Source organism: Lycium ferocissimum, chromosome 7, assembly GCF_029784015.1.
Source record: "Lycium ferocissimum isolate CSIRO_LF1 chromosome 7, AGI_CSIRO_Lferr_CH_V1, whole genome shotgun sequence".
In the NCBI taxonomy this organism is placed as follows: domain Eukaryota; kingdom Viridiplantae; phylum Streptophyta; class Magnoliopsida; order Solanales; family Solanaceae; genus Lycium; species Lycium ferocissimum.
The window spans coordinates 56,470,728-56,542,816 of NC_081348.1; the positions used below are offsets into that span (position 1 = coordinate 56,470,728).

General features: G+C 33.3%; 3 protein-coding genes and 1 non-coding gene across 7 annotated transcripts; 2 read left to right on the plus strand and 2 right to left on the minus strand.

The window, feature by feature from the left end:
* Positions 1–7,989: 7,989 nt before the first annotated feature.
* LOC132065728 (histone H2B.1-like) lies at positions 7,990–13,612 on the minus strand. Its single transcript, XM_059459247.1, has 3 exons — positions 13,129–13,612; positions 11,655–11,657; positions 7,990–8,552 (listed from the first exon to the last, which is right to left on the minus strand). The coding sequence occupies exons 1-3, from the start codon at positions 13,595–13,597 to the stop codon at positions 8,167–8,169; spliced, it is 858 nt and encodes a 285-aa protein (XP_059315230.1). The 5' UTR covers positions 13,598–13,612; the 3' UTR covers positions 7,990–8,166.
* Positions 13,613–24,717: 11,105 nt separating this feature from the next.
* On the plus strand, positions 24,718–25,231 carry LOC132065729 (histone H4). The gene has a single exon (XM_059459248.1). It carries the CDS (start codon positions 24,780–24,782, stop codon positions 25,089–25,091), a length of 312 nt encoding a protein of 103 aa, XP_059315231.1. The 5' UTR covers positions 24,718–24,779; the 3' UTR covers positions 25,092–25,231.
* Positions 25,232–27,704: 2,473 nt separating this feature from the next.
* LOC132065730 (UDP-glucuronic acid decarboxylase 5) lies at positions 27,705–33,329 on the minus strand. Of its 4 annotated transcripts, none has more exons than XM_059459249.1 (13): positions 33,196–33,329; positions 32,729–32,840; positions 31,331–31,417; positions 31,012–31,099; positions 30,632–30,723; positions 30,082–30,146; positions 29,916–30,004; positions 29,468–29,545; positions 29,291–29,384; positions 29,081–29,147; positions 28,930–28,993; positions 28,637–28,677; positions 27,705–28,125 (listed from the first exon to the last, which is right to left on the minus strand). In XM_059459249.1, the coding sequence occupies exons 2-13, from the start codon at positions 32,816–32,818 to the stop codon at positions 27,940–27,942; spliced, it is 1,041 nt and encodes a 346-aa protein (XP_059315232.1). In that variant the 5' UTR covers positions 32,819–32,840; positions 33,196–33,329; the 3' UTR covers positions 27,705–27,939. The 4 variants fall into 4 exon arrangements, with proteins under 4 accessions (XP_059315232.1, XP_059315235.1, XP_059315233.1 ...); XM_059459252.1 differs by having other exon boundaries at positions 33,192–33,235; XM_059459250.1 differs by having other exon boundaries at positions 33,064–33,201.
* A 27,840-nt stretch (positions 33,330–61,169) lies between these two features.
* On the plus strand, positions 61,170–61,241 carry TRNAH-GUG (transfer RNA histidin (anticodon GUG)). Its single transcript has one exon. It is a non-coding gene; the product is annotated as a tRNA-His (tRNA).
* The last annotated feature ends 10,848 nt before the right edge of the window (positions 61,242–72,089 follow it).

Below are 72,089 nucleotides of genomic sequence, written 5' to 3' on the forward strand. Positions count from 1 at the left end.
CATTGAAGTTCTCCAAATTAAATGAACCTTCTGCTTCCTCTGCAATAACACATTGAAGATATCCGATATTATCCCAAAATGATTGTGCTGGGACGAAAGGTTAAAAATAAGACAAGATGGTTGATGTCCGCATCTCCAAAAATTAAATATCTTCATTTGCATGAAGAGGAGTTGCAACAGTAAGTGCTAATTCTGTATTGTTTCCATCTCAAATGATACATTTGGAGTTGAAAATTCGGCTGAACCAGGAGTCAATTTGGAAATCTACTAATGCATTTCCGAAGTAAAACATATGGATTTACATTTGCTGACCCCTCCTAGATAAGATAAATAGACTTGCAAATAGAATATCGTGAAATTCCGTTGAAATACACTACCGCACATCTTCAAGATTTTCCAAAGGACCAATCTGATTATCTTCCAGATTGCAGAAAAAGTTTTCCAAAATAAAAATACACATACCGTTTCCCCCGCCCCCCAAGGTAGGGGTAAGGTCCGTGTACCCTCCCCAGACCCCAGTATGTGGGATTTCACTGGGTATGTTGCTGTTGTTGCAGAAAAATTTATCCGAAATAAACACACACACAGTTTCCTCGTGTTCTTCCTCAGCAGCTAATGGATTTCCAGTGAGGAACACTTTACCAGTGACGATTATAACTTTGGGAAGAAAATTCTGTAGTCAACAGGAGACTGAAGACTCCAGATGCTGGACTATGGAGCTGAAAAACTGAAGCAATTTTGACCCTCCCATTATAATTTTTTATGGCAAATGCAATACCGACCTGACCCACCAATGACTTGTTTCGTCAGTGGCATACTGGCATTCAGAAATAATTGTTGAGGCACATGCATCATGACTAGGTATTAGGAAAAGAATAAGGGGCAGGAGGAGGAACTACTCATCCAAACTCAAAATAGAAAAATGCCTTAGTGTATCATTCTTGGCTTCTCCTCAAACACCTCTTTTTAAGATTGTAGCTTGTAAATCATGTATCAATGAACAACTTCTAATCATTATTTCAGTTTCTTGGTCACATAACAGGATAATTTATTAGACGTATAACAAAGCAAGCTTGGCAGGATGATAAGAAAATACCAAAGGGACGGAAATTACTCGATGTCCTATACATAAACATGATATAAATTGGCAATGATCATGAATTGCAACAGACATTTTAGCAGTTTAAAGATTTTGTAAACATATATTTCTACACAGTAATAGAACATGAAACTCTAATTAGCTGGCGTGAAATCTTACAGATATCTATGTTCATTTCATCAAATTGTCTATCATGAGACAAAAGAGCAAACCTTTGAGAATCTAAATCAACCTGTGATCACAAAATTCAAAAATCTACAAGCTCAACTATCCAAGTAGAAACAAAGTGGTTTTGAAGCTACTCATATACAATTGCATATTGTGATCGCAAAGTTTAAAAAGCACCAAGATAGAGCAACTAAAACCTTTAGTTCCTATATTCCATGTCACGGGTTGAGTTTGTATCTTACAAACCAGGAAACGCTTACTGTCTAGGTCAAGCTGCAGGATTAGAGCAACCATAAATAGCCAAACCCCAGCAAGTGTGCCTATTAGACCAGTTGCACCAGAACTTTTTAGGAGAACCAGCAAGATAAACTCAAGTCTAAAATCCCCAAAAGACCGCACCCTAACATGAAGGCTATTCGCAAGGAAACTTGGGGTCAATTTCAAAAACAACGAATCCAAGTAAAAGTCTAGGGCTATATAATTTCCAAATTAAAGCTCGAGTCAAATATAGCTACAACTGTAGACAGAAGAACTTTGTAGCCTAATATGTCAATATGAAATGAAAAGATGTTTTGAACAATCATTGCAGAAGTTCAGCTGAGAAGTTGTACAGAAGTAAACTGAATTCAAACATGATCAAATTGAACTTTAACCGACAAAACAACTGAATACGATCTCCAACTCAACTACATCAATTTGCATTAAGGGTAACAAAAATAAATTCCTTGAACACATATCAAAGCAGAGCAGCAAGTAACTGAACAATAAAGACAGTGTGAATATCCCAAGCTGCAAGACTAGTGGTAGTTTAAACAATTAGTTGAACTGCAATATATAATTATACGTAATCATATCTTAAGTTCATTAAGCCCAGCAATTTAACCATATTTTTTAAGTTTAACCAATAAGTAGATGGGCAAAGAAAAAACAAACTTGAGATATTACCTATCAAAACTCAGACTGCAGCAGAACTGTGATAACAGAAAAGAGATTTCCACAGAAACTGACGCTGTAAAGACGCCCACTGGCTCAAACAAAATAAAAGAGAACAAGCACAACTTCTCATCCCTAAGGAGCTGGTTCTGTTATTAACTAAATTTAGATGCTTACAAGAACAATACATGGTTGCTGAATTGTCATTCACAAAGAATTGATTCGATTGAATTTAGATGGTTTGAATTTTGAAGAGCAACACATACTAAGTGAATAGTCATTGATAGACAATAGTTTAGAGAATCATCAACAGAACTCATAAGCTTTGAAGAGCAAACAACAATTTTGATAAACAAATTAAGAACTGCAGTATATCAAGAAGAGAACAATCGCAATTTCTAGGAAATGATCTCTTTCTATTGATTTTGTAACAAGGAATTACAGTATCCAGACCTTACAACCAAGATAATCAGCTTAAAACATAACTCTAATACAACACAAACTAAAACATGAAATCTACAATCACTAACTGCAACCCACCATACACCCTAACCTCCAAATCCGTACAGTCCTTCCTTGCCTCTTAAGCGCATACACAACATCCATAACAGTGAAGCAAGTTATAATCAAGCGAACATATGGGAAACCACAGAAAGAAGGGAATGAACCATTAAGGTTTTGTATGTATTCAAGAACTGCTAACTATCCAAAAGTATAAAATCCAACCCCAATAAGCTAGACTCTATTGGTTATCGCCTTGTTTTGACACTGGCTTCCATTTACTGAGCAAATACAAGTGTGAGTTCTAAGAAAGACATTTAGGTAAAATTTGCAGCCAAGGATACATCAACCACCACACTGCCATGACATAAGATATCAATTGATAGTATAATCAAATGGACATCTACCTATAAAATTGTCCTAAAGCAGCATCGCCAGATCTAGGAAGATATAAATAAACTTTACAAATTCAAGTCTCAACCTTGACTTGCTTGCACCATTTTGCCTTTTCCTTGCTGCAGAAAGAACAAGACTGAATGTTCTGATATTAACTGTGACAGCTATTCTTTGAGAGAAACTTTGCCAAGAATCCAGATCATACAGAAGAAACAGGCAATGTACAAATAGTGAACAGAGAATAAAGCATAAATTCATAGAAATCAAGTCTGCCATAGGAAAAGTCAAACCCCCAGTAATGTTACTCGACAATTTTATGAAATACTTCCGGAATATGCTTTCATCTATATACAAATTTTGCCTACTATCATAGTCCCGAGATTTAGAGGAAATATAAAAACTTCCACTTCAAAATGTATAGCTTTCATATTTTTTTCAGAAGCATTTCAGTTTTAGATAAACTACTGTTTAAATCCAGATCGTAGCCCAAGTACACAATGAAATAAACTACTTTTCTGAATCAACAATACAGACTCCTTTCATTTAGCCGTGCAATGCATATGGTGACTAGATCATAGAAAAGAAACAGGTAAAGTACAAACAGTAAATAGAGAATAAGGCATAAATACATAGACATGTAGTTCCAGCACAACAAGGTTCATTCATTAATTCTTATCCAAGGAAAAGTCAAACTGTAAGGCATAATTTTGTAACATTACTCAACATGTTTATGAAACACTTCCGAAATAGGCTTTCATCTATATTAAAATTTTGCCTTCTATCATATACCCCAAGGTTTCGAACAAATACAAACACTTCGGCTTTAAAATGTATAGCTTACATAATTATGGAAGCATTTCAGTAACAAAAATCAGCCTCTAGCATCAGCATCAACCTTAATAAACAAAATTAAGCAATTTCAAACGAGCTTTTATTGATAAAGGTTAACCCATTCCAGCAGCCAAAACGTACAATTCTTCTCAGCCCTGCCTTATAATCCAACCAACAAAATTTTGCGTGGTAAAGAACCCAATTCCAGATATCTTTAAGCATAATAAATGCTTGAATATCATAGATAAGCAGATAGAAATTACAAAATTATGTCAAATGATGTAAACCCAATTTCAATACGACAAGCATGAAGGAACTGAAAAACAATAGACCAAAAGCGGATTTTGTTCATTGACTTAGCAACAACAGGCTTATTACAATATAGAAAAACAGAAATCAAAAGTACACAAGCAAACCAAAAAAATATATATTTATATAATAAAACCAATGTGTATATATCATTGATAACATAGTAGCAATTACAAACTAATAGCAAATGATGTAAACCACATTTTAATTTTAAAGTCAGTAATTAGCAACCGAAAAAAAACAAATGGTATAAATACCCAATCCTACATTTGACAATGAAGGGCATAATAACAAACAATGTACCAAAAGAAGATTTTGTTCATTGACTATGTACCAAAAGAAGATTTTGTTCATTGACTTGGCAACAACAGCTTAGTTACAATATAGAAAAGCAGAAATATCGTCAATTCTAAACATTGGATAATACCTAGCCCTAGTTTCCCAAATTTCCAAAAATAACCCAAAAAAATTCAAGAACTAGTAAACTTAGTTACTGCCTTAGTCCCTTCAGATACAGCATGCTTAGCTAATTCTGAAGGCTGCAGATCCTCTTGACCAGGTATATTGTCCTCCGGACAGGGTGGTTCTACTAATTCGATTTCTTCAACAAAGTCCGAAAAATCCTTCATAGCTTCAGAGTATCTGATATTGTGCTTCCCCTTTGCACCGGAAATCTATTTACGTTAACGTCGCCACAAATCACCCAAGATTCGATCGTTAAACAATTCACTGTGGACAACTCTAACCATACAGTGACTATCCACTCTGTTGGTAGGAGCATATACCCCAGAAAGTACCCATTCAAAGTTTGTCAAGATATATTCTTGAACTGAACTGAAATGGAATATTAAGAATTTTGGTACCCTTCCATACTTCCTTATCCCAAATGCTACAATTCCTCCCTTAGTTGCTTCTGCATCAAGTGCCTAAAAATCTGCCATTCAACTGGATCCTAAATGTCTTGAAATAGAAGTGGAAAATGCTGCAATTTGGTCTCTTGAAGACAACAAAAATCAACTTTCCATTCTTTAAGCAGTGTGTTCAGTAAGTTTCATTTTCTGGAGTCATTTAGGCCTCTCACATTCCATGACAATACTTTTAGATTCATCTATACATCAAAGAAGGGACTTCCTGCCTTTGCCCTTACTGGTGCCTGCCTCATAATTGATGCCGAATTGGAAAAGATTTTCAAGCTCCAAATTTTCCTTGCCCTTTGTCGCAAGTTTGGTGTCACTCGCTTTTTGAGATTGTCTGCAACGTACAATTTTGAGCAATAACTCAATAATCATTTCCTCTAATCCTTCCATTTTGAGCCAGTCAAGGAAACTTCAACCATCACATTTCCCTGAGAATAATCAAATAGACATGTACAAATAAAACTGTGCTAAAGATACAGATGAACTTTCAAAAGCCAGTCTGAGACTTATCCTGCCATATCATAAAAGTGACTTCAGAGTATCAAGGGCTTAACCTGATTACTCAATTTTGCTTTTGCCTATTCCTTGGGGCTTGGATGGAAAGAACAAGGCTAAGCTGCTAAAAATAACTGTGACAACTATTCATTGAAAACAAAACTTTTATACGAATCAAGAGCTAAAGTATTGCTTTCACCTTGTAATGCAATGTAACAATTAATGGAGACTCAAGTAACTTACTAACGCATAATTGCGTAGAGAGTACTTCCAGCATAATTCATTTAAGTATGCCTCAGGATAGGCCAAACGCGCAATGCATAACACTCCTTAATTAACAAGTTTATGAAATAGTTCTGGAATAGATTTTTCATCTATATATCAATTTCGTCTACTATCATATCCCCAAGATTTAGAGGAAATAACAAACACTTCCAATTCAAAATGTATAGCTTCCATACTTTTTCGAAAGCATTTCAATTTCAAAATCAACAAGAAACGAAAATCAGCATCAGCCTTAATAAATAATAATTGTGTTACCATCAAGAAAGATTGCTGCATACTATAATCAAAAATTGCAAATGTTTCACCTTCTACCGGCCTCAAAGTGGTATAGGGCAACAAAATGAAAAAAAATACTCCTTGTTTACATGACTCAAATCCAAATAGATCGACAGAGTCATAGAAAATTCATTTGTCATCACATATGTGATGTAACTCATGTAAGTGCAACAAAGTAATACGGCGCGGATGCATCTACAAAATACAAATCAAAATATCAAATTCATTAATTTCTGCCCATTTGGAGGATCAAGTTGCACTCCATTTCATAATCTTCTCACAAGTTAATGAGAGAATCATGTTTAAGAGTATAGAAAGTAAGAGGATCTGCATCTTTATGTTGAAAATCAAGCAAATCTAATGGGACCATTGTTTTTACGGCATTCAGCACAATTGCAGGTTGATTGATGTCAACTTTTTGACAAATTATCAATGTACTTTAAGGAACCTATATGAAGTACCTTCACCCTTGTCACAAAAAGTTTCAGACACGAGTATGCCAAGACAAATGAAGATAACATAGCTGGGAACTTGGTATGCCCTTTGAAACAACAAAAGCTTTACAGATGCAGGGGACATAACAGATGTATTTGCAATCTGGCAGATAATTCAGAACAAGAATCAGGAGAACCATCCAGTGGCATGGATTAGAAATAGTGACAGTAATTAACAGTTATACAGAACATGATTGACCACAGATTCAGCAAGTTATTGTGTGACACATTACATTTCTCTGTGGCTAAAGGAAGATAAATCCAGGAAAAAAAATCAAAATGAATAAGAAACACAAAGAGCTGAACGACTCACTATGTTTGAGCCATATCGTTAGATAGCTATGTTTTCATGTGTCAAAATCTGATAGTAAGACAGGGTGACATTACTTAAATGTGAATTCAGAATATGAAGGGCTTACCCTGACATTATTGTTCTTGCAAACAAGCTTCAATTTCTTTTTCTTTTGAGCCGGATCAAACACCTTTCTACCCCCCACAAAGATTCTTGTTGTTGTATATTGGTTTTTGCCCTTTCCTTGTGTAGAAAGAACAAGGCTGAATCTGATCAAATTAAATGTGACAACTATTCTTCGATAGAAACTTTGGTAAGAATCCAGATCGTTTCCCAAGTACAAAAAAGAATAAACTACTTTTGAATCAACACAAAATGAGTCAAAATGCATATATGACTAGATAATAGAGAAGAAACAGGTAATTTAGAGAATAAAGCATAAATACATAGAGATTAAGTCTGCCACAGGAAAAGTCAAACCCCAATGCATTATTTTGTAAAGTTACTCAACAATTTTAAAAAGTACTTCCGAAATAAGCTTTCATCTATATACAAATTGTGCCTACTATCATATTCCCCAAGATTTAGAGGAAATACAAACACTTCCACTTCAAAATGTATAGCTTTCATATTTTTATCAGAAACTAGAAACGAAAATCAGCATCAACCTTAGAAATCAATTTACCATCTAGGACGATCACTGCATTAGGCCTCTATAATCCAAAATTAAGCAGCTTCAAACCAACTTTTATTGATATAGGTTAACCCCAATACTTCGGCACCAAATTCATACTATAATACAATGTAGACCAACAAAATTGTGTGTGGTAGAAAAACCGATTCCAGAGATCTTAAGCATATTAAACCAACATTATATTTATATAATAAAAGAGAACACATAGCAATTCCACACTAATGGCAAATGATGTAAAACCGATTTCAATTCACAACCAGTAATTAGTAAATATCTAATCACTTCTAAACAAACAAGCATGAAGAAACCAAAAGTAGATTTGTTCATTCACTTAGCAACAACAGCTTAGTTACAATATAGAAAAACAGAAATATCGTCAATTCTAAACATTGGATAATACCTAGCCCTAGTTTCCCAAATTTGCAAACATAACCATAACCTTGTTTCCCAAATTTTCCAAAATAACCCTAAAAATTTCAAGAACTAGTAAACTTAGTTACTGCCTTAGTCCCTTCAGATACAGCATGTTTAGCCAATTCACCAGGAAGCACTAATCTAACCGCAGTCTGAATTTCCCTGGATGTTATCGTAGGCTTCTTATTAATCCTAGCCAATCTTGAAGATTCCTGAGCCAATTTCTCAAAAATATCGTTAATGAAACTGTTCATAATTCCCATAGCCTTACTAGATACCCCAATATCTGGATGAACTTGCTTGAGCACCTTGAATATGTAAATCTTGTAGGTTTCAACACTCTTTTTGGCCTTCTTTTTCTTCTTATCTAACCCATCCTTTGCCGGAAGCTTCTTTCCAGCCTTTGGTTTCTTCTCCTCAGTTGGTTTCTTTTCGGCGGGTTTCTTCTCTGCCTTGGGAGCCATTGAATAGTTTAGAGATTGTTTGAGTATAGAAGTAAAGGATTGCAATGTTGAAGATGCAAATGGACGTTTTGGCATTTATAGGTTGTTGATGTTTGTTTTTATTGGATACTAGTGAACGACGTGGATTGATGATCTGGAAGGAGTAGAAGCGTTGATTTTGAAAAGGGATCAATGGCTTCCAGAGAATGAGTGAAAAGTAGGAAATGTGTAATAAAACAGAGGACCACATAGGGACACATTACATTTGTAAAGAAGAAAAAGGAGAATTGACATTGACCAATAGAAAAGAGGGTTTCCTGGAAAAGTCCTGCGACGCACAGTAGATTTTCGGATCAGCACTTCTTTCTATTTCGTTTTGGATTCAGTTATTTTGTTTGGATTTTTTCCTACACATATAAATATTTCATAAGTCACAATTTTTACATATCTTTGGCATTATACTCAAGTTTGGAGAATTGATCAAAATATTCTTTCTTTTATTTGAACATTGTTTATGGAAATTCCTTTATGACAATTGAGATTGATATTTTTTGTTTATTTTTTCATATTTTTAAAATCTATTCAAGTAAGTTCATTTTAATTATTCTTGTTCTTCATTTCTCAAGGATTAGCTAACACCTTTATTTTGTTTGAAACTCTAGGGATAGAATAATTAACATGAATTTGGGGTGTTAACCCTCATCTAATGAAAATTAGTGAATAATTCCATATTTGGGTGTTCTTAATGATCCTAATTGTTTGAGGGATGTTCAAATTATTCGCATAAACTTATATTATTTGTAATTCGTATATTAGATCTCTTGAGAAGTAGATTCGACCATACAACCTCGATCAATTTACTCGTTTTCTAGTATTAGAATTTATATTTTCAATTTTATCAAAACCTTATCAAAAACCACCTTTGATCGCGTTATTCCATTAATAGATGTAATATTTTGACAACGTGTTTTTCTATTAGGATGAATATAATTTGCATCATAGGGAAGTGAATCCTAGCATATGAATCCTCAAATTTGGAGAAATCATTTCTCCATAATCTGACCATTGACATTCTTTCGGGATAGTCCCTTCCCTGGTCATGAGTTAAGAAAGAGTGAGGCCCCCACAATTGGCTAATTCTTCCTTGATTGCGCCATTTGACTAGTTTCTTCTCAAGTGATGCACACTCGTTGACCGTGTGCCCTGCCTGGTCCCGATGGTAAAGGCACTGTTTGTGGATGACAGAAGGAGTACATGGTGGTAGCAATTTTTTGCTTTGCACATATTCCCCGACGCTTTCCAAAGCTAGCAGGAGCTCCTGTTTTGTTATTTCTATTGATTCTCCTAGTTGTAGGACCTCGTGCCTTTTAGAACAATCGTGTACGAAAACGATTGCCCCGCTGTCTCCGACATGGACCCGGTGAAATTGAATTCGCTGTAAAGATGTGGAGTACCAACGGCTAGACGGTAATACCCCATGCACCTGAACTATAGTTTCGCAGTGACAATCTTAATCTAATGTGTTTGTGTTTCCATTTGTCGTCTCCGCATTCAGAGGCAGAGCTAGCTTATAAGTACCGGATTCAGCATAATTATTAAATTTTGTACAAACCCTGGACTATTTATCTTAAGAAATTCATCGAATATATACAAATTATTTATTTAGAACCCAGTAAATCAAAAGGCTAGAATCAATTATTTTTTCTCTTGTTGCAGTTGTTGAAGAAGTGAAGTATCTTGTTAATTATCAGACATATCCTTTGACAGTATGTGCAGCCGGATAGGTGACTCTATCCACTCTGTTGGTAGGAGCATATACCCCAGAAAAGTACCCATTCAAAGTTTGTCAAGATATATTCTTGAACTGAACTGAAATGGAATATTAAGAATTTCGGTACCCTTCCAGACTTCCTTATCCCAAATGCTACAATTCTTCCCTTAGTTGCTTCTGCATCAAGTGCCTAAAATCTGCCATTCAACTGGATCCTAAATGTCTTGAAACTGAAGTGGAAAATGCTGCAATTTGGTCTCTTGAAGACAACGAAAATCAACTTTCCATTCTTTAAGCAGTGTGTTCAGTAAGTTTCGTTTTCTGGAGTCATTTAGGCCTCTCACATTCCATGACAATACTTTTAGTTTTATCTATACATCAAATAAGGGACTTCCTGCCTTTGCCCTTACTGGTGCCTGCCTCATAATTGATGCCGAATTGGAAAAGATTTTCAAGCTCCGAATTTTCCTTGCCCTTTGTCGCAAGTTTGGTGTCACTGGCTTTTTTGAGATTGTCTGCAACGTACAATTTTGAGCAATAACTCAATAATCATTTCCTCTAATCCTTCCATTTTGACTCCAAAAAGGTAGAATTGCCAGTCAAGGAAACTTCAACCACCACATTTCCGTGACATAAAGATATCAATTAACAGAACAATAATCAAATAGACATGTACAAATAAAAAGGTGCTAAAGATATAGATGAACTTTCAAAAGCCAGTCTGAGACTTGACTTATCCTGCCATATCATAAAAGTGACTTCAGAGAATCAAAGGCTTAACCTGACTACTTAATTTTGCTTTTGCCTGTTCCTTGGGGCTTGGATGGAAAGAACAAGGCTGAAGCTGCTAAAAATAACTGTGACAACTATTCATTGAAAACAAAACTTTTATACGAATCAAGAGCTAAAGTATTGCTTTCACCTTGTAATGCAATGTAGCAATTAATGGAGACTAACTCATAATTACATTTTTTTATCAAGTAACTTACTAACGCATAATTACATAGAGAGTACTTCCAGCATAATTCATTTAAGTATGCCTCAGGATAGGTCAAACGCACAATACATAACACTCCTTAATTAACAAGTTTATGAAATAGTTCTGGAATAGATTCTCCATCTATATATCAATTTCGTCTACTATCATATGCCCAAGATTTAGAGGAAATAACAATCACTTCCAATTCAAAATGTATAGCTTCCATACTTTCTCGAAAGCATTTCAATTTCAAAATCAACAAGAAATGAAAATCACCATCAACCTTAATAAATAATAATTGTGTTACCATCTAGAAAGATTGCTGCATACTATAATCAAAAATTGCAAATGTTTCACCTTCTACCCGCCTCAAAGTGGTATAGGGCAACAAAATGAAAAAATTACTCCTTATTGACATGACTCAAATCCAAACAGATCGACAGAGTTATAGAAAATTCATTTGTCATCACATATGTGATGTAAGTGCAACAAAGTAACACGGCGCGGATACATCTACAAAATACAAATCAAAATATCAAATTCATTAATTTCTGCCCATTTGGAGGACCAATTTGCACTCCCTTTCATAATCTTCTCACAAGCCTAAGGTTCTAAAAAAAATTAATGAAGGCAGCCTAAGGTTCTAATCATGCAGGCAGGAGACGTTAAGGCCTGCTAATACTAAAGGCATAAGAGGATCTAGTTGAGACATCTTTACCACATAAACCATCAAGCAAGTTCACCCTCCTCAGACGTCTACTGGGAACCGTTGTTTCTCAGAGCCTCAGACTCGTTTATGGGTACGTATTCAGCACAATTGCACGGAAATACCTCACATGGGTATGTCAACTTTTTGACAAATTATCAATGTACTTTAAGGAATCTATATGAAGTACCTTCACCCTTTTCCTTGTGTAGAAAGAACAAGGCTGAATCTGATCAAATTAAATGTGACAACTATTCTTCGATAGAAACTTTGGTAAGAATCCAGATCATATCCCAAGTACAAAAAAGAATAAACTACTTTTGAATCAACAACAAAATGAGTCAGTAGCCTTGCAATGCATATATGACTAGATAATAGAGAAGAAACAGGTAATGTACAAATAGAGAATAAAGCATAAATACATAGAGATTAAGTCTGTCACAGGAAAAGTCAAACCCCAATGCATAATTTTGTAAAGTTACTCAACAATTTTAAAAAGTACTTCCGAAATAAGCTTTCATCTATATACAAATTTTGCCTACTGTCATATCCCCCAAGATTTAGAGGAAATACAAACACTTCCACTTCACAATGTATAGCTTTCATATTTTTATCAGAAACCAGAAACGAAAATCAGCATCAACCTTAGAAATCAAGTTACCATCTAGGAAGATCACTGCCTTATAATCCAAAATTAAGGAGCTTAAAACCAACTTTTATTGATATAGGTTAACCCCAATACTTCGGCACCAAATTCATACTATAATATAATGTAGACCAACAAAATTGTGTGTGGTAGAAAAACCGATTCCAGAGATCTTAAGCATATTAAACCAACATTATATTTATTTAATAAAAGAGAACACATAGCAATTCCACACTAATAAAAAATGATGTAAAACCGATTTCAATTCACAACCAGTAATTAGTAAATATCTAATCACTTCTAAACAAACAAGCATGAAGAAACCAAAAGTAGATTTGTTCATTCACTTAGCAACAGCAGCTTAGTTACAATATAGAAAAACAGAAATATCGTCAATTCTAAACATTGGATAATACCTACTTTGCAAACTAGCCCTAGTTTCCCAAATTTGCAAACATAACCCTAAAAATTTCAAGAACTTGTAAACTTAGTCACTGCTTTAGTCCCTTCAGATACAGCATGCTTAGCCAATTCACCAGGAAGCACCAATCTAACCGCAGTCTGAATTTCCCTGGATGTTATAGTAGGCTTCTTATTAATCCTAGCCAATCTTGAAGATTCCTGAGCCAATTTCTCAAAAATATCATTAATGAAACTGTTCATAATCCCCATTGCCTTGCTAGATACCCCAATATCTGGATGAACTTGCTTGAGCACCTTGAATATGTAAATCTTGTAGGTTTCAACACTCTTTTTGGCCTTCTTTTTCTTCTTATCTACCCCATCCTTTGCCGGTAGCTTCTTTCCAGCCTTTGGTTTCTTCTCCTCAGTTGGTTTCTTTTCGGCGGGTTTCTTCTCTGCCTTGGGAGCCATTGAATAGTTTAGAGATTGTTTGAGTATAGAAGCAAAGGATTGCAATGTTGAAGATGCAAATGGACGTTTTGGCATTTATAGGTTGTTGATGTTTGTTTTTATTGGATAATTAAAGATGGCACGGATTAATGAGCTGGAATAGTTAGAAGCGTTGATTGGGGAAGCATTTTAAAGGGGATCAACGGCTGACAGAAGGTATGGGCTGCTTGTTTTAAGATAGTGTCATGGATCGATGACCTGGAGCTCGAAATCGGGAATGTGATGCTGATTTTTGAACGGTGGAGATCAGGATGAAATTATTTGGATTCTAAATTCACTCTATTTCTTATTAGGCAAACAAAACATAAAAAGGCACGACACGTGTACAAGTCTGCTCTCCAATAACCGGTACTCCCTTCGGATAAAAAAAAAAGTGTCCATTTAACTTCTTTTTTTGGGTCAAAAAAAGTATTCACTTATTAAATCAAGAAACAATTAATCTTATTTTTCCAAATTTATACCTATTAAATGTTATGTGATCAAATTTCAATGACTATTTAATTAGAGTTAGTTTAGTCAATTTACATATTTTTTTCTTGAAGTGAGTAGTTTCTTAAGAGGTGTCTGAAATGGCCAAGTGGACTCTTTTTTTATCCGGAGGGAGTATTTCTTTTCAAGACAAAGCAAGTGTTAGATTTAAGCATACTTAAAGCTTTTCATTCTTCCAACACTTACAACCCATAAATTAATCTTGTGTAAAAATTCACTTCTATTTTTCCCTCTAATTTTTTTTTATACATACACCTACTTTAGCTATACGATCAACCTATTTATACAGTCTACCAATACAAATTACATGTTAATGTACCCTATAAATATCTTATAAACAATAGAAGAAGAAAAAAAAGAAGCTAAATTACGTACAAAGGCTCCCCTTCACCAAGTTCAAAAATGAATCGATGGAAATCACTTGTTTCGTAGACATCGATGCAGCAGAGATTGTCTTCTGAAATGTTATACTCCTTCTCAATTTATGTGATATAATTTGACTGGACACGAAATTTTAAAAAATAAAGAAAAACTTTTGAATCTTTAATTTAAAACAAATCAAAATATTTGTGTGGTTAGGAAAAGTGTACAAGTTAGTGCCATGGATCGATGACCTGGCGCTTCAAAATCGGGCAGGTGATGCTGACTTTTGAACGGCGGATATCAGGATGAAATTATTTTGGATTCTAAATTCACTCTATTTCTTATTAGGAAACATGCATAAAAAGGAAAACCAAGGAACCATCAATTTAGAAGTATTGGCTCCAATTCAAGCCCCCGTTTGGCTATAAGAATTATTCACTTTATTCTGAAATTTTTTTTCACTTTTTTCCGGAATGATTTAGTATTGCAATTCCGAATACAACTTAAAACCAGTATTTAGAATCCCAAAAACTCAAAAACTTGTTTTTCAAAATTTTTTTCACTTTTTTTACAACTACATTTCACCAAAAACTACAATTTCAAAAAATGTACCAAACACAACTCCAATCCCAACTCTAACTCCAAAATTTCAAAAAAAAAAAAAGATTTTTTTTATATACTGATGACAAACGGGGCCCAAGATTTCAAGCCTTGTACTCGAATTCATGTAATTCGTACGAGTGCCCCTATCTTGGGGTGGTATTTAATTTTTGTCTCTCAAATTGTTGGTCTTTAAATTTTATCATTCGACACTTTAAGTAATAAAAAAATGATCGAAAATATTCCTGACATTGAAAAAAAAAAAATCGGCCTACCCTTATCTATGACTTAATTTCACAAAGAATAACTTTTGCCTTGTCTCTCATAAGTTCCGTAGGAATTAAATTATCCGGCATAAGTTGTGTAGTGCCTAATTCGGTGGACATAAGCTTATATTTTTGCATCATAATATAACACGAGATATGCCTTACGAGGCATAACTTTATGCCTACAGAAAAGTTCTCTAAACTTATATCGAGCGAATTAGTTACTACAGAACTTACGCTGTAATTTAATTCCTACATAATTTTTGCCGGACAAGATAAAGGTTCTCTAAATTTATGTCTTGCGAATTTTTTTCTTCTTGATAAGACAACAGCGAATTCACGACTCTGCTGGGGATCGAACCCAAAATCTCTGATTTCATAGTTGGCCACAATTTTTCATTAAATGAGAAGTACGGCCACAAAATAAAAACCAGCAATTTAAGGGCCAAAAATTAAGACCAGTCCATTTGAAGGGCAACCCGCAAAGAAAAGAATTGACGTTATATGAGTCATTTCAAGGCTCGAGGCTCTGTAACACGGGTTGGATGCCTTATTTTTTTTTTTTTTTGGTAACCGTCAAATTGTATTACCAGAGTTTCACTATACAAGCTCAAGTCAGAATCATATAGTTTGGACAAATTTGCTCCAAACTTGCAGACCAATTAATAGAATTTGATCACTAAGTATTGAGTAATTGAAATCTCTTGTTCACTTACGATTTGAATAGAATAGAAGAAAATGATATTTTCAGATTTCTTGTATTTTATTTTCACAATTTATGACCATTGGACTATTTTAAAATTTCAAAACTTACCCCAAATTTTTGTACTCCACCTATTTCAATTTATGTAAATACAAAGAACTCAATGTCCTGACCCTAAATCAACTAGTTTAGACTTATGGTTAATTGATTGATTCTTCTGCCATTTATTGTAGAACGTTTCTGCAAATCTTTTAGCTCCTTTTTCATGAACTACATGAATTTATTCTTTTTGAGAGAAATATACTCCCAAAAAAAAAAAATAGTGCTATTCAATTTCCCAAAAGTTGTTAAAACTGAGTTGTGCATATCTTCTGAAAATAATCCAGTGGAGTAGGCAAGAAGTTTCAACGAAATTATCTTTAGGATAGTAATTTCCCCACACGGTGGAAATGATTAAAAGTAAATCAACTCCCAAGATACAATACGTAAGGTAGAAATCAAAGTTGCACTCTTTGATTTTTTTTTTCCTATCACAAGAACTCAACCCAATAGGAAGCGGAAGAAGACAAAAAGGAAAAATAACAAAATGTGTTTAAGTTGGAAGACGGCAGAACTTCTATAAACAGTAGAATTTTCATAATCTTTTAAGACTTCGGTGATGCCTTTTATATACAAACTTTAGTGACCGCCCAATGGGTGCTTTAGAGTCAAGTTAAATTATAAAACAACGTTTGGACTTGAAATGAAGCAACACTGTAACAATCTGTTAGGTGATTTTGACTATTTTGACTATTTCACCCCGTTGATTATTTCCCTAGCTTCACTAGAAAGATATTTGACTTGTGAGGATGAGTGGCGTGATTCACAAGGCATTCGAATGTGATTTGAGTGAGAAAATGGAAATTTTGGGAATTCATAAGTGGATGGTTAACCAAAGTCAACATCAGGGGTAAATGGGTCTCTTTGGAGATTTCGTCAATTCCATTAGGCCCGGAATGTCGATTATGACTTTGTAGAGTAGTTGGTTTGGTTCTTGAGGGACTTGAGGGTATTTTGGTCATTTGGTTGGAAATCTAGTTTTAAGGCGTTTGGTGTTGATCAAGTCAAGATAATCTCTTTTGGAAATTTCGAGCGAACTGTTAAACCTCGAAAAATTTCATGTGGTTATGCGATGAATAGGCCAACTTAAGTTAAGATGTAGATGATGTTCCTACCAGTAAGAAGGGATACTTAATAATTCTAATTAAGATTCCAAAGACATTTGAGACAAGAGAAGAAAGCTCGTAGGAGATAGTTAAGGTAGAGAATATCTTACCCCGAATACAAACGTACCGACAGGTACTCCTGGTGATTTACGGGGTTAGAAGTTGAATGGAACGGATCGAATCGGCGAAATCTGAACTGAATCAGGGAAATTCTGCAGACATCAGTCACCGCCGACGGGCCGTCGACATGTCGACGGACCGTCACTGTGCACCGTCAATATGTTTCTGTAGACTGAGATCTACAGGCGCAATTCGACGGGTCAAGTCGATGGATCGTCGACACGTCGATCGACCGTCAACATGCTTCTGCAATCAGAGATTCTCAGGTGTACATCGACGAAGCAAGTCGATGGACCGTCGACACGTTGACGGGTTGTCGAACCGCTTCTCTGGAACTTTCCAGTTTCAGCTATACATAAATGAGTTGAGCTCCAAATTTTCAGATTTCAGTCTCTCTCTAAGTCTTGAAGGTTCTAGAAAAATTCTCTCATCATATTACCATATATCCAAGGGAAATCAAGGAGTAAACATCAAAAATTAGTAGAATCAAGTGCAAGGATACCCTCTAGGGTTGTGGAAACCAAGAATCTCTTTGGTGTTGAAGTGGGGGTTTTCTCCAAGTGAAGTAATTCCATTAAAAATCCATTCCAACATCATCAAAGGTGAGTATTGTGTTCAATTCATGATATTAAGAATATTGAGAGGTTAAAAGACTTAGATTATGGAAGAGAGGAGGATATGGAGTTCAAATATGGGAATAATGGTATTATTGAGTAGTAACTTGAATTGAATCATAGTTCTTGACATGTTATGAGTATAATCTTGCTATAAATGATATAGATGATATTAAAGAAGTATTACATAAGGATGAATATGGTGTTATATTATAGCTATGGTTATGGATGACTTTGAAATAGAATTGTGAGGATTGAATGATGTATAGCTCGGTGAAAATCATTGATTACGATATTGTAGTGGTGTTATTGGTGTTTGGAAGTTATAGAAACAAAGGAAATGCTGCCCAATTTTCGTTAGCCCGTAGTCGCCTTAGTTTAGCTTCAAGTATGTTTCCGGTTATCTAATCTTAGTGCAAATTCGCTTGAATGTAGAATTGTGAGTATTGGAGGGAAGCAATTAGTCGATAAAGATAGAGCGACGTGAAGGTATGTAAGGCTAGTTCCTCCTTTTTCTAAGGCATGATCCTTATAATATGACTTCCTTTATCTTTCCATAACTCCCTTATATTCCGTAAACTATAAGTCTATGATTATTAAGAGCTTCTCATGAGATGAAGATAAGAAATGTGTTATGAATATGGCAATGATGATGGTAAACTTAAGTCTAGAGACTCCAAAGTTTATGATATGATAGTCTTATGAAGCTAATGATCCTTATATGATTCCTTGATGTTATTTATTGTTGTTAAACTCACCTTATAATGCTAGTCCTTTATACAAGAGACATGATGATCATGACTACTCCATAATGAAATCGGGGGTTCTCGACCTTACGTCACCCCGATAGAGTTGTAGCTTTTAATTGAGTTCTAATGCATGCTTATGATAACACTGTGCCTATTTGGCCGGACATGACACCGCTAAGGCGGGCGGCTTATGATAACACCGCGCCTATTTGGCCTGACATGACATCACTAGTGGGCGGCATGACATGATTACCCCTGACGCTGGAGGCCCGGAGGCAGGGTAATGATGTTATTGATTCAGACAGCTTATGTATGTATGTGTGAAATGTTATAAAGGTAAAAAGTTAACATGCATGATTCCGCCTCAAGAGGCAAGTAGTTACAGTTACCTCTTCTTCTTATGCTTTCTATATTCCTTTATTATGTTACCATGTGTGCCTTACATACTCAGTACGTTGTTCGTACTGATGTCCTTTTCTTTTTAGACTCTGTGTTCATGCCCACAAGTAGACAGGGGGACGGTCCAGATCCTTAGGAGCCAAATCAGCTTGCACATGAGCATGAATCTAATCAAGCTAAATATCCACATGGAGGTGTAGTTTTTGATATATTCTTTTGTGTGCATATTCGGGTTATTGAACACGATGGGGCCACTGTCCCGTCATATGTTCCATTACTCCAGCTAGAGGTTGGTCTAGCTTAATCACTTATTAAGATACGTATGTGTGGGTAGTGGATGTCTTATGATCACCCCAGTGTATATTGTTATATATATATATATATATCATTTTACAGCCGTGAGGGCTTATGTATACATATATATATTATTTTGGTGATTACGTGTGTACAGGTTGGATATGATGGTTAGCATGATGAGTGGTGCTCGATAGTCAGCTCCGGGTACCCGTCATGGCCCACTGGTTGGGTCGTGACACGAACGGTTAGTTCGTAGCGTGTTTTATAGCTAAGATGCATATTTGGTTTGTATCCATTAAGGTTCCAGATGAATCTCGGGTTTTCGGGGTGAAAGGGTGAAAAACCAAAATTTCTGGTTTTCAGTGATTCTGGTTTCCTTCTTTGCGTTCGCGAGAGTTAGGGGCCCGACGGGTCGAGTTCGCGTTCACGTTCGCCTAAGGGAAAATGGGTCTGGGCCAGGTCGACTAACCCATCGCGAATGGTCGCGTTTGCGTAGGCCCAGGCCTGGTCGAAGGTCGCATTTGCGAGGTTGTCTCACGTTCGCGAAGAAAAAATGACACCTGGGCAGATTTTAAAAATCCCATGTCGTGATTTGACCTCTCATTCACATAATTGGCATTTAGGAGCTCGATTTGAGGGGATTTTGGAAGGTTTTGCAAGATACATCCATTAGGTAAGTTCTTAATCTTCATATTTCGATTATATCATGAATTATTAAGGGCTTTCAGGCTAGAAATCATGATTTGGATTGGGGAAATTGAAGGTTTATGATAACTAGGCTTGAACTAAGATTCTCTTCAATTGAGCATGAAATTGATGTTGGATTTGATTGATTTTTCAAATATAGATGGGTAAACTATTTATGGAACGAATTTTCCATTTTGCCCCTTGTGGCTCGGAATCCTATTTTAGGTAACTTTTTGGGTTTGGATTTAAAGTATGCTATTATGGGTATCATTAGATTTGTATGGCTTCCTAAAACAATAATTTGACCTTATTGAACTCGATTTTTCTACGAAATTACAGTTTTAACCTTTGGGGGTAAAGAACGGGGTTTTAGGGTTGATATTCTAAACCCAAATCTTTTATAAGGTAATATGGGTATCGTTTGACTCGTATTCTTACGTATAATCTATGTTTGAATAGATTGAGATCGTTCGAAGGCTCTACGAAAGGGCAAGACATCATTGTGATTTCAGACTCTTATTCTAGGCATGTTGAAACTATGAACCTTAACTTAAGCGTTTTGGTTGGTTAAAGTTGGACTAATAAGAGGGGACAATGGGGTAACGTAAGAGGGTACCGATACTTGTGAGGTGACAAGCACTGGTATCGGATACAGTACAATGATAAGGATATTTGTGTAATTTTAATTGTATTGTCTGGTCTGACTATCATGCTCTGGCCATTAGCTGATAGCATAGATTGATTTGTGTTTGTGATTGGGTTATGAGGTCCCTTATTTATTGTTTCTATGCTTCTTACCTGTCTTATTTGTGATTGTATGTTCTCATCACTCCTAAATACTCGTTTAGAAGATTGAGTCTTTATTACTTAGCTTGATGGCTTATTATGTTGCATGTCATATTTATGTGTGTGTCACGATTTATAGAATTTGAATGTGTGTCTACCAAGAGATGAAAAAAGCCTTGCATCTGCATATCTTCACATCTTATTGATTTTCATGTGTGTGTGTCTTATTTGGCTTGTTGTTTGATTTGCCTTAAATGCCCTTTGATGTTTGACGGACTTGAGGATTAGAAGCTTCACATAGGCTTATAACCCGCGATTATTATAGTTTATTGTGATTACTATTACTGTGGACTAATAACAGTTAAGTGTAAGGGCAATAATCGTAGGCCAACTCTCATCTCCGTTTTCATTTGGTTGGTTGATGATACGGCTGAATACCCGTTGTTTTTGTACTCACGCTACACTTGCTGCACTCTTTTTGGTGTGCAGATTATTTGCCTAGTACCAAGTGGTTCACGTAACTTAGACTACGCTATTAATGATATTTTAAGACTATAAATTGACTTGTATGATTTTCCGCATGATTAATCATCTTTTCATAAATTTTGGGTTGTTCCGGAGTTATTGCCTTCGGGGGTGAGCACATGCTTACGATCGAAAATGGTACTCTCAATTTCAAATTATTATTCCTTCTATTTTGATTTATTTAAATATTATGTATTATTAAATATATAATAACATGTTCCAATAGAAACTGGCATGCGTTCGCATTAAGAACACGAGGGTAAAATAAAAGTAGCTCTCAATCAAAGTTTATGAAATTAACTCCAATTTAAAGGAGCAAACAGGAAGGGAGAGTGTTCACCTAAAATCAGAGCGGCACATAAAATAACAAGTAGGGAGAGTTTGATGAACATCAAGATCCGTTGTACTCTAGTTAGTTAGGATATTCGGCTCTCACCAGAGAGACTTGGGTTCCAGTCGGGCAGCATAATTTCATTTTTTCAGTTATGTTTCTTTCTTTTCTTTTCTTTTTTTCCTTACTGGATCGGTAAAAATAAGGAAGTATGTATTGATAGTCCTTTTTCTATTAGAGATGGTTTAAAATTTGTGTAAAATCAAGCAGCTCTCAATGAAATATGCATTTATTTTTCTGAGCACTTAATGGAAGTGTAAATCTGAATGGTTTAGACCTTAGGTGCATATATCTACATTAAGTTTTAAACACTTATTTGGTCTGAATAGGTATTAGTCATTAAGATCTCGAACAAAATCTTAATATCATTAAGAGGTTTTTTGTATGAATAATTTTTACTGCCCCTCTATCTAAAACCACCAGCTCCACCCCCATCCCACCCCTCCAACCTCACTCCACCACCAACCCTACCACCCTTACCCCACCCTCTCTCCACCCATCACCCCGCCTCCACTAACTATTTTTGCCATCATAACCACCACCAGCACTGTCAACCACTACCACCCCCAACCCCACTATCCATTACCGCTAACCACCTCTGCCATTAAAATGACCACCACTACCCTTACCTTTCCAACCCCCACCACCACCTACCTACCTTTACCCGTTGCCCCATCCCCCCTCACTTACCACCTCTGACTTCACAACCGCAATCACCACCGTTTACGACCACTACTAACCACCAATGACAATCACCACTACTGATAGCTATTACTGTCGGTTGCTACCACACCTATCAACTTCACCATTATACATATATCAGCAACTACCACCATCGCCCGCTATCACCATTGTCGCCACTATAACACTAATCACCTCCACCATTACGACTATCACTAATGCCACCCCTAATATCTCCACCATCACTAGCTAACACAAATGTTTATTTTTATCAAAAAATAATTTTATTTTGTTATATTTAAATTTATTTTCTAATATTTAGTTACTTTTTTAGTTAAATTGTCTTTTTATGTTTAAATAAATACCTTAAGCATCTGAAAAACAAACAACCTTAATAATTCAGTGTTCAAATCAAGAAAAAAGATCTTAATTATTGAGATATGCATTGAAATTCAGACGTCTTAATATTGATGAAAACAAATGATGCCTAAATTAATAAGATTATACACAACCGAAGTTTTTTTTCTAGTAGACGTTTGGCCATAGAAACCAAAAAAAAAAAAGTCACTTTATTTGGAATTTTTGAAGTTGGAGTTGGAGTTGTGCTTGGTCATAGTTTTTACAAATAATATTTGGTTATTTGAATGTACTTTTTATAAAAAAATACGAAATATGATTTATACCCTCAATTTCTAAAAACTAGCAAAATCACCCAAAACAATTCATAAACATAACCAGTTGGCTGAATGAGAACAAGCGATTACACAATTACATCAAAACAACTAATACATTAGTGAAAACAACTTTCAGTAGAATGAAACTTCAAGTTTGCATACCACAATCCCTCTCGTGACCCATCAATCCCCCACCCCTAAAAATAAAATAAAAAATAAAGGAACCAAAGCCCCTTTGAGGAAGAGTGACATTGTTATGCGGATTATCATCACCTTGCACTTGTGCCCCGTACAAAACCCAACAAGAACTAAAATAAATAGCTGCAAACACTACTAATACTAGAAATTATGGGTTACATTTATAAAAGTAAAAAATTTAGGTTAAAATTTGAAAAAAGAAAACAAAAGCAAGGGTCAAAATCAGAAAGTGAAAATAAGGTTTTAATTATTTTCCAAAATTTTCATGACCAGGTATTAATTTTTAGAAAAAGTGAAAATTTTTTCTAAAAAAAGTGAGAAATTCTCATGACCAAACGGGTCCTTACTATCAAAAGTCAACATACCATTTTCGTGCTGCTAAAATATCAACGCAATCTTCAGTGGTGCTATGCTTTTCTAGTGTTAAAATGACGAATAATCACGTTTATGGAACACTAATAACTAACTAGCTTAAAAAATTCATAATATTTCTGGCTGTATAAAATAATCCACAATTATTATGCTTTTAGGGTCATTTGGTTTGAAGATAAGTTATGCTGGAAATAATTATGCGGGGATTATTTTTTATTGATTGTTTGATTTGTTGGTACTGAAAAGGGTGAAAAATGCCCTTAAACTATGCGAAATGAACAAAAATGCGCTCCGTTCATAGTTTGGTAAAAAAATGTCCTTAAACTATACGAAATTGAACAAAAGTGTTCCTATTGTTACTTAATTGGGTAAAAAATGACCTTTTCCTAATAAACATATTGTTTCTTTTCTTTTTTAACACATTATCTTTATAAAAATATTATATTTAAAGAAACTATTTCTTGTTTCTTTTCTTTTAAAATCTCTAAATTTAAATATTATTTGTTTATAAAAATATCTTCCACCTTATTTAGTAGAAAAAAGATTTAAGGGACATCTGAGCTATTTTAGTCATTTTCATTTTTTTATTCTTATCCCGATACTATTTTTAATCTTGAGATAAGTTATTCAATGATTAATAACCAAGCAAGGAATACAACGATACTAAATTCTCATCTCATAATTATTTTTCCCTATCTATCCTACCAAAACACGCCTTGAAATTTTGAAACTTTCGACTTTCAAATAACATTTCATTTTCGCACCCCACAATAAAATTTTCCGTGACCCCGCCAAAAGTACAGCTTTTTCCTCAGCCAAAAAGCACAATCCGCGTCAACACACAAAAGATACACCCATCACCGTCGATCTCTTTCCAATCAACGATCCACATACAACTTCATCCACCACACGGATCAACACTCTTATATCCGTCTGATTCCCAATTCAAAATCCTCAACTTAACCAACGGTCACGATTTAACCCTCGCTACGCTGATCCACAAAACCAGCATCTATAAATACCAAAACAAAACTAATCCTTTCTCATCAAATTAAAAACCCTATAATTTCTCTTTTTATTTCCTCAAGTTTTTGAAAAAATGTCTGGTCGTGGTAAGGGAGGCAAAGGGTTAGGCAAAGGAGGAGCAAAGAGGCACAGGAAAGTACTGAGGGATAACATCCAGGGGATTACTAAGCCAGCTATCCGTAGACTTGCACGTAGGGGTGGTGTGAAACGTATTTCTGGATTGATTTACGAGGAGACACGTGGAGTTCTTAAGATCTTTCTAGAAAATGTGATACGTGATGCTGTTACGTATACTGAACATGCTAGGAGAAAAACTGTTACTGCTATGGATGTTGTTTATGCACTTAAGAGACAAGGAAGGACTCTATATGGTTTTGGAGGTTAAAATTGGAATTTAGTAATTGTGGATTTCGTGTTTTAGTTTGTGCTGTATTAGGTAGATTTACTTTGGTTTTAGTTGTTAAGGGTCTGGATATTGTAATTCCTTGTTACTCAAATCAATGGAAAGAGATCATTTCCTATAAATTGCAATTGTTTAATTATTAATATATTGCACTTCTTATTTTGTTTATTGAACTTTTTAAGGTTTGCTCTTCTAATTACATGTGTAAGTATGTATCTGAATTCAATTAATAATAGAACAAACTCTTTTCTGTTGTTAAGGTTCTTCTACACATATGTGCCTTTTAGCTTAAGATATGGTTAAATTGCTGGTGTATTTTATATGAGAAGATAACAGTAGTAATGCCATGTATAAATTTGCACCTGTCTTGTTTCAGCCCTTTCAGTACTTAGCATTATGTATAATATATATACTAGGGTTCAACTAATTATTTGAATTGCCACTAGTCTTGCAGCTTGGTATATTCACATTGGGTGTTTATTGTTCAGTTGCTTTTCTTTTTTGATGTGTTCAAAGGGATTTAAATTTTGCTAACTTTAACGCAAGTTGATGTAGCTGTGTTTGATTCAGCTTGAATTTTGAAATTATTTAGCCCTAGTCTTTACTTAGATTGTTTGTTTTTCAGTCTCACCCCAAGTTTGCTTGTGAAATGGAGTAGCTTCAACACCAATTTGTTACTACTTGGATAGTTGAGCTTGTTGTTTTAGCGTCTCAAAAGTTTGCACTTCTTGTCTCATGAAAGACAATTTAATGCAGTGAGCACTGAGCATATATAAGATTTCGTGTCAGCAAATTTGAGTTTCTAGTTCTATTCCTATGTAGAAATATATGCTCACGTTATCATAGAAATGCTAAAATGTCTTTTGCAATTCATGATTTAACCTATTTATACCATGTTGATTTATAGGACATTGAGTTACTTCTGTCCCTTTGGTATTTGCTTATTTCCTGTCAAGCTTGCTTTGTTATAGTTCTATTAAACTGTCCTGTTATGTGACTAAGCAACTTAAATGAGGATGAGTACTTGTTCAATGGTACATGATTAACAACCATCTTAGAAAGACATGTACTTGATGAGCGAAGAATAAATTATTCTTTAATTAAAATGATTATTTTTCTATTTTGAGTTCGGGTAGGCAGGGCTTCCTGCGACTGAAACATGAAAGATTCTTTTCCTAGTCATGGTGCATCTGCCTCAATCACACATTGCCGGTGGCGGTGGAGCATTCCTCACTGGAGATCGATTAGTTGCTGAGGTAGAATGAGGGGAAAACTGTAATAAGTGTTCTATTTGGGACGACTTATGCTGCAATCTGGAGATAAGCAGGTTGATCCTTCGGAAAATCTTTAAGATTTGTGGTAGTGTATATCAAAGGAATTTCATGATATTCTATTTGCAAGGCTGTTTTCGCTATCTAGGAGGTCAGCTAAATGTAGATCCACATGCTTTTTGCCTAGTGCATCAGTAAATTTCCAAAACTCCTGGTTCAGCTGAATTTTCAACTTAAGATCCTTCATTTGTGAAAGAATACAGACTTAGCACCTATTATTGCAGCTCCTCATCATGGATTCCAATGAAAATATTGAATTTTTGGAGATACGAACATCGACATACTTCAAACTCTTGACCATTCACCCCCGCACAATCCTCTTCAGATAATATTGGATAACTTCAATGTGTTTATTGCAGAGGCAGCAGAAGGTTCTTTTAATTTGGAGGAACTTCGGCTCGAGTGATCCGACTTCGAAATTTGATGCATATGTTAAGAGTGAGGTTGGCTCAACTTGAACTATAGACAGGATGCCTTTATCAGCGTCCTTGTTGTGGTTGCAGAAGTGCGGATAGGTCTAGGAATGACATCCACCAAACCAGCGACCTGGGGGTAGAAATGCTAAATAAAACCTTAGGGCCTCAACATGATCCCCAACCATGCGTGATTTGCTGTAGAGATTGATGGGGCTGAGTTAACTTCTCAAAGTTAAAGAGATATTTATACCAATATGGACAATGCAACTGGTGGAATCAACTTATTCGATATTAAGTTGGAGAATAGTTTGATGGAAATCCTTGTTATGTAATCAATACAACATAAACTGTCTTGAGAAATTTCACAACTTATGAGCAACACTCATCCAATTTTTGTCTCAAGTGTTCCTTTGATCAGCTAATCAACTCAAGACAAATGTGTGATTTGCTTTGCCTAAACTGACATTAAATTCACATCTTTGTCTGAGTTGATAAGTTGTCTTTTGTGCATAGTAACATCAACCTCTTCAGAACAATTGAAATTGTCAATTTACCGTTTTTATAACCAACTAGTTTAAAGCTGCGATGAACTACCTGAAAATTTGCAAAAAATTGTTTTCCTCTTGAAAAAAAAAGTTGTACAACTGTCAAAGATTATGGTGGGGCAATAAGGACTTCTCTATCCTTAATTAGATTTCTCATGTTCAAGCCCTGCCCCTGAGAGTGGAGTCTTCTTTGGTAATGAATACCTTCAAAGTGGAACCTTCCAATTTACTCTTTTAATCGGCAGGTGGGAACCAAAAATAAAATAAAATATTGTACCACAAATAGCAACAACAAAGGAAAAAGAAGTATGAATGGAATTTCTTAATAAATCACACAAAACTAATGGCAAAAGAAGACCATATGATTGTGAAAACAGTAACTGAACTGAAGCACATCAAAATCTTCGGCCAACAACACAATGCTGAGAGAAAATAAGGAAAACTGTCAACAAAAAACAGTTGGAAATAGAAGGAAATATCACATATTTTGGTTCAATAACATATAGTATGCCAAAATCTATCATGTTTATATGGAGTATTATATCTTCTTGGAGACCCCAAGCCTTAGTCTGAAATCTTCTTCCATTAGTGGAAGGCCATCACGCAACTTGACTTTTGGTTCCCATCCTAACAATTCTTTGGCTTTTGTGATATCTGGTTTCCTCTGTCTTGGATCATCGGGGGTATTCTCCACCATTTTTATCTCCACTTTGGGACTGATAAGCTGCAAATCAAAAAAATATAAACCTTCATGTGGTAACTCCTAAGATTAAAAGAGCGACTTTACAGCAGCGGAAAGAGAAGTCATGCAGAATTTTGACATTTAGCATATTGTAGAGACTCAAAACAAGGCATACTTTTAAATTTGAATTACATGGATTTCCTAACTCGCTCGAAAAGCAGAACCTTGAGGGACTTAGTTATACCGAGACCAGTGTCTTAGAACCCCAAATTTTAGTCCAGCTAAACAAGAATTTATGAACTCACACATAATTCTCTTGCCATTATAGTCCAGATGATTATGGATTTCTACTCGTTTTCTGCTCATATATCACACTGTGAGAGTACCAACTAGAAATGTTATATTATAGAAGGCTTTTGTTTGTTAAAGTAAAACCACAAATAAAACCACAAATATTAGAAACGGAACTTGCACAAAATAGTGCAGAAAAAGAAATGAAAAGACAAATGAAGTATAAGAAACAAAGAACTGCTTCATGAGAATATGTAATTACCTCCTTCACTAGTTCCGCAAGCTCAATCATGGTAAACTCACCTGTACAGCAATATTATAAAGAAGTTCAGCCAACATAATATTTCAAAACTGTAATTTAGCTAGAGCATGATATCGGGATTTTATTCAACGAGTGCAGCATGCACACATGTGCCAATTGATCTGGACTTTTGATTTGCGAGATATTACTAGATTATCACACTCTTGCATCCCATTAGGAATTGCTATGCGTGTGCTGCACTCATCAAAGAAGAATATGATAATATCACATTTAGATGAGAATCAGTCAATCACCTGGGTTTCCAATGTTGATTGGCCCTGTGTTCTCTCCTTCCATTAGCCGGATAAGTCCATTAACCTTCAAAGTATTGCGGACAAGGGATAAGTTAACATTAGGAGCAAACATAAAAGCAAGAATGACTCTGATAGTTGTTCATTGCCATACCATATCAGAGACATAACAGAAACTGCGAGTCTGTGTCCCAGGAGCTTGAACTGTTAATGGTTCATCCCTTTAAAATGGAGCAAATCAGGAATATTTGTATTAGCCATAAAATGCTTGGTGTATTTAGGTGGGATATTAATCAACACAAACAGGTAGATAGCTACATCTGTATATTTTTAGCAGAGTGATGGCACTTGGGAAAGAACTTACCGAAGTGCTTGAGCTATAAAGTTGCTGACAACACGTCCATCATCAATATTCATACGAGGCCCATAAGTATTGAATATCCTAGCAATGCGAATTTCTGTTCCAATACATAGATACAGATGCATCAGAAACATAGAAGCTTTGAAGAACCTGAATAGTATCAAAGAAACAACTAATTACCAATCCCATGCTGTCGGTGGTAGTCAAACATCAATGTCTCTGCCACACGCTTCCCTTCATCATAACAGCTCCGAACTCCTAAACACAACAAAAGTGACATTGTTAGACACATATGCTTCACGAGATGCTCAAATGTTAACTCGTTAGCCCAAAATTGTTGTTTGCTAATCGCTTAAATTCTTTTGTAAAGGAATCTTTTCCTGATCAATGTGATTGAGTGGCCAAAAGAAAACTGATAGTGCAACTTGAATCCTACACGTTACCAAAACACAATTTTGTATTTTCCTCCAAGTAGGAACAGAAGTAAAAAATGGTGAACAGACATATGAAACAACATGTAATGTGCTGCAAATTGCATTAGTTTAGCAGACATACAAAACAACATATGATGCAACTTTTCTCGAGTCCCATACATGCTTATAATTTACTTAAGCTGGGAAGGACATACCAATTGGGTTGACATTACCCCAATAGCTCTCGGGTTGGGGATGCACAAGAGGGTCACCGTAAACCTCTGAGGTTGACGTGAGCAGAATCCTACATAAAATAACAGAAAATGAGTTAAAGTGAAAGCCAAAAATATGAGATCAAAGAAGCATTTTCAATCTTCTAACCTTGCTCCGGTACGCTTTGCTAAGCCCAACATATTTAGCGTGCCAATGACATTAGTCTTTATGGTCTGTCAAAAGAAAAAAGAAATTAAGAAAAACGCATCATAAACAATTTTTCGTACTTCACCATATCTTTCTCCTTGCATGAAAGTAAAAAGTTTGTTTCTTTGAAATGCTACACTCCATCAGATTTTTATACTACCCAAAGCCGAAAGGCTTATCAAGAGAGGTTAAAAGAGAAAAGAAAAAGATGCAGTGTTGGCAAGACAATATTCCCTTTTTTTTTTTTTTTTTTTTTTTTTTTTTTTTTTGGCGACAAGACAACACAAATCTTGTATATCAGAGACCTTTATGCAAATGAGTTATGAATAGAAATCATGATTTACTGCTAGTTAAGATGAGTTGAAAGGAAAAAGAAGAGCACAAAAATTAAAGTTCATTCTGCTCATGAAATCTGTTAGTATGAGCAAGAAGAGAATAACACAATAGTACATGTTAAGTGAAGTTGACATATTGAAGGAGTTGATGAGCTAGTTTACAAGATCAGACATACCTTAACGGGATTATACTTGTAGAAAATTGGAGAAGCAGGACATGCAAGATGATAAATCTTATCAACTTCAACCAACAAGGGCTCGGTCACATCTACAAATGACAAAAGAATAACAAAAACAGATATGCTTCTGATAATACAGTTATATGAAACAATATATGAAAAGAAACCGGAAATAAAATCTACTAATCATGTTCATATTATAAGTCGGTAGTCTTTGATTTCATTAAATGAACAGTTACTTTTACATAAAGATAAATTTTTTCTTGCATATTGAACCACGGTCAAGCCTGTATGCGCTGGACCAAATCTTGAATATTCAGCAAGTAGTCCAAATATTAGCTAACTAGTATATGAATGAATAAAAGATGAGAGTATACCATGGCGCCTAAGCTCAAATCTGGGATGACCAATCCATTTTTTAAGATTATCCTTCGAACCAGTGAAAAAGTTGTCCACAACAATAACCTGCACAATCATAAAGAAAAAGTTTCTCACTGCTTAATAAGATGGATACATAAGCGCATTCACTCGGAAGACTCATGAAAACAACAAAAGTATTTACTTACACAGAAGCCTATGAGGCGCTAATGAATAGATAATAGGATTATAAAATCTTTTTGGCAAGGCAGCACAAAAAATGAACAGAAGAATTTCTTTTCATCAAGAGGGACCGAACAAGCTAGATCAACAAGTTACCTCATTCTTCTCATTCTCCATCAATTTGTCTACTAGGTGCGAACCAATAAATCCAGCTCCTCCAGTAACCAAAATTCTCATGTTAGGCTGCAACCGGGAATAAAAAGTATTAGCAAACAGGGAATGAAAGTTAGAATTTAGAAGTAGGTTGAGCAGGCCAAACATATGTGGCTTTACTAAGGAAGGTTAGTGTTTGCATGATCAAAACCCTTACTGTGACTCCAGTAAAGCACATTGACCAGGGGCGGAGCTGGGTAGGCACATTTGATCCGAACCCCCTCGGTGAAAAATTACATTGTATATACAAGGTTAAGATTTTTTTTTATGTTTATATAGTAGATATTCAATGCCCTTGGCTTCTTCATGTGTTTACTTCTTCATGTTTTTAACCCTTCCCTTGGTGAAATTCCTATCATGTGTAATCCACTATGTGAGTGCCAACTCGTTAACTACATTTTCATCAGAAGTTTCAGCAGAAAAGAAGCTGCACAACTAAAATCAGGCCAAAAACAACTTTAACTCCCAAAACAGAATCACCAAATACAGAAAGCAAATGTCAGTCTCCTATCTCTAGCTCAAGAACACTGATCTTTTGTTTTAGCAGATAAGCTGATATCAAATCCACACTTGTTGCTTTATTGATTCATAACTAATCAAATTTCCACATAAATATCGACTCATGATTTTGAGACTAAAATAGTGGTTTCATTGGTGAGGCTGGCCCTGCATTGATGAGTGAGACCATATGGTCCACAACACCAGGGCGGAGGAAGAGTATCGATTATGGGTTCGGCTGAACAAGGTAGCTTTGGTTCAAACTTTATATTTGCCTTAAAAATTTATTGAATATGTAGGCTGAACAAGGTAGCTTTGGTTCAAACTTTATATTTGCCTTAAAAATTTATTGAATATGTACAAATTATTAACTTAGAATACAGTAACTTAAAAAATATTAGAATCCATAGTCCATAAACTTCAAATCCTGGCTATACTTATGATCAACACACATATAAAAAACAATTAAATGAACAATTTTTTTGTCAAGCCTAAGACAACTGAAATCAGTATATTCAACACATAGCGTAAACATATATATGTGAAAAGCTACAAACTTTTCATACGAATATAAAATTCTGAACACATAATCTCGAAAGTGCAATGTATTCAATGCCAAGAATTTAAAGATTGAACTCATCAAGTTTAAATTTTGAATCCGCCTCCCTAGTAAATTTACCTGAAAGAACTTTGAGAAACCCAATGGGATATATGAAAAATACTAAAATCTCAACAGATATTAAATTTTGAACCCATAAGATCAGAAGTGCAATGTATTCAATGGTAACAACTTAATGGTTGAATTCATCGAGTTTAAATTCTGGATTCGCCTATCGATATTACCTGAAAGAACTTTGAGAAGCGCAACGGGGACGGGGTTGGAGGCGGCTTAGTTGTTGTTTGATGATCTCCATTAGCAAAATTCTTTGCCATTGCTCAAATCTCTCACCAAATCCTGCAAATCATAAATCCATCAATTAATGAGTACTATATAAATTAGCACCACCAACATACATAAACCCAAAAACAGAGTACTAATATTAGATCTATAACATATCAAAACCTTCTTAATCAATTACTCTAACATTAATCTCAATCAAAAACAATAAAAAGAGACAAACTTTGATCCAAGAAAATCATGTTATATGCCAATCATCAATCTCTAATCATAAACAAACCTGATAAAAAAAATCTTTTTTTTTTTTGCTATGTAAGTTCTGTGACATAGGCATGCAAAGAGATGATATATACATACACACACACATAAACACAAAACATAAAAAAGAAAAACAATTTACTTACTTACTTACCAAACTTGCCAACAAGAATTTGCAGGCAACAAAATAAATGTTCTTAAACTAAATAAAGAATATAATAAAGTTGAAAAGGAACACAAATAAGAATGCTTATAATTGACGAAACGTAAAGGTGAAAGAATCAACGTACAGTTATGTGCACCAACCTTATATAATATTTACTTGTTCACTGTTTAGATCTTCACTAAAGTCAAAGCAAAAAATAAAAATAAATATTTTGGACTTATATAGTTACTGCCTTGGTTAAAGAATCATCAAGGTATTGCTAATCTCCAAGAATTAAGTAACTAATGCGATATAATATTGGAAGATAATTTAAGAATATGCTTTTATCTGAGATGTCTTTTTGTATTTTTTAATTTAAGTAAAAGGAAAAGACTGAAATAAGAAGATTCGAAGAAAGAACACTAGATTATCGTGCATGGGTTTTGTCTTATTTTATTTTATTTTTATTGACTTCGAATAGTTCGAGAAGGACTCTAGCTCCGAAGTGACTTGGACTCTTTAGTTTGATTTTTGGACATAAAATATATCTATAATATTTGAAAAAAAGTTAATTAAAAAAAAAAATCGAAAGTTGAAATGTGTTTGAATATATATATATTTAACTCAAAAAAGTAGAATTTTTGCGATTGAAAAAAAGATTCACTTATAAAACTGGTCAAAGTCGTTCTTTTCCAAACTTGAAACTTTATCTTTAATTTTTCCTTCAAAAATTCAGTTCAATAGTATGGGGAAATTTTTTTTATTTTTTTTTGGGAAAAAAGAAAAAAGTCATCGAGGAAACGGCTCCTGGGTTTTTGCATGTAACAAATTTTTAGTTTTATTTTTGTGGTAATGAAATGAGTGAAAAAAAAGTCAAAAATGGAAACCGGAATATCTTTGGATAAACTGAAATATCTAGAATTTAAATTGATTGTCTTAAGTAAGCAATTCCCATCTTTATTGTTAATTAATTATTCAAAATCGGGAAAATTGGATTTGGGGATCGGAAATATCGTATGATATGCTCATAAGTCATAAGTCATAAGGAATTTTTGTTTTATTACGACATGAACTCTTCGTAACCGTTTGTTTGATATTTGGCATGATTAATTTTACATGAGCTATTTGTAAGAACTTTTATTTGACACAACAATAAGTCTTTAGTAAACGTTATTGGTGTAGGACAAGTATTCCTGATTTTTGGTTTTTTACTTTTCTTATCCTAACTATTTTATTTATTTTATTTTATTTGGTTGTGTCGTGACTCTAAATAAGGAGTCTTATCATAATTGAGAGTATTATCTAAATTAGGATTTTTACTTTAATTAAAATTCTTACCTAGTTTAGGATCTAGATTCGATTCTCCAGATTTGATTTTACTCAATTTGATTTGATTCTAATTTTTTCATTTACGTGTCAATTTTTTTAAAATAAAAACCAATTTTCATTTTTTTAAAACTTTTTTTTAAAATTTGAAAATTTGATTTTTTTTTTAACCCATTTTAAAAAAAAAAAAAAAACTAAAAACATGGATTAAAAAGCTAATTTTCTTTTAAAAAAAATGATTTTTAAAACCCTTTTAAAAATAAAAAAAAAATTGAAAATTTGTTTTTTTTTTTTTTAAAACCCGTTTTTGAAAAAAGAAAAAAAACTGAAAAATGATTTTTTTTTTTATGGAAAAATGGATTTGTTAAAAATATGGAAAACTCAATTGTTTTTTTAAAATGTCTTAAAAAATCTTGATTTTCATGATTTCATTTTCTTAGGACTTTTTTATTTTTCAATCCAGAAAAATTGTTTTTCTTGTAAAATGTGAAAAAAACTTGATTTTTATAAAATTAATTATTTTTTAAAATGTGAAAAACCCTTTTTTTTAAAACTAATTTTGGAAAACTAGATTTATTTTCAAATTTTTAAGAAATTTTATTAAGTTTTCCCCTTTTTTAGTTTCTCACTCTCTCAAAGAGTAAACACACTCTCTTTGCCACATCGGCATTTAGGGTAATTATTCAAAAAAAGGGGGTATCAAAAAGTTGCTAAAACCTATTTAATTAAAATTCTTACCTTTTAGGATCTATATTCTCTAGATTTGATTTTACTCAATTTGATTTGATTCTAAGTAGGCGTTTTATTTTTTCACTTTATTTGGTTTTTATCATTGAAGATGGTTATAATTTTTGCAAAGATATTTTTGTTTGATCCATCAAATGGTGAAAATAAGTTTTTTTGGTGTTTTCCATTCTAAATACGAAAATAGGCAAATACAACTTCAAATTGTGTTTTCAACAATGATTAGTAATGATTTTCAAATAATCAAAATATTTTCCGGAAAAAGTAAAAATTTTTCATGAAGTTGAAAATTTGGTAATTTTATGAATTAGTTGGTAAAATCCCTTGGGTTACAAAAAAGTATCAAAAGTTGCTAAAACCTATTTTGAACCTTTAGGATATATAGGAATTTTATTGTAAACAGTTTTATTTTTATTTTTTATCATTCAATGCCTTATAGTTTCATAATCTTTTATCCATCAAATGGTGTCATATTCTAATATTTCCTTAGTGTGGTGGCTAAAATATAACAATGATGAGTAATGATTCAACAATCTTAACTTATTTGAAGTTGAAGCGTAATTATTATTGTTATTTGAGGGTAAAAATTGACATGGACAACTCAAATTACCGAGTTTGTACTTCAATTTTAGGCTAATGTTCACGTGACAACATATAATTTAAACTAACTATTCAACAACTGACCATTTGCATATGAGTTAGGTGTCCAATTGAAGCAAAAAAGAAACAAAAAGAGGTGTACAATTTTTTTTTGTTTTTTTTGTTTTTTTTTTTTTAAAACCTAAATTTCGTGAAATAAAATATATTTTTAATTACTTTACAGAAATACTGAGTACTGGCATTATTATTATTAACCAAAAAACTTAACACGAGCAATCTAAATAATATAAGAAACACAAGGAAATTGTGGTTTAATTTTATCGTCGTATAACATGTTTGTTAGATAATAATGCATACAACAGCAATAGACTAATTTAATGATATTGGACACGCTATATGAATTCTTCATCAATTAATTCTGGAAGAGGTGGAAGAAGGGTTAGTTTAAGATTCCAATTTTGTTATACTAAATCTTATAAGAATATGTGCTAATTACCTAAACAAGGCATCAATGGATTAGGTCACATCAACCACTCTGCACATGGCATATATAAAAAATCTTATAATTATCATCCTCCAAGATTTGTTTAATACAAGTTGCTTTGGAATAGCTAGCTTGTTTTCTACTAAGTGTGTTGGTTCACTTTTCTTTTGATCTCTCTTGCCATATAGGAATTCCTAAAGTTCAAAACAAGGCAGGATACATCGACGACCCATTAAATTTGTCAATTTTTTTTTTAAAACACTTGAACTATGACATATTCTGATTGATCACTTGAACATATGATAAGGTGTTCCTATTAGACATTTTTAGCTCAAAATATTGAGAAAAGATTTTATGAATCGCCCATTACGTAGATAAGTTAACCACTTAAGATATGTCACCTTATTTAATTATACGAATTAACCTCACTGGGCCGTAAAACCGCATGGATGTTCCAATTGATGTTGATGTGTATACTTAAAAGAGGAGAAATATTTTATATGATTAACTTATCCACGTAATGGGCGCTCATGAACATGTGTAAAAACTTTCCAAAATAAATATGAGTTGAAAGTGTCTAATTGGAATTCTCGTATATTCAGGTGCTTAATTAGAACAGACCATTATTCAAGTGTTTAAAGTTTAAATAAAATTTACAGATAAATGCAAGGGCTATCGATTTATTCAGCCTTAAAACAACACAAAAAAAAAAAAAAAAAAAAAAAAAACAAAAACTTACCAACATGGGATCCAGTTTTTTTTTTTTTTTTTTTTTTTTTGAGATGGAAAGAACATATAAAGAACAAGATTGATTTTTTTCTTGAAAAAACTTTTAAAGGTCTTTTCAACCAAACATCATCAAAGAGAAAGCTTTCAGTTTGTTGCACAACCGAGAAACACCTTTGGAGTAGGTTATTATTTTCCCTGTTCCCATATTGGTGTTGCATATATGGGTAAAAGCTAAAAATTATTATACTCATGAAAGCAGGTTCAATGTGAAAATAATCTTTTCTTGAAAATGTGAATCCAATGTGAAAATAATCTTTTCTTGAAAATGTGAGTTCCAAAATGCAATAGAACAATGGAAAGGTTTTGAGAAGGGCATATACTATTTTTCCTTTTCATTAAAGTAGACACAATTTTTCTGTTAATGATACTAATTTTTCTATAGTTATTACTTCTAGAAATGCACTCAAAGTTTTTTCTATTTTCTCTAGTTCTCTTCTACGTTCTATATCTCTATATAAATACCAATAATTAATAGCTATTTGTCTTGTTAAAGGGTGTCTCTTCATACAATGATTATTTTATATATATATATATATATATATATATATATATATATATCGTTAATTTCTCGCGAAACTATTTATAATTTCGGATAACCATACACTTGGATTGTCTCGCTTCAAATTTTAGAGGAAATGAGATATCTTTATTTTTCTTTTACAATTTGAATAATTGACATTTTTAGATCTCATGTGCAAAAACGACCATCTTGATCTTGTAAAAATACATAAAACTAAAGTACATTTTGTAAGTGGCCTACAAAACCATTCTCTCCAAATTGTATGGGCCATTAACGGGTTTTAAATGAGAAAATTACGGCATATTCTTCGGTCAATTATTTTATAAAATTGAAAAAAGAACATGGTTATTTTGCCAATTTAAATTGCCCTACTTTGGACCATATGACACAAATTAAATAATGTTCACGGTTTGGTTAAAAACCGATTCAATAAACCTTTTAAACCAAAACCAAATCGATTGGATAAACCGATATTTACTTGGGTTAGGTTTGGTTTTAAATTTTGAATTTTTAAAATCGATAATATTTGGTTTGATTTTAATTTACTAAAAAACGCAATCAAAGAAAAAAACGAACCAAACCGACAAATTTTATACATAATTTTTATAATTATATATATACAATATATTAATTTTTATAAATACTTTTAAATAATTTATATAATTTTTAATTAAAAGTTTATTTTATCTCAAATAGGCAATGAACTTTATACACTTTTTAAGCATTTTAAAAAGAAATCCATGAATTCAAACTCAATTATTCAAAGAAACAACTATATGAGATTTACCTAGATTTATTTTTTGTATTTCTTATAAACTTTATTCACTTAATTTAAATCATAAATCCTAAGACATTTTCTTCATAATGCAAGAAACTATAGCTATCACAATAAAAGAATCAACGTTGCTTATGTGCAAAATCTTATATAATATTTACTTGTTCACTGTTTAGATCTTCACTAAAGTCAAAGCAAAAAATAAAAATAAATATTTTCTTATATAGTTACTGCCTTGGTTAAAGAATCATCAAGGGTTAATTGCTAATCTCCAAGAATTAAGTAACTAATGCGATATAATATTGGAAGATAATTTAAGAATATGCTTTTATCTGAGATGTCTTTTTGTATTTTTTAATTTAAGTAGAAGGAAAAGACTGAAATAAGAAGATTCGAAGAAAGAACACTAGATTATCGTTCATGGGTTTTGTCTTATTTTATTTTTTATTTTATTTTATTTTTATTGACTTCGAATAGTTCGAGAAGGACTCTAGCTCAGAAGTGACTTGGACTCTTGAGTTTGATTTTTGGACATAAAATATATCTATAATATTTGAAAAAAAGTTAATTAAAAAAAAAAATCGAAAGTTGAAATGTTTTTGAATATATATATATATATATATTTAACTCAAAAAAGTAGAGATTTTTGCTTTGAAAAAAAAATTCACTTATAAAACTCAAAGTCGTTCTTTTCCAAACTTGAAACTTTATCTTTAATTTTTCCTTCAAAAATTCAGTTCAATAGTATGGGGAAAAAAATTTATTTTTTTTGGGAAAAAAGAAAAAAGTCATCGAGAAAACGGCTCCTATTTTTGCATATAACAAATTTTATTTATATTTTATGGTAATGAAATGAGTGAAAAAAAAAGTCAAAAATAGAAACCGGAATATCTTTGGATAAACTGAAATATCTAGAATTTAAATTGATTGTCTTAAGTAAGTAATTCCCATCTTTATTGTTAATTAATTATTCAAAATCGGGAAAATTGGATTTGGGGATCGGAAATATCTATGATATGCTCATAAGTCATAAGGAATTTTGTTTTATTACGACATGAACTCTTTGTCAAATCATGTTTTTTTTGATATTTTGGCATGATCAATTTTACGTGAGCTATTTGTACACACACACACACACACACACACACAGTATATATATATATATATATATATATATATATATATATTTGATTTTTGGTTTTTTACTTTTTATTATCCTAGATATTTTATTTATTTTATTTTATTTGGTTGTGTTGTGACTCTAAATAAGAGTCTTATCATAATTGAGAGTATTATCTAAATTAGGATTTTTACTTTAATTAAAATTCTTACCTAGTTTAGGATCTAGATTCGATTCTCTAGATTTGATTTTACTCAATTTGATTTGATTCTAAGTAGGCGTTTGGCCATGAAAACCAAGTATTTTTCACTTTATTTGGTATTTTGGAGTTGGAGTTGAAAATGGAGTTGTGTTTGGTTATAGTTTTTGCAAAGAATATTTGGTTGTTTGAATGTATTGAAAGTGAAAAAAGTGAAAACAAGTTTTTTGGTGTTTTCCAATTTCAAATACAACTTCAAATTGGTGTTTTCAAATTCCAAGTTGTATTTGAAATTTCTATGGCCAAACGTTGATTTTCAAATAAAGTGAAAATATTTTCCGGGAAAAAGTAGAAAAACTTGGCCAAACGGGCCTGTGGCACAAATTTGGTAAAATAAATTAGTTGCTAAAATCCCTTGGGTTACAAAAAAGTATCAAAAGTTGCTAAAACCCATTTTGAACCTTTAGGATATATAGGAATTTTATTGTAAATAGTTTTATTTTTATTTTTTATCATTCAATGCCTTATAGTTTCATAATCTTTTATCCATCAAATGGTGTCATATTCTAATATTTCCTTACTGTGGTGGCTAAAACTGAGTAACAATGATTAGTAATGATTCATATAATCAATCTTAACTTATTTGAAGTTGAAGCGTAATTATTATTGTTATTTGATGGCAAAAATTGACATGGACAACTCACGTTAATTACGTTGCTGGTATCGCTTCAATTTTAGGCTAATGTTCACGTGACAACATATAATTTGAACTAATTATTCAACAAGTGACCATTTGCATATGAGTTAGGTGTCCAATTGAAGCAAAAAAGAAACAAAAAGAGATGTACAATTGCTCTCCTAGAATGGATAGTGGTAGTTAGGAACCTGAAGCGTGGGTTGCAAGAATATAATGTGTAGTTTAAGTTTTTTTTTTTTTCTTTCTTCACAAACCTAAATTTCGTGAAACAAAATATATTTTTAATTACTTTACAGCAATACTGAGTACTGGCATTATTATTATTAACCAAAAAACTTAACACGAGCAATCTAAATAATATAAGAAACACAAGGAAATTGTGGTTTAATTTTATCGTCGTATAACATGTTTGTTAGATAATAATGCATACAACAGCAATAGACTAGTTAATGATATCGGACACGCTATATGAATTCTTCATCAATTAATTCTGGAAGAGGTGGAAGAAGGGTTAGTTTAAGATTCCAATTTTGTTATGCTAAATCTTATAAGAATATGTGCTAATTACCTAAACAAGGCATCAATGGATTAGGTCATATATCAACCACTCTACATATTACATATATAAAAAATCTTATAATTATCATCCTCCAATTTTTGTTTAATACAAGTTGCTTTGGAATAGCTAGCTTGTTTTCTACTAAATGTGTTGGTTCACTTTTCTTTTGATCTCTCTTGCCATATAGGAATTTCTAAAGTTCAAAACAAGGCGGGATACATCTACGGGCCATTAAATTTATCAATATTTTAAAAAAAAAAACTTGAACTATGACATATTCGATTGATCAATTTAACATATGATAAGTGTTTTTGACCATTTTTTCCGTTTTTGAAACTTTTGAGAAAAGATGTCATGAATCGCTCATTACGTAGATAAGTTAACCATTCTTAAGATATTTTTGTACCTTATTTAATTATACGAATTAATCTCCATTTCTAAGGACCTTTTAAAACCGCACGCATATTCCAATTGATGTTGATTTGTATACTTAAAAAGAAATATTTATGTGATTAACTTATCACGTAATGGATGCTTTTTCATGAACATGTGTAGAAACTTTCCAAAATAAATATGAGTTGAAAGTGTCTAAATGTTCTTTCATGTATATTCGGGTAAATACAATATATCACAAACTATTATTCAAGTGTTTAAAGTTTAAATAAAATTTTTCTTTGATAAATTCAAGGGCTATCGATTTATTAAGCCTTAAAACAACACAAAAAGAAAAAAAAAAAAAAAAAAAAATTACGAACATGGGATCCAGTTTTTTTTTATTTTTTTATTTGGGGGGATGGAAAGAATATATAAAGAACAATATTGATTTTTTTCTTGAAAAAACTTTTAAAGGTCTTTTCAACCAAACATCATCAAAGAGAAAGCTTTCAGTTTGTTGCACAACCGAGAAACACCTTTGGAGTAGGTTATTATTTTCCATCCTTCCAATATCCTCTTGCATATATGGGTAAAAGTTAAAAATTATTATACTCATGAAAGCAGGTTCAATGTGAAAATAATCTTTTCTTGAAAATGTGAATCTTTTGTTAGAATAAATGTGAGTTCCAAAATGCAATAGCACAATGGAAAGGTTTTGAGAAGGGCATATACTACTTTTCCTTTTCATTAAAGTGGACACTATTTTTCTGTTAATGATACTAATTTTTCTATATTTATTACTTCTAGAAATGCACTTATAGCTTTTTCTATTTTCTCTAATTCTCTTCTACGTTCTATATCTCTATATAAATACCATATAATAACTTTTTTGTCTTGTTAAAGGGTTTCTTCATACAATGATTATTTATTATATATATATATATATATATATATATATATATATATACATATAATCGACATAAAAGTAATATCGTTAATTTCTCGCGAAACTATTTATAATTTCGGATAACCATACACTTGGTTTGTCTCACTTCAAATTTTAGGAAATGAGATATCTTGCCATCTTACAATTTGAATATAAGAAAATGGCATTTTCAGATCACATATGTGTAAAAACGAAGATCTATTGTAAAAAGGACATAAAATTAAGTATATTTTGTAAGTGGCCTACAAAACCATTTCTCTCCAAATTGTATGGGCCATTAACGGGTTTTAAATGAGAAAATTACGGCCTAATATTCTTCGGTCATTTATTTTATAAAATTGAAAAAAGAACATGGTGCGACTGTCAGCAATTTAAATTGCCCTACTTTGGACTATATGACCTGAAATTAGGGATGTTCACGGTTTGGTTAAAAACTGATCCAAACCGAAAACCAAAACCAAATCGATTGAATAAACCGATATTTACTTGGGTTAGGTTTGGTTTGGTTTGGTTTTGAATTTTTAAAAACCGATAATATTTGGTTTGGTTTTAGTTTTACTAAAAGCAAACTGAAGAAAAAACGAACCAAACCGACAAATTTTATACACAATTTTTATAATTATATATATACAATACATTAATTTTTATAAATACTTTTAAATAATTTACATAATTTGTAAGAAAAAGTTTATTTTATCTCTAATGGGCAAATGAACTTTATACCTTAAGCCGATTTTAAAAAAGAAATCCATGAATTCAAACTCAATTATTCAAAGAAACAACTACCGTATATGAGATTTACCTAGATTTATTTTTTGTATTTCTTATAAACTTTATTCACTTAATTTAATTCATAAATCCCAAGACATTTTCTCCATAATGCAAGAAATTATAGCTATCACAATAAAAGGGTAATAATGGATTATAAATTGGAAAAGGATAGAAAATTCTATCCTAATTGTAGGAAAAAACATGAAAGAGAGAAATACCGTTAATTTTCTTAAAAAACCGAAAAAACGACAAACCAAACCGACTACAACCAAACCGATGGATATGTATTATATTTGGTTTGGTTTGATTTTAATAATTTTAAAACAGATTGATTTGGTTTTAATTTTAACCCAAAACCGATCCAAACCGATCCATGAACCCCCTACCAGAAATATATATTAGGCCTAAAATAAAGATCAGTTATAGTCAAACCTTAAAAATTTCACCCCCCCCCCCCCCCCGCCCCCACTTTCTCCTCTCAGTGCTTTCTTCGATGATTACCCTTTTCAAAATTTGACCGAATCGCTGCACTAAACCACCATTGTCGAAAATGGTATAATACATATATTTCCCCTTAGAACTACTTCTATTTCTGCTTCTTCACTTCCCGCTGACCTCTTCCTCTTCGCTATGGCTATTTTTTATCACCAGATATGAGGTTGCGATGATGATAAATGGTATCCAGAGTTCGGTCGGGATTTGACGTGCAAGAAAAGGCACTTCCACAATTGTACCCTTAACACCATCACCAATAATTATATTATCTCCCTTAGAAGCAGCTTTCCTCTTCATACAGCCAAGTCTGAGGGGCTGAGATGCTCGTTTACTAGTTGTGAAACTCAGTCACCTTGCCAACCTGCCGAAGTTCATTGCACCATCATTCTGGCAATCCCTTCCAAATGACTACTAGGATCGATAAAGAAAAATAATGGAAATTTGATTTCAGTAATGCACTTGACAAGCAGTGGCAAAGACAGGATTTTTTTCTAGGGGGTTCAAAAATATAAAAAAGTAAGAAACGAGGAAGCCAAGGGGGTTTAACATCTACTATTTATACATAAAAAATAATTTTAATCTTATGTATACATTTAATTTTTTGCCGAATATTTTTCACCATCCCGCCACCACTTTGGCCCCTATTGACAAGATTGTCATTTATACGTTGTGTAAATAATATATAGTAATTGTATAATATGTTATAATTAGTGTGTATACATTATGCACCGATAATACGTGGATTATACATTAATTATACCTTTAGTACACACAAATTATACAACCCCCATTAAAAATAATACTTAGAATTACATGGCTACGGTGGATACCGATAAAAATGTATATAAAATGTATATGTATTGTATGAAAAGTGTATCTACATGTATATAATAACACAAATACACTTTTTTATAAACATTCGGTGCTCATACAATTGTATACACAATACATATGAAGTATATAATAAATGTATATATAGTGTATATAATTGATATCTTATTTATATAAAGTGAATTTACATATGGTGGAAGAGAAAATCTATGAATTCGTCGAAGAGCATGGACTTCAACACCTATGATACAATGATTTTTTTATTCTTTTTTTATTAAAAAAAGTCTTTTGATTTTTTTTTTTTTTAATGACGCTAAACCCCACTATTATCGATTATATGACCATTTGATTATCAATAACCAAATGGCTTTTGTCCCTATGAAATTTGGCCCAATTCCTTAGTCATCATCCATGGAGACCAACCTCCCGCACGAGACATTTCTTTCCACTTTAACCAAACTTTTTCAAATGTTCTTTTGGACCCATCAAATTATATTTTTACATGGGTCTCTTCTAAATTTACATGAGTCCGTTAACTTAAATGACCAAAAAGTGACATTTGAGACCAAAATAATTCATTAGACAAAAAAAAAAAAAAAAGGACAAAAGTACCTTTTTGCGCACTAATTTAGTGCGCAATAGGGTTTAATAAAACGGCACAACCCTTTGTTCATTGGCCAAAAGTTTTGAAATTCACGTTTTTCCTTACTTTGACCAAAAGATTAATCATGTTTTGAAAAAACGCCTAATATCAATATTTTATATAGAACCTAATATCTTTTTCTACGAACAATAATGTAGGCTCAACACATCAAGTATACCTATACGTTTGGATCGTCGTTTTAGTGATTGTAAAAAAAAAGTAAGTTTTATTTGTTTGGAAACTTGTTATCTTTAGGTTTAAGTATTTTATTTTATAGGATTTTTGATTAATTTAGTGTCGCACGAGTTATTAAAAACGACAATAAAAACTAAGACAACTAATTATCATTAAGAAAATAATACCAAAGAAAAAAAAATAATATTAACATAAAATGTACATTTTATTTACAAATACACAATCTCCATCCCCCTAGGTCCCACATATGGGAACCTTAGAATAACCCTAGGCCCAAGGCGAACCCCACCACCCTCACCATCATCTCCATCCCCCTCTTCTCCTTAATCCGCAATAGGATGCTACGCGTGGCAAAATCATCCTTCCTTATTTTCCTTGGGCCCCGTTAAAAACATGCTTCTTATGGAGACGAGTGAGGCGAAATGTCACTCGACCCTCATTAGCATCGGAGATGGGTCAATCTCGGGTTGGAGACGGGTTCCACGTGCGGAAGAATAAACACGAAATTACATATAAACAATTTAGTTTAGATTAAATTAAAAAACATGAAATAATATATAAACAATTAACTAATACATTATTTTATTGTAAGAAATCAAACCTGTGTCGACGGATATGAGATTTTTTATGAGAGGGCTCGGTTGGCTCCTCGCGGTTTTCCGAGCGGTCCTTAGGAGTTCGAGATGTAGATGATGATGAGTTGAGTCGGGGAAAACGGAACCTAAGAAATGAAAAATTATATAATAATTAGTATACATATTTTTAATTTGTAAAATAATTATTCTAAACACTTACATCTTGGCTCGGAAACATGTTGAAGTCCTCGAATAAGGACTCGAACTATCCCGTGCACCCCGCATCACGAATCACGAATAGCCCCATGGATGACGGGCGGCGGGCGGCGTGCGGACGATGGCCAAAAATGTATGAAAAATAAATTCGGCGTTGTGATAGAGGTGTGACGTGATCCTAATGATATCCATATGTATCAACGGATACCGCGACCTCCATATACGGGCTCAATTGTATACAAAACGCCGAAACGTGATCCAAAATCGATCATATAGCGTCCATATATAATTCGTAAAAAGAATTGAATTAGTTAACAATAAAAGACTTGTAGTAAAAAAATAAATAACATATTAGTGTTAAATCAAAAACTTACCGTGTCCGCCGTCATACGATCTAGCTAATCCCCGTAATGGGAGAACTCGTACGTGCGTGTATCCACATTAATCTCGATTACGCCCCGTCCATCTTCGCGCGTATGACACCATATCAACAATATAGTCAATCGGAGGGTGAATATACGTCGAAACATGTCTCATCCTAGTCCACAACTATATTCGAAATGTATCATTAAAAAAAATATTTTATTAGTCATCGTTTCAAAAGCTATATTTAGAATAAAATTACACACACTTAAATATATTACCCGGAACATGACATTTGACAAAATTTATTAGACAATAAATAAAAAGCCCGTAACGCTAATATATATATAGTGATGTAATTAAGTCTTATTTAACATCCAAATCGCCCGTATGCCTTTGTTCATTGGTCAAAAGTTTGAACCCGTCATGACGTGTTCCAACAACGGATGACCCCCCGAATACATGAGAGGTCATGTTTCAAAAGCACGAGCACGTTAGTCAACATCCACCGAGGCGTGTCCTTTTTCCAATGCTTTATGTCTACGAGGCGCGCTGAGCAGAGAGAGATACGGAAAAGAGAGAATGCATCGACACTCGACTTTTCGTCCCGCGTAGAAAGATCCGGAGGCTTTTAATTTTTATGGCTTGGTTAACCCCTCCTTACGTCGACATCTATTAGGCCAATCAATATACAAGCATAATTAATTATCATTAAATGACCTCCGCATCCCAAAAAAAAAATGGCCTCACCGGGGAGAGATAAAATGTATTTTCTACATCGCCATCGCTCAATCAAAAGTCACAAAGAGTCCTATCATGCTATATTCGACCAAAAAAATGGTAGATACAAAATATATATCTAAGGCGCGAAAAAAAAAAATATATATAATAACCTATTCCATGCTTTTCCATCAACCGGGACGGAATAGCTTTAATCTACATCCTCATCCCATACTAGCCGGGACCTATGACGGCCAAAAGTTTTGAAATACCTCTCGGCTCTCGAACTCCAAAGGCGGGGCTCAAAACGGAGGAATATCAATATTCGTTTTATAGCATTTTTAATTAATCATTAACATGTAATACTAATTATGTAATCTTTCATCGAAAAGTTATACTAAGGATGTTCAAACCTAAACTAAGGATGTTCAATTTCTAATTAGCACTAATCAAATAATTAAAAAATAAATAAATTAACAAATAAAGATATAAATGTTTTACAATTCATTATCAAACAATAAACAATTAGCTAATCAAACAATTAACAAATCTTTCACAAATAAAAATATAAAGATTAACAATATCATTATCAAATAATTAACAATTAGCTAAAACAATTAGCAAATAATTAATAAATAATTAACAAATAAACAATTAACTAATCAAACAATTAACAAATAATTAATACATAATTAACAAATAAATAATTAGCTAATCCGACAATTAACAAACAAACAATTAACTAATAAAAATTAAAAAAATAACGAAAAAAAACGCAGTGATCAGCCCACATTTGCACAAGAAAAAAGTGGGTAATTTTTTTTCCGAAATCCGCAACTATTACATAATAATCATGCTTAGGAGAATAATATATTTAACAATGTAATAGAAAATTCATAGTGAAATACCTAGATTGAAGGTTCTTTTGAGTTTTTGAAATTGAGATCTACGCCGCTTTATTCCGAAATCAAAATAAAAAACAATATTACTTTAAATTAAAAAATACGAAAAGGACATTTTAATGTGGGACCACGCTGTTTTTGCTTGATAATGGCGTTTTGATTTTTAAGGGGGGGGGGGAACCGATCGGTCGGGAAGAAGAAGGCCTTTTATTAAACCTTTATTCCGCGCTATGGCAAAACGGAGAGTCAAGAGAGGGGAATGGTAAAATTACAATTTAGTCCTATCGCGCACTAAAATAGTGCACAAAGCGTACTTATGTTTTTTTTTTTTTTTTTAATGAGTTATTTTGATCTCAAATGTCACTTTTTGGGTCATTTGCAGACTCGAAGTTACATACCACCTGCTCTCTTTTCCTATTTTATCTTCCATATCATTTTGTCACTCTAAAATACTCACGCCCATATGCTTCTTTTGTCCTCTTTAATTTAATCACAAAAATGACGTCATTTTTACAGAGATTTCATTATCACAGAAAATATTTGTGCAACTCAATTGAGGAAAACTCACAGAAAGCACCTTCTTTTTCATCGAACTTCATGTCTACAAAAAAAAAAATGGAATTGCGAGAGGTTGAAAAGTTGCAATTTGCGGAGCTTTTAGCCTCCACTAGTTGCTACAAGAGACTAAAACCTCCGCAAATTGCAACTTTTAACCTCCACAAATTACTCATTTTTTTGTAGTGTATATGAGGCGGCACCATCATCTACTACTTTTTGTTTCTGGATTCAAATGGTATTTGTGAATAAAGAACTTTGGGAAATAGATTGGTAGCTATTAGAACTGGTCCGAGCCAATTTGAACAGCAGGAAAATTGACGAAGAAGAAGACCTGGTTCACCCTTACTTTTGTGTATAACAGCGTGATACATTTTTTTTATACATAGTTATACATTGTTTATACATGGTTATACATAACATATACAACAATATACACTATATATGCAATGTAGATAACGTATAATAGCGTATAAGGTAATATGTATTGTATAATAATGATACAAAGTGTATATGCACTTTTATACATACATGTTATATAGATCAAAAATGAAGAGGTTCTGCAGTGGCTCGGGGGAATAATATAAAAAAATGACATTGAAAGAGATTTGATTTCTTAATTCTAATGTAAACATATGTAGACCAGTCCAAGTGTAAATAATTATACGATTATTCAGGGTGTAAACTATTTATTTGGGTTGTACATTTGTGTAAGAAACCCTTGTTAAATTGGGATTCTACATAATGTGTCAACACATAATATTTCTAAACAAAAAATTATTATTCCTTTTAATCACTTTTTTTTAAAGCCACCTTCACAGTGGGGGTTAGGCTTGACTCCTTACTTCGTATATTAATAACCAAAAGGAGAATACATGTACTTGAAGTATAATTAGCCTAACCTCTTAAACAGTTTCTAAGTCAATGGACAAGTCCATTGCTTTACGATATTTTCTACAAGAACTAGTCTTGAGATATGCACAAAAATTAAGACCATAAGGCTTTATACATTTACTGAGAGCTAGGCTCTCATGACCACTGTTAAGGGCACAAAAGATGAGGGTCCACAAATAAAAAATTAATAAAAATACCGTATTTACCAAAGGGGGCGCCCAAAAATTTATATACCAAAGAAGATATCGTGGCCGATCCATATACCCTAAAAAAAAAAAAAAATGACCGATTACAAGTCAACGAAAAATTAAAAAAAAAATAATTGTATAACGTGGACCGATCCACGTTATACAATATAAATTGTAAAACGTGGATTTTGAGTTTTTGAAATATATTTTGTAAAACGTGGACTGATCCACGTTTTACCTCTAAATTTTTTTTTTTTTTTTTTTTTTTTGGAGCAATAAAAAAAAAATTTAGTAAAATTTTTTTTTTTTGTAACACTTAGTGTGTTTTTTCATACTTTGACCAATGATTAATTTTTGCTTGAAACGTCATTTTATATAGAACATTAATATTTTTTGTAATACTAATAATATATCAATACATTTTAAGGATACGTGAGACGTTATCGTCATTTTTTAGGGGTTGAAAAGGTGCCCAAGTAAGTTTTGTTTGATCCGTAAGGTTATTTTAGTCAACTTTATATGTTGAGAAAATTAATCGACTATTTTCAAAAATTGAAACCGCGTGTGAAATTGACATTCACAGTACATTACCTTGGGATTTTTACGTTGAAATCTATCGCGTATCATCATCTTATAAAAATAAAACCGAAAATTTCACGCCAATTTGGGGGAAAATCGAAATTGTCCATAAAAAGGCGTTTTTTAAAATCAAAAATATAAAGCCAAAATTCAGGATTTGTCCGCATAGATCTCGAAAAAATACGCAAGTTCAAAAAAAAACGCGTAAAACGGACGTACGAGCGCAAAGTTATGACCATCTAAAGTTTACTTTTTTACAAATAGCTTTTTCTCCCTATATTTTTTAGAATTATATTTATATTCAAAATAATGTTTTATCGTGATTAAAAAATAACACGCTTAAATCAAAAAATTAAAAAAATAAAACACTTAAACCTTAAACAAAACTTATTTCGGCACCTTTTCAACCCCTAAATGACTATCCGAACGTCTACATATCCTATATATATGAGCCTACATTATTGTAGTTAAAAATATCGTGTTCTATATAAAATATTGACGTTTCGAGTCACACACGACTAATCATTGGTCAAAGTATGAAAAAACATAAGTTTTTTCAAACAAAAACTTACTTCGGGGGACCTTTTCAACCCCTAAAATGACGATCCGAACGTCTACGTATCCTTGATTTCGAATATACTTACATTATTGTAAACAAAAAAAAATATCCAAGTTCTATATAAAATATTGATACGTTATTTTTGTCTTCACACACGATTAATCATTGGTCAAAGTATGAAAACACACTAAGTGTTACAAAAAAAAAAAAAGTTTACTAAATTTTTTTTTAGTGCTGTCAAAAAAAAAAAAAAAAAAAAATTTAGAGGTAAAACGTGGACCGATCCACGTTTTTAAAATATATTTTAAAATTTGGATCTCATCCACGTTTTACAATTTATATTGTATAACGTGGATAACCACGTTATACAATTAAATTTTTTTTTTAATTTTTCGTTGACTTGTGTCGGCCAAATTTTTTTTTGGGGTATATCTAAAAATCACCCACGATATACCTTTTAAGATATAAATTTTGGGCACAAAAATACGTATATTTTTATACCCTGTTAAACAGGGCTTCGATCACATACACGAGGTATCACACCAGGAAACTTGATTTCATTGATCTTTTTGTTCCTAACTCGAAAGTTAGAATATCCCCATTTATCCATGTTTACAAGTCCTTTCACTTGTCTTGAGAGTTCTTCAAAAGAGTTGTATATCTTGGGGTTCTGAGTTGAGTGACTTAGAGTCGCAAGTTTGTCAGCTACTTTGTTGGCCTCCCCATAGCAATCTTGAATGTTCCAGGTAGTTCCAGTCAAAAAATGTCTTATCTCCCTGATTATTGAGTAGATTTGCAAGCAAATTTTAAAAACTTCCTTATCGAAGCTTGGAGTAACATGAAGTCACTTTCAAGGATGAGGTTGTAGAAGCCATTCTGAATGCACCATTTGATCCCACAAAACATATCCTTAGCTTCTCCTAGATTGTTGGATCCATTGCTAAAGTTTACTGAGTATGCCATGATCATTCTTCCTTGACGGATCCTGACAATTCCGTCTCCTCTACTGGAGTTCTTCTTGTGGCTTCCATCACTGTTGATCTTGTATGAGTTTATGCTTGGCTTGTTCAAATAGATGATACTGCAAACTTTAAAAGCCATTTAAAAAAAAAAAAATTGCTTTGAGCATTTTTTTAAACAAAAATAACCTGTTAGCTTTCTCTTTGTTTCTCGCTTTTTCCTCTCTTTTCGTTTCTTCTTTGTTTCCCTAATTCTTCATCCATCTTCCCTTCTTCTCATTAGTCCGTCTCCTTTTTTCTTTTTTACTCTTTTATTTGATTTTATCAAACCAATTTAAGTACTAGCCGGAGAGTTTTATTTTCCTCTATGTCTTCCTCCTAGTAGATTCCACCACCATCGTTGGAGAAATTTGGTCTACTGTCATCCACCTCTGCCCAGATTCAAAGGGTTCTCTATTAGAGTTTTCACCAGATCAGAATTGAAATCGAAAATTTTTCACGTGGGTTATTATCTTGGAATGCAGGTGTAATGATGACTAGAGAGTGTTTCTAATGGTTAATTGGAGGTTAAAACAACTACACAAGTATGCATGCGTTGTATAATAATAATAATTATATACCCGTTGTATAATAGACGCATCTAATATGTATAACAATGTATAATGGGAGCATAACAAAATGTTATACATTGTTATACAATCTATATATATTGATTATACATTGTGTAATTGCGCTCAGGTTTTCTATGAAAAAGATACACCTTTGACCGCTTGGCCAAAATATTTACACTCATATATATAGGGTTTTGCTAACCTACAACATGAAAGTTGTAGGTTAGCGCTAGGGATGTTTATGATTCTGTTTGGGTCGGTTATTGATTAAAACCATAACCAAACCAATTTAGTCGGTTTTTAAATGTCCAAAAATCATAACCAAACCAAATAAAATAATAACCACCGGTTTGGTTATTGTCGGTTTGGTTCGGTTTGGTTGGATTTTTCGGTTTATGACTAGCAGCCATGAGACTTATCAGTAAAACATTAAAAAGTTGAAAAAGACATGTCTTTTTTTTTTGTTCAAACGATAACTTTTATTTATCGTTTAAGGTGGAACATACATCATAGAAACATTTTCACTATTAGTGATAGTGTCGTACTCAAGTTACCCAAAGTTACTAAACTATTACATATAGAACTAAAAACTAAGTAAGTAGTGGCTGCATCATTTTTGTCATCTTAATACACATACCTGGAAATAAAGTAGAGCATAAGAGCTTTTAGTTGTTGTTACAAACATACATATTAATTAAACATAAAGACTACCTAAAATTAAAATTAAAATGAAAATATATGAAATAAAAAAACTTTGTGTAATGATCCCAAACTTTGGGGCAGTACTTGCATTTTGCCCTCAATTCTCCCATTTTATTAAAAAAAACTTTGTGTAATGATCCAAAAATTCAAATGTTTTTCTATCATTATCTCAAAGGCTAGGGTCTCGACTACCATTTGTTCTTTTTTCTTTTTTTAGGAGGATTACCCACGGAAGAAGTATTAGAGCATTACCATGCTTGAGTTGCGAGAAATGCCGATGTTGCGAAGTATGTCTTCTATAGGAACTTCCAAATTTACAACCTCTGTCCTTTTCATATGAAAAATATTAGAAGTTTAGGACCCATTCAGACAAGAAAAAAGAAAGGTATAAATTTGAAAAAAAAAAGAAGAAGAAAAAACAACCTAAAATCAAATGGCTGACAAAGAAAGACTAAAAATTTAAGTTAAAGATATTAGACTCTAACCCGAGAACTAGAGAGTGGTTTACACTTAACACTTAAAGAGTTAAAAGACTTAAAAGACGTGACTTGACATATTCTTAAAAACATGAGCCTTTAACAATCATGTGAAATAAGTAGACCAAAAATCAAATTAATGATTAAAAGGTATAAAATATTTATAATTATTTATGAAAAACTAATATTATACATATAAATAATTATAAAATTTATGTATATAATTTATCGGTTTGATTCGGTTATTTATTCGGTTATTTTTTAATATAACCATAACCAAACCAAATATTATCGGTTTTTAAAATTTAAAACCAAATCAAACCTAACCAAACCAAATGTCGATTTTTTTATTCGGTTTGGTTAAATTTTCGATTTGGTTTTGATTTTAACCAAAACCGTGAACAGCCCTAGTTAGCACCCTACCCACTTTTTAGTTCACCTAAATACCCTTATTATTCTTTACTACTCCACTAAAATTAACGACCTTTCCGTCATTTCATAAAAACCCCACCCCTTTCCCTCTCCTTATCCAAACTTCCAGCCCTCAATTAGATTCTCACTACGGTGATAATTTTGAGCATCAATCCAGCAGTGCAACTTTTAATCAATCCTGAGAATTAGCAATCACATAAATTATTCTTCCGTCTTTATTTCCAATTATAAATGTTTGTGATTATTTTAAAAATTATAGTAAACAATAAATGCTGAAAAATGTACAGAGCAAAAAGTTTTGGGGTTCCACTAGCAGTCCGAAATTGAAGTTTGACAGTCGTGGTTCTAATGGAGTTTTGTCAAACAATCGCAGTATTGCAAATGTCTAGCAGTACAGATGCAAAGATAAATTTATACCCAGCAGAATGAGGGAAGAAAAAGAAAAAGAAATGGTAGAGGAAAAAGAGAAGGGTGAGTTCACCGAAAAACAATAAAGAAAAAAGCTTCGAAAGAAATTGGCGAAAGGTTTTGGCGATAATAAAATTGAGAGAAATTGAAAAAAAGGGGGGAAAAGCAGAGAGGGCAATGAGAAAAACCATGGCTAAATTATTATTATCACAGTTGGAAGGAGAGAAAAGATACCCAAATCAAACCTTCAAATCATAGAGAAAAACCAGTCTGGTGGTTCTTATCCCGCCAGATTCAGAGCTGTTTGGTAAAAAAAAAACATAAGTGAGAAACAACTTATAAGTACGCGCCAAAAAAAAATAAGTTGGGAAACTTAACTTATTTTTTTTTAACTATAAGTTGTTTTTAACTTATGTTCGCTTTAGATAAGCTAAGCTAAACAAGACCAATTATTTTTTTGGACTTATTTTAAGCACAAAATGATTTTAAATTTTACCAAATGCAAACACTAAAAAAAAGTTCGAAAACAACTTATAAAGAACTTATGCCCAATCCAAACGGGCTCTCAATGGCTGCGTTGGGCAGGGAGAGAAAATGAATTGAGTTTTGATGAAATGACGAAATGCCCTTAATTTTAATACTAAGGTAAAAAAGAGTAAGGGTATTTAGGTAAAGTAAAAAGTGGATAGGGTGCTAACCTACCACCTTCATGTTTTAGTTTAACAAAACCCTATATATATTACTATTATATATAAGAGGGAATGTGAGGACTTTTGTAGTCCTCACATTAATTTCCCAAATTTTTAAAAACTTTTTCATTAATTACTTTTATGTCCTAATTTTATTTATTTAAGTCAATTTTTTTTTTTTGTTTTTAAAGTCTACTTTTCAAAAGCTATCGAGCACAGACTTTTGTAGTCCTTACAATAATTTTCAAATTTTTTTAAAACTTTTTAATTAATTACTTTTTAGGTCCTAATCTTATTTATTTATGTCAATTTTTTTGTTTTTGTTTTTAAAGTCTACTTTTCAAAAGCTATCGAACCTCGTACCTCATTTTTCACGTTCTTTGATTTTCGATTGGTACTCGATATCCGCATTCGAGCCCAATTAATCCAGATAATTCGCCTTCGCATCGCGCCTATTCGGGGGCGCTTCCTCCAAAGATTTTTTTCCATATCCATGTTCGAACCCCTAATCCCTAATTAAGAGAGGAGCAAATCTAACACAAGTTAAATTATGTATTTGTCTTAAAAAGTTCATTAACTATGTATAGATTATTTATTTAGAACTAAATAACTTAAAAATTAGGATACATAAGTTATAATGTCAAATTAAGGTTCCAAATTTGATTTGAATTAAATAATTTCATCAAAATGGAAGTTAGAATATTAAAGGAGTGGAATGAAAATTTTGCTTTTATATAACTACCCACTTGTGGACTACAACGTGGGTATATGGTTGTTGTTATTGTTGTTGTACGCTTGTACTAACACAAATTATATTTCTTTAGTTAAAATATCTCGCTTTTATATGCGAGTTTGGTAGGAGCCGGGATTTTCAAGACGGTATCACATAACTAGTATATATATATATTATGTTTCTGCCGGTTACTTTTTTGGGTAGCCGCTATTTAAATAAGTTTTTCTTTTTTAAATAGTGATTAGAGGTGGTGGGCGCAAGTACACAACGATATACGCTATGTCCATATCCTCAATTAATGTGAGATACACATATCATACCCTCAATTAATATTGAGATATCATAACATGATAGAGTGACATTTTATGATCCCTAAAATTCTTGGCATTTTCAAATCTTTCACCAAGTTCACATTCATAAATCAGTATACTAATACTGTTGTGTTCGAAAGAATAAGCTTACAAGATTACAATAAGAGATGACAACATATGTCACTTGGCCTAATCGTTCTCATGGATCACCCTATAAATATCCAATAACGGGCCAATGTAAATTTCATAATTGTGGTTGTATCTAGCTAGGCTTCCAGCATTTCATGAATTAAACCTTGGGAACTTAGAATTCAAAGTTTTATTGGTGAACAATATAACAAGAGGAATTTTCGAGAAATTGGAAAACAAACAAAATTAGCCTGGCCATGAACCAATGAACCAAAAAATCACACCAAAGGATTACTCATCAATGATATGCTCGAAAGGAAAAGTTACAAGGTTATATATATATATATATATATATATATATATATATATATATATATTGTTTAATCTTCTTAAACTCTGGTACTCAATAAAGTCAACATGTGTGGTCTATTTAGGATTAAATTCGATATGTCATGTCGTTAAGGTAGATTCTAAATTGTTTAAATACATTCTTGGATATGAATTTAAGCTTATTAGAAGTAAATAAAATAATTGACAAGCTCGTATACTTTTTTCCCTTCGTATTTCACTACAACAAATGTGATTTTTAACTACGAAATTACTAGCTACGACACGAAATTCGTCACCAATTTTCACAAAAAATATATTTCGTCTTTAAATACATGAGGCACATACTTTTAATGACGAAATACAAAAAGTCGTAGCAAAGTTTTGTCCACTAAAATTTCCCACCAAATAATGAGTTGGCGCCATTTATTGAGTACTATTAGCTACGAATTTAAATTTATCAATGACACATTATTTTGTCATTAATGATGTACCTAATTCGTGACGAATCATTTTTTGTCCTAAATTTAGTTAAATATGGACACGAAAAACTTTCATCACAAAAAATATATTGATACAATAGCGACGAAATAGTATTTGTAGTTAATTATTGTAAACTTTAGCCACAAAATTTTATATTTAATTTTGACCTTCATTTTTGTCACTAATAGTTGCAACAATTAGTGACGATTGTATTATTGTCTCTATTTAACCTACAATTTAGTCACAATTAAATTTTGTCACAGAAAATAAATTTTTCAAACGGTTACGACTTAAATTTTGTAGCTAATTAGTGTAATTATTGACTATGAAAAACACTCGTAGTTATAAATTAAAAGATCATAAATGATAGAAATTTCTTTGGTCTGATAAAATAAAATTAGAGTTTTATCTGTCAATAAACATGCAACACACAAGCGGATTGGTCCATTGGATAGGGTCTATTTTGCCAAATGTTAGACAATTAGGCCGAACTTTGAACCTTGAAATTGTAGCCTAAGTCTATTTAATTCGCAACCCAAAATATCTCAATCATAATAATTAGTTGCCAGAATTGTCAATTTGTTTTAAATTAAAATCAATTTCTTGCGCAATTAAACCAAATTCAAATATAATTTTGAAAATTGACCAAATTGGAGTAAAATTGAGAGTAAATCATGTATTAAATAAATTATTTAATTAAATTTTTTTTGATTAAACAAAGATAAAAATAAATACGAAAACAAATTAAGTCTATAGTAATAATAGTTATAAGTTAGTAATTTTAAATACGATGTAATTAGACAATTCTTTTTTGAACTTATTTGTAATTTCTAAAACATCAAATACAATTTGTACTTTAGGAAATAATATGTAATTAATTTACATAAATAAAATTAATACTTAAATTATATACATAATATTATTAGGTATTTTTGCTGAAATGGCAAAATAGCACAAAAATAACATGAAATAATAGTCCGGACTTTTATAATACTAATAATAAATAAATATTTCTACCGTAAAGTTCACGAAACTTAATAATCAACTTAAAAAGTGAAGCGTCAAAATTGGATGTCAACACATAAATGCATAATTAATTTTATGTTCAATAAAAAATTTTGAATTTTTCTTATGTTATATAGATCTTTTATATGTTCTAATTTCTACTTCATATCACAAAAAATCATTCTAATATACACACACACACACACACACATATATATATATTGGACTATATGTATATATAGTCCAATTTTTGTACTGATTAGCGCACTGGACATCTCTAATGACTAGTTATATTAAAATCGTGATAGTAAATCTATCGCTAATCCATTACAATAGATAATATATTTATCATTCGAAAAGTTTTGCAATAATTTTTTTGTGTTGTAGCTCTATCGCATAATCTTGCATTATTATTGTTTTTCCAATAATTTGGCCATGATTATGCCACTGTATTGGTAAGAATTACTATGAGAAACAATTTTTCTCAATCATTTTTATTTCATTTATTTGAAGCTTGCAATTGTAGCAAATTCTATTTGATTCTTAGCCAAAATTATTTCAATAATAGCCATTAGTTGCCAAAATAGTCAATTTATTTTAAGTTAAAATCAATTTCTTGCACAACAAATTCAAATATAATTTTAAAAATTGACCAAATTGGAGTAAAATTGAGATTGAATTATGTATCTATTTAATTAATCAAACTTCTTGGACTAAGCAAAGATAAAAATAAAAACATTTAGTTTATATGGCCAAACATCTACTTAATAAGTTAACTTAAATGTGTGCAGAGTCAAAATTGGATATCAATACGTATATGCATAATTAATTTTATGTTCAATAAAATATTTTGAAAAATGCTTTACATCATAGATTTTTATATGTTTTAATATCTACTTCATAACTCAAAAAATCATTCTAATAGATATTCAATACAATTTTTCAATTATTTTGTAAATGTATACAAACACCCGAATTACTTTAATTGCATTATTAAACTTGTAAGTAGTCTATTTGAAATATAAAAATTTGTGGGAGCTTATATTTAATATGTACAATTATCCTAACATTAAGCTCTTCGTGCACACATAATATCGATTATATACAAAATTATTTTCAAAGTGTTTCACATTTTGTCCAAAAAAAAAAATTTGTGAGGTAAAAAGTGTTGAAATCATTCATAATACAAAAATCAAAGACAGGAATATAATTTTTATATTTAACAGGAAGTCGTTTAAGTGAAGAAGTCATAATTGTGGGAATTATACATGAAAATATTGGAGGGAAATTAGAATAACAGAAACTAACTTTCAATTATTTTACTTTCCCTCCAATATTTTCGTGTACAATTTTGTCTCACCCATTCCCTCCCTGTAAACCGCTAACAACTGGCCACTAAGATAAATATGAAGTGTCCAACTCAAATACAAATACACACCCTCCCAAGAAAGAAGAACTCCCTACGTGTATTTTCTGCTCTTTGATTTTTTTTTTCCTATCAATTTATTTCTATTTCTCCAACTGATGGTCATTACCATTTGACCCAAGAAAAAAAAAAAGAAACTCTCTCTCTCGTCACTTTATTAGTCTCTTTGTAATATTTGTTCGGGTACAATGAGCAATTTTTCCACAGGTTTGCCAATTGTTCTTTTAATAAGGAGGTATGTTTTTAATAATACAAGGTCGATCTTGACAACTAAATTGTTACCGATTCGTATAGATGTTATTACTTCTTTCTCATTCTATTATTTGCTTCACTAATTAATGTTAGTTTTATGATTAAAGTTTGAAGATATATTTTGCTTAACTCCCGATACCAAAAAGTATATACTAAAGTTATTATTATATTTTTCTTTTCACACGGATACATGAAGATGCAAAAAGTGTTTTAAGAGTGAAGTTTATAGGTTACAGACGTTGCATTAGCACATGAGGAAACAAAATACTTTGTCTTTTTCAATTTAGCATTATTCATGTATTTCAATTAGACGTTTTATGATTGAATTATTTCACTTTCTTTACTCAATGTTTGGACCCATATGTTATCTCATAATAATTATAGATGTAACTAGTAGTTGATTTTGTATGGATTTTTGTGATGTCTTTTATTTACAGACTTAAATACTTAGCATTAAATATATACAATTTGTTATAAAATAATTTTATCCTGGAAGATTTATACATTTTAAGACAACCGCGTTTGGTCACAAAAGTATCTATTTATAGAAAGTAAATTGTATTTTTACATTTTCATTAGTCTCAAATTGATTAAATAAAAAAATTAATTTATCCCAAAATGGCCTTCTTATTAATAAAATAATTATATTTTTAACTACAATTTTAACTTAATATATGATGACAATTGAAATTGTCACTACTTAAGATAACGTATAATGACGAACTAGTCTTGTCAAAAAAAAAAAAAAAAACTACGAATTGTTGCCTTTCCTAGCTAGACAAACCAATCTGTCACTAGTTTAATTATTTAGAGACGAAAATTTCCTTTCGTACACAAAACATATACCTTTTAGTGACGTAATCGCAATATCGTCACTAACTAAAATTATATTTAGTGACAAATTCGATTTGTCAGTAATAACCACCTTTTTAGCGACGTTACAGTGTTTTTAGCTACAACTTTTTACGCTATTCATGACAAATAGGTTCGTCATAAATACTACACATTTGGGGACGAAATTTTATTTTGTAGTTAATATGACTTTATTCAATGACAAAACACTAAGTTGTCTTTGTATCTTTTAACACCCACTTTTAGGTACGAAAGGTTGACGAATATTTTTTTGTCACGAAAGATTTTCTGTTACGAAATATGACTTTTAAGTGACAAAATAATTTGTCACAGATAATGAAATTTGTTGTAGTGTTTCCTTATCTTCGAACTTTAAATTGACTGGATCTCAATGTTTTATTTTTTATTTCATAAAAGAAGAAAAAAACTTCTTTTCATATCATTCCTATTCCAAACAATCAATATTAATTATTTCTTGACCTACTTTTCCACTAGTTTTGGACTGATACAATATGGACGTACTTTGATCAGTAGACTTATACCTAGACTTGAACACGTTGGCCATCATGTGGCTGTAGTTTAGTGGTAAGAATTCCACGTTGTGGCCGTGGAGACCTGGGCTCGAATCCCAGCAGCCACAAAACTTTTTCCTAAAGATTTTCTTTGTGGGTTGTTTAAGCCCATTAAACAAAATCAGTCGGGTCATTTGCACGTCTGTCCCTATTTTGTGCTGATCTTTAACTTTTTCCCTTCAAATGGACTAGTATTTAATTTTTACTCTTTAAAATCGAACTTATACCTGTAAGGGCATAAGTTATGCATTATATATCTACAAATTATGCTTGCGCCCTTAAAGAACTTATACTCTATACGTATAAGTTCGATTTTGAAGGGTAAAAATTAAAGACCAACTCATTTAATGGGAAAAGAACTAAAGAAGAGTCCATTTGAGGGTCAAACCGTGCAATTATAAAACATGAACTTATGGCTATATTTTTATTGCTAGATGTTTGGATTAAAGGAATAAAAATGAATATATGAGTATAGTTATAAAACATGGGTTTTGTTTTGCACTAGGTAAAGTATCTAAGGGGACATAAGTTACGTATTATAATTTCTACAAATTATGCTCGCGCCCTTAAAGAACTTATGCTTTATACGTATAAGTTCGATTTTGAAGGGCAAAATTAAAGACCAACCCATTTAATGAGAAAAGAATTATAGACCAGTCCATTTGAGGGTCAAACCGTGCCATTATAAAACATGAATTTATGGCTATATTTTTATTGCTAGGTGTTTGGCTTAAAGGAATAAAAATGAATATATGAGTATAATTATAAAACATGTGTTTTGATTTACACTAGATAAAATTGGATAAATTTTTAATTTCCATTTTAACTTTGACTTTACTGAAGGACTCAGGGGGGAGAATTTTGAAGAAAGGTATCTTTGTCATTGTACTATTTTGTCCCAAACTTACTGTCTACACATCGATACTATCCTACACATTGAGTATAACATACATATAATTTCACAATTATGATATAAATAATCCCATATTCTATCCGGAAATTATTATCTCTGATTTTTCAAACAAGTGTTTGTGGCATCCAAATGAAGTTCTAAAAAGAACTTTCCAACAAACTTCTCTGAAAAACTTTTCCAAAAAGTTAATAAAGAAAAAGGTTTCTTTTTTAGGGCCAAAATGTTAGTGCCATGCAACTTGCAGTATTATAAACAATTATTTCATTGTCAACTTCTTTCAAATTACTTAATTAACTTTAATTTCAGTGATCCAGCAGCCGTCCGTGAAGAATTCTTCTTTTTAACAGCCACCGCTACCTTCTTTTTATTTTTTATTTTATTATTATTATTATTATTTTTTTTTTAAATTACGCGGCGCTTAGTAGAAGGCAGAAGCCTATAAGCTTAAGCTTTTCTTTGGCTTTAATTTGACTGCATTGCTATTTGCTTGTAGGTTTTTAGTAGCTATAACAATTACTAGTAAAAGAGATAAAGGATTTGATTCTCTTGTCGTAGTTAATATTTATTTTTTAATTGCTGAATCTCAGTGGATCGTGACAGTAAGACCACTATGTTATTTACAATATTTCGTCGCGTATTTAAGTCGTCTGCAATTTCATCTGCCGCTCGATGAAAATTTGATATGACCCTAATAGGCACACCTCGCTTGAAGACTCACATTGAAGACCAAGGCATGGGACTCCAATCCATTCAAGCTAGGAGGATGACCAAAGGAGCATTGGAGACCCATGGAGAGGCACAAAAGCCCCATAAGAAGGCCTATGAAGTATGGAAAGTAGCTTGGAGGGGAATGAAAGAAGAAGCTACAAGAAAGAAGGCCAACATTCAAAGTGGCTAGAGTCGCAAAGGGACATAAATGCAAATGTGGCTAGACGTGAAAAGAAGGGCCATAGATGCAAAAGGGTCACAATTGCAAGCTTGAGTAGGGATGGCAATTAGGGTAGGACAGGGCGGGGCAGGGCAGGGCAAAGTCATAATAGGACAGGGCAGGGAAACATATAAACGGGGCAGGGCAGGGCAGGGCAAAATTTAATTTTTGAAAATTTTTAATAGGGCGAGGTAAGGGCGGGGCGGGGCAAGAAATGGGTTATAAGTGGGTTGGGTAAAAAATGACTATTTTATTCTTGTTCCTTAGTTTGAATCCACATTTTGAAGCGTCGTTCTTTACTACTAAAAGTATAAGCATGATTGCTTGGAAGTTTGTAAAATTTCTCATTCTGTTATTAAATTCTTATTTGTTAAAATGTGACTTCTAGCATAAATTAAAATCAATATTTTTTTATTATAAAACTAAACTTATGAAGTAAACCCGAAGAATAGAACTATTCTATTTGTTTAAGCTTGTACAAAACCTTTCCTATTTATCGCAAAAGTGATCGCCTAATTAACTGATCTTATGATTAACAATATTCATTTAGAAGAAATCACTAAAAAGACATCTACAAAAAGGTGAAATACTACTATTTGCCAGTTATACTTACATCACAAGTTTGTCTTTAGTAATTAAGACAAATCATTTTTTTTTTTAACTCAGACATTCCTTCAAGCTTATTTAATTATACTAAAGATGGTTTTGTGTATTCTCATGCTAAACATAGTAAAATATTTAAATTCTAGTTCTATTATGAAATTTGAATGATCAAAAGAAAAAATCCAATTTTAGGAACTAATCATTCATCTAATTGTTTTTAAGAAAATATGTCATGCTTCGAAGTGAAAAATAAAGAGGAAAAATGAAAGATAATATAAACGGGCGGGGCGGGCGGGGCTTAGCGGGGCGGGCGGGGGGGCAATTTCCTTGAAAAAAGCTAAACAGAGCAGGGCAGGGCAGGGCGGGTCAAAATCTTAGCAGGTCAAGGCTTGCCCCGCCCTAACCTGCCCTAACCCGCCCTATCGCCATCCCTAAGCTTGAGGATTGAATGATGGCTATATGTGCAAGACCCGACCTAACCTACCCTATCGCCATCCCTAAGCTTGAGGATTGAATGATGGCTATATGTGCAAGAGGAGTCTTTTTCGGATTTCAAGCCAACGTCCAACTAGCCAAACAAGGCCCTTGCCTAATTAATGGCATTCTTGTAATACCTAGCCTAGCTCTTAAGTCTCTTAGTATAAATACTAGACTTAGGTTATTTTCATCTTTAGATTATGTTGAATGAAGAAACTCTTATGAGAGATTGTAGTTGGTAGCTTTAGATTAATATAGATTGTTTGGTTGGTTAACCAAGTGTTACTTCCCAGTTGTGATGTGAATTGCTTATTTGAATTGCTTATTTTCATCGAATTCAATGTTGCTCATTTGTGGATTCATTTGAGTCGTTTGTTGATTCGAATTGCTTAGGTTCTAGGGTTTGTAAATCCGATTGGAAGGATTAGGGTTTGATATACCCTTTCTTGTCCATAGATTTCTTGCTCTTGGGTCAAGTATCTATCCATCTACCCTCTTCCATTTCTATTCTTCATTCCCCTTTTATTTTGATTTTCTTGTTCTTTGTTTTTTCTAGAGTTTCCCTAGGTTGAATCTTATCATTTGGTATCAGAGCATAGGCTAAGAGATTGTTCCTACAATTTCTAATTCTAGGCTCAAATTCAAAAAAAAAAAAAAAAAAAAAAAATCGAAAATCCAAAAAAAAAAAAATCGAAAATCGTTTTGTGATTTAATTTTGTTGTTTTTGAAGTTAGATTTGAGTTTGTTGTGGTGGGAAACATCCAGAAACAAAATTTGAAGCCATTTGGGTAAGAATTGAAGTTTCCACCATTAGAGGTTCATCAAAGCTTGAAGAACTCAAAGTGGGTTTAGTTGATTTTGGTGAAATTGAGCTTTGGTTCATATTGGGCTTTGTTGTCTAAGTGATAAGGAGCTTAGATCTAAAAATTGGGGCAAAAACGAGTTGATTTGGACCACATTGGGTTTTTGAGTGTTTTTCATTGTTCATCTTTGTTCTTGGTGAAGAAGAAGATAAGAAGGAAAGTTAGATCCAAGGAATCCAATTCAAAAGTTGAAAAGTTATTTTTCTAGCCAAAAAGGGTAAATATAGGGTTGAATGGGTCCCAAGAAGTCAGCAAATTCAGAAAATCTAGCATAATTCCCGAGCTAAATGAGGTACAGTCGAATTTCACTGAAGCTGCTGTCATCAAGTTATACGGACCATACAATTATATATGGCCCGTGAAACTTGGTCACGGTACAAGAGCTGGTTTGGAGAGTTTCTGTTACATTTGATCCGTCGAGTACGACCGTATTATACGGATCGTACAATTTTATACGACCCGTGAAACTTGGTCGTGGAATAAGCCGGTTTTGGAATGGTTTTATTTACAATTTGGTCTTCAAGTACGGACGTATTATACGGACCGTACAATTTTATACGACCCGTGAACCTGGTCGTGAAATAGGAGCTGACTTGGAGACATTCTGTTCATTTCGTCCTTCGAATACGGACGTATTATACGGACCGTATAATATTATACGGCCCGTGTAAGTTGGTCGTGAAAGGTGATATAACACTATCTTCCGCAACAATTCTAAAGTGCTCGTTTCTTGATTCAACTTCGATTTCTATCACTTCTAAGTCATTCCAATTTCAAAATTTTCTTAGAAGTGCTTGTTTGATTGTGTCCCTAATCCTTTGAAAAAAAAAAGTATAGAATTTTAAAATTTTTAGTTGTTTCAAATTGATACCTTAGATTACTCGGGGCTTCACGGCCGCATTTTCAAGTTATCACCTACCCGGGCCCGAAATTTTATTTATTTTTCGATTTTAGCATTCCATTTTCTAGTGTCTCTTAACTAGTGGCCATTTAGTAGTTGTTCCTACTTGTGTCTACTAGTTCTTGTGTCCGCATTTCTTTCGTGCTAATTTCTTTCAAGCTTTTCTTTATTTTATTTCGTTGAAACTTTATTGGCTCTCGTCCGTTTTGCTTTTGAGTCGTCCGTCATTCATCTAAACAAGAATTCATTCTACCACAAAGGATAAGCAACGTGTGAATTCGATTGGACGAGTGATTCATCAACAACTTCGAAAAAGCACGACGTGTGGTAAGGTTGAAAGTTCAATACGAGTAAAGTGAGGCTTTTATTGCTAATCTTGTTTGCTAGTTTTGTAGGTCATCATGTCTAACCAAGGTGATAGGACGCAAGAGGTAGTAGATATGTCATCCATAGCAAGTTCATTGGCTATGATCATGAATCAAATCTCGGGCATGCAATCGGGTATAGAAGAGATGAGAGGAGAGATGAATGGTGTGAATGGGAAGTTGAAGGGTATGGATGAATGTATGGTGAGTATTGAGAAAGTTCAAATGGAGGGTTCGAGTAGAATGGGTACTCCCCGTTCTAGGAATGAAGGTGATGAGGATAAAACACAAGATATCACTCCAACCATTACTCCGGGACAAACACATGCATTGTGTAATCCCAACACCACAACTACCTCCACCCAAAGAGCTCCACCACCCCAAACAATCAACCTTACATCCCAAAACTCCACATTCCAAAACACCAACCGACAAACCTATCCCCAAGTTTACCAACACAACCCGAATGAGGCAATCCCTCAAGTAACCTTACAACAAACACCCCAAGCTCCACCTCAAGTCCAAACACAAGATCCCTTTCCTAACCAAAACCAATACCAACGCCACTACCAATACCCCATGAATGAAGAGGAGTATGATAACTACCCACAAGGTAGGTGGTGGGATGATAACCGACAAGGAAGGCGGCGTGGAGGAATGAATAACCGGGGGAGGGGAGGAAGAGGAGGTTTTAAGAGGTTTTCGGGCCATGACCCTAGATTCCAAGGTCATGTCGACTTAAGGAGGGCCCACGGTTATGAGGACCGGGGAAGGTGGTAAGATAATGAGCGAAATTTGAACACCATCAAAGTGAACCTTCCTACTTTCTAAGGAGGTAGCAATCCGGAAGAGTTCCTTGAATAGAAATTGCAAAGTGAGCGCATCTTCCTCACAAACAATATGTCCGAGGCATTGAAGGCAAAGTATACCCTCACTCAATTTGAGGTACGCTTCTACTGGGGGGAATCCAAGAAGTTACAAAGGGCTCAACAAAACATCTATGATCTTCCAACTTGGAATGACTTGATCGAGCTCATGGAAACAAGGTGGCTTCCACCCACATACCACCAAGATGCACTCAAAAGGTTGTACATGTTGAAGCAAGGGTTGAAAAGTGTAGAAGTGTACTTTGATGAGTTTGAGGACTTGCGGATAAGTCCAAGATAGAAGAGCATGAGGAGTACACTATTATAAGGTTTGTAGCCAACTTAAATCGGGACATCTCTAAACCGATGAGGCTCAGGACTTATAATAGTCTTGAAGAGGCATTCTATGATACATCCAAGGTTGAAGCGGATCTAAAAAAAGAAAGGTCTTACAAAGACAAAATCAAAATATCTTCAACTTGGAACCAAGGGAAAGAGAAGTGGAAGCCGTCCACTTGGGAGAAGCCCAAGATCACTACTCCCACTCCTCAAGCTAAGTTTGATTACAAGGCTAGAGGAGACGACCAAGCCAAAGGAGGTAACAACGTTAAACCTAACTTCCCTCGTCCATCTACCATTCAATGTTTCAAATGCCAAGGTAGAGGACATATTGCAAGTGAGTGTCCCAACCGGAGGACTATCACTATAGTAAGGGATGGGTATCGAACCGATAATGAAAATGAGGGCGGGGTTGGTCATGATAAGGAAGGAGAAAGTAGTGAGTGTGAGGGTGATTCCGAGGATGAAGTTGAATTGAGATATGAGGAGGCTTTGAATCATGCTATTGCTACTAGAAGGGCCATGTGAGCTCTAGCTAGGGAAGAAAGTGACCAACGGGAGAACTTGTTTCATGCTAGGTGTAAGATTTTTGACAAGGTTTGTTCCTTGATCATTGATGGTGGGAGTTGCACTAATGCGGTAGCCAATTCTTGGTTGAAAGTATGAAAGTCCCCACAAGAAAACACCCTACCCCTACAAGCTTCAATGGTTCAATGAAAGTGGAGAAATGCGGGTGACCTAGCAAGCGATTATCCAATTGAGCATTGAAAGATATGAGGATGAAATTTTATGTGATATGGTACCAATGCAAGCGTGCCATATTTTGCTTGGAAGACCTTGGCAATTTGATGTGGATGTTCAACATAGTGGGCGGACCAACAAGTATTCTTTTGTGGTCAAAGGTAAAAAGTATGTCCTTGCTCCATTGACTCCCCATGAAGTCCGTGAAAACTATAGAGTCATGAAGGATTTACGTGAAAAAATGAAAAAGGAGGAAATTGTTGTGAGTGAAAAGGAGACCTTAGTTGCTCAAGGAGGACAAGGTTCGACCCAAGGGAAGAGTAAGAAGTGTATGGTCGCTAGAGGAATGTTAGGAGGAGAGGAAAGGTGTGGTGAAGAGAAGGACTTGGTGCCAAGTCAAGCTAACCCCTCTAACCTTTCTATTTCTTCTAGTTGTCTTGTTCCTTTTGTAGGTACAAATGTGGATGAGCACCCCAAAGAGGACATGGACCCGAGTTTCCAATTTCCTTTGGAGGATGAAGTGGTCTTTACCCTCTTACAAAGAGGAGGCCAATACAAGGAACTTGACCAAATTGACAAAGGTGATGTGCTTGACAAAGAGGTAACAAAGCTAACCCTTCTACTTTAGCAAATATGGAACACTTTGTGCTTGATGAACAATTGAGTAGAGGTCAAGTTTTGCCTTGTGAGGGAATTAGTGACCCTTTGTTAATTAATGATGTCTTGGTGAAAAGTGCTTACACACTAGTTGATCCTTTTGATGACTATATTGACTCTTCTTGCAAGAGTAAATTGTGTCCATCTAGTGGTAGCACTTGTGTTGATATTGATCCATTTGAGAGTGAACTTGCTTATTTTGGATGTGATCTTGTGATTGGGCATACTCTCTTCAAGGATGGTAATTTGCTTGATAATGATATAGTGGATGATTGTGAAATGCATGACCTTGTGTTTTGTGATGTTGAAAATGAATCCATTCTTTGGAATCACAAAGTCACCAAAATTCCACTATGGTATGATGATCCATTTCTTGGTGAGAAAAACCTCCTCTTGAGGGAATTTGACTTGATTGCTAAAATGAATTATTTTGAAAAGGAGGGTAAAAGTTGGCTACAAATTGTTAACAATACCTTGTGTGATACCTTTCCTTATGACCTCTTTGCTTATAAAACCCTTTGTATGTTGTTGCTTAAGTTTATGATGGGTTTTCAAGTGGGATGTGTAGACCATGACCTGAGGCATATTTTTGTTTAAGACCCCGGTGTAGTGTCATCTTGTTATGTCTTGGTAGTGAAACCATTGTTTAAGGAGACTAGTGTAGAGGGTTGGGCTCTAGGTTGGAATGACCTTACTTTACATCTCACACTTAGTCAAAATGAAGGTAGAACTTGCTTGGGGAGTGAGTTATTTCTTGAATTTTTATTCACCTTGTTGAAATCCCATGTATACACTCTCTATGCATGATTACTATTGATATGTGGTTGTACCACAAATTTGTTCATCCTTGGCATGATTATGTGGTTATTATTGTGTGTGATAACCCTCAATCTTTGAAGAGTATGTTGTCTACCATCTTCCTTTGGCTTTTTCAAGGTTCGGATTCGAGGACGAATCCTTTTCAAAAAGGGGAGGATGATATGACCCACTAGGCACACCTCGCTTGAAGACTCACATTGAAGACCAAGGCATGAGACTCCAATCCATTCAAGCTAGGAGGATAACCAAAGGAGCATTGGAGACCCATGGAGAGGCACAAAAGCCCCATAGGAAGGCCTATGAAGTATGGAAAGTAGCTTGGAGGGGAATGAAAGAAGAAGCTACAAGAAGAAGGCCAACATTCAAAGTGGCTAGAGTCGCAAAGGGACATAAATGCAAATGTGGCTAGACGTGCAAAGAAGGGCCATAGATGCAAAAGGGTCACAATTGCAAGCTTGAGGATTGGATGATGGCTATATGTGCAAGAGGAGCCTTTTTCGGATTTCAAGCCAACATCCAACTAGCCAAACAAGGCCCTTGCCTCATTAATGGCATTCTTGTAATACCTAACCTAGCTCTTAAGTCTCTTAGTATAAATACTAGACTTAGGTTATTTTCATCTTTAGATTATGTTGAATGAAGAAACTCTTATGAGAGATTGTAGTTGGTAGCTTTAGATTAATATAGATTGTTTGGTTGGTTAACCTTAGTGTTATTCTTAGTTGTGAAGTGAATTGCTTATTTTCCATCGAATTCAATGTTGCTCATTTGTGGATTCTTTGAGTCGTTTGTTGATTCGACTTAGGTTCTAGGGTTTGTAAATCTGATTGGAAGGGTTAGGGTTTAATATACCCTTTCTTGTCCATAGATTTCTTGCTCTTGGGTCAAGTATCTATCCATCTACCCTTTTCCCATTCCTAATCTTCCCCATCTCTATTTTCCATTTTTTTTTGTTCTTTAAGTGTTTAGAGTTTCATAGGTCAAATTGTAGCATAGCTTCAGAATCTCAGATTGAAAACCCAAGACTGATGAACCAAGTTGATCAACCTATTCTCTCAACATGCAGTTCTCCTTTTTTGCTTTGTTTTTATTAGCTTCACTTCGCATTAGTTGAACCTTCAAGAATGCAATTTCATAGAGGAACCAAACCCTTTCTATGCTCATCTCTTGGTGTTCGTCCTCCGTGTTTGTTCCTGAATGAACGTCGACCATAAACGCGTGATGGGGCCATCTTGAGTCTTCACCAAAACCCCAGGCTACTATCATGGCCTTTGTTGTTTCCTTTTCTGCCCTCTTTTTTTCCCACTCTATATCCCGTTGTGGGAAATCCTTGATTAAGTGATTAGTCCTTTTGCACTTGAAGCATCCACGAGCATGTCCCTTATCAAAACTTTTTCCCTTTTCAGAGGTATTATTTTTGCCTGATTGATTTTCCCTTTTTAGGAAATTTTTGAAATTTCTTGTAATCATGGCCATGTAGTTTTCATCTTCTTTATCCGTGGTTTGAGCGCTAAGCACCTTCCTGAGCTTGCTTCTTCAGCTTTCACATTCTCCATGTCCATCTCATAGGTCTTTAGATTTCCTACTGGTTCATCTAGAGACATGTCCTCTATATCTTTTGATTCCTTGATAGCAGTGACTTTCATCTTGAATGCTTCGTGCAGGGTTTACAATATTTTATCTACTGAATCTTCAGTGGAGATAAACTTTCCAAGTGGGGTTAATTCATTCACAATGGAGGTGTATCGAGTGAATATCTCAGCAATTGTCTCTCCTGGCTTCATTTTGAAATTTTCATAATCAGTGGAGAGCATAGCCTTTCTAAATATCCTTACTTGGCTGGCTCCTTCATGAGCAGTCCTCAAGGCATGATAGATTTGTTTGGCTATTGTACATCATGAGATTATGTTGTATTCATCGCAGCCAAGACCACAAATTAGAGCGTTCTTGGCCTTTGCATTCTTTTTGAGAATGTTGCAGTCGCTTTCAACATATTCAGCCCTTTCTTTCTTTACTTTTGTTCCATCTTCTACCTTCTTTGTGGGATATTTAGGTCCCTCGATGACCCTGTCCCATAACTCAAAGTCCTCATCTTGCAAGTGATCTTCCATGTGAGCCTTCCACCATTAATAATATTGTCCATTGAACAGTGGTGTCACACCCTTAATCCGCTAGGGTGTGATGGGCACCCGACCCTTACCTAGGGCCGAGCGAACCCGCTGACTTTCGTGACGCTCATAATCAGACTGGACCCTCAAATCATAACACAAACGCATAATGAAAGCCTTTCGGACAATAAACATGCTTTGCGCTCTTTCTTAAATCAAATAAATCCTGTAATCATGCGACATCTGAAATGTAGTGCAAAATAATACATCGGCTTATGGAGCCGCTTACAAACTGACATGCTATGTACATGACACTGTCTGCAAAGTCTCTAACAT

Bases quoted from the DNA above. Each gene is read 5' to 3' on its own strand.
- LOC132065728 (XM_059459247.1), bottom strand. From the start codon at position 13,597: ATGCCAAAACGTCCATTTGCATCTTCAACATTGCAATCCTTTGCTTCT.
- LOC132065729 (XM_059459248.1), top strand. From the start codon at position 24,780: ATGTCTGGTCGTGGTAAGGGAGGCAAAGGGTTAGGCAAAGGAGGAGCA.
- LOC132065730 (XM_059459249.1), bottom strand. From the start codon at position 32,818: ATGGCAAAGAATTTTGCTAATGGAGATCATCAAACAACAACTAAGCCG. The intron at 31,100-31,330 runs GTAACTTGTTGA...ATGATTGTGCAG, and splicing joins TGGAGAATGAGAAGAATGAG to GTTATTGTTGTGGACAACTT. The intron at 28,994-29,080 runs GTATGGCAATGA...AATACTTTGAAG, and splicing joins TCTGTTATGTCTCTGATATG to GTTAATGGACTTATCCGGCT.